The sequence below is a fragment of the Caretta caretta genome, chromosome 7 (assembly GCF_965140235.1).
Source record: "Caretta caretta isolate rCarCar2 chromosome 7, rCarCar1.hap1, whole genome shotgun sequence".
Taxonomy (NCBI): domain Eukaryota; kingdom Metazoa; phylum Chordata; order Testudines; family Cheloniidae; genus Caretta; species Caretta caretta.
This window is the reverse complement of record NC_134212.1, coordinates 84,464,574-84,536,662: the sequence shown is the minus strand read 5'-3', so window position 1 is coordinate 84,536,662 and position 72,089 is coordinate 84,464,574. Positions and strand designations below refer to the sequence as shown.

Sequence of the window (72,089 nt, the reverse complement as noted above, 5' to 3'; positions counted from 1 at the left end):
TAATCAAATTACATCAAGAAAAGCTGCTCAGACGATAGCTGATGCCCTTCCTGCACTTTGTGGGACAGACACTATTTGACTAGGTCTGTTTTGTGTCTTGCTGGGCAATTAAAGAGTCCCAAATCTAGTCCATATGCTGTGATTTAACTACATTGGCTCTTCATGGTGCAATGTTGCCTCGATATATGATGGTGTGTTGAGTCATGGCATGGCAATGCGGTGTCACCATCTATGATGTAGAGATCACAATATCACTATGAGATTATTTTGCCTCAAGACAAATACAAACAGGTGGGCACCTAGCACAATGCTCCACCATTTTGGTCCAGAATAGAGGGCTCAGACACTCTGGCCCAACCATTCTAGTGACATTTTAAAGAAAGAATGGTGGGATAACAAGGGTTCAGAGTTCTGCAAAGATTCAATCCCATCCACTAAATAATCCACTTTTAAAAGTAGGTATATTTTGAATGAGGGAGCTATAGTTCCAACCTGAGGGATTCTAGTGGCTCAAGCTTCACATATGATGTAACTAGAACCCCTCAATGGAATTTATAGCCCCATAATTCACAACTGCTTGCTATCTGATCCTCTGTACATAGCAGCACCTGTCAGGAATTTATTACAAATGCATTTTTATACCAGACTTCATAATAAGTAAAGAAAGAATCCAGCTACCTCCAGTGGCCTTTTAATCATCTAGGGATGAATTCAGTTAAAAGCTCTACAACCGAGGTGACAAACACCCAGCCCATTGGCTGGATCCAGCTCTCTTGACGTATTTATGTGGCCCATTCCTCATGGCTGCGAAGAAAACCTTCCAAATGTGAGCTAAGTATAACCAATGCAGCAATCAGGTTTCAGAGGGGTAGCCATGTTAGTCTGTATCAGCAAAAACAACAAGGAGTCCTTGTGGCACCTTAGAGACTAACACATCTATTTGGGCATAAGCTTTCGTGGGCTAGAACCCAATTCATCAGATGCATGGAGTAGAAAATACAGTAGAGAGGTATAAATACACAGCATATGAAAAGATGGGAGTCACCTTACCAAGTGGGGGGTCAGTGCTAACGAGCCAAATCAATTAAGGTGGAAGTGGGCTATTCTCAACAGTTGACAAGAAGGGGTGGAAATCACTTTTCTAGTGCTAATGAGGCCAAATGTAATCAAGGTGGCCTATTTAAAACAATTTATACCTTCAAGCCAGCAGGATTGCTATGGGTACCCGCATGCACCCACAGTATGTCAACATTTTTATGGCCGACTTAGAACAACTCTTCCTCAGCTCTCATCCCCTAATAGCCCTACTCAACTTGCGCTACATTGATGACATCTTCATCATCTGGACCCATGGGAAGGAGGCCCTTGAGGAATTCCACCAGGATTTCAACAATTTCCACCCCACTATCAACCTCAGCCTGGACCAGTCCACACAAGAGATTCACTTGCTAGACACCACAGTGCAAATAAGCGATGGTCACATAAACATCACCCTATACTGGAAACCTACTGATGGCTTTACTTACCTCCATGCCTCCAGCTTCCATCCAGGACACACCACAAGATCCATTGTCTACAGCCAAGCTCTAAGATACAACTGCATTTGCTCCAATCCCTCAGACAGAGACAAACACCTACGGAATCTCTATCAAGCATTCTTAAAACTACAATACCCACCTGCTGAAGTGAAGAAACAGATTGACAGAGCCAGAACAGTACCCAGAAGTCACCTACTACAGGACAGGCCCAACAAAGAAAGTAAGAGAACTCCAATAGCCATCACCTACAGCTCCCAACTAAAACCTCTCCAGTGCATCATCAAGGATCTACAACCTATCCTGAAGGATGATCCCTCACTCTCACAGACCTTGGGAGACAGGCCAGTCCTCGCTTACAGACAGCCCCCCAACCTGAAGCAAATACTCACCAGCGACTACACACCACACAACAAAATCACTAACCCAGGAACCAAACCCTGCAACAAACCCTGGGGCCAACTCTGTCTGCATATCTATTGAAGGGACACCATCATAGGACCTAACCACATCAGCCACACCATCAGGGGCTCATTCACCGGCACATCTACCAATGTGATATATGCCATCATGTGCTAGCAATGCCCCTCTGCCATGTACATTGGCCAAACCGGACAGTCTCTATGCAAAAGAATAAATGGACACAAATCTGACATTCAAAAAACCGGTAGGAGAACATGTCAGTCTCCCTGGACACTCAATAACAGACTTAAAATTGGCAATTCTTCAACAAAAATACTTCAAAAACAGATTCCAACGAGAAACTGCAGAACTGGAATTAATTTGCAAACTGAACACCATCAAATTAGGCCTGAATAAAGACTGGGCGTGGATGGGTCACTATAAAAACTAATTTCTCCCTACTGATACTCACACCTCCTTGTTAACTGTTTGAAATGGGCTACCTTGATTACATTGGCTTCATTAGCACTAGAAAAGTGATTTCCACCCCTTCTTGTCAACTGTTGAGAATAGCTCACTTCCACCTTAATTGAATTGGCTCGTTAGCACTGACCCCCCCCACACTTGGTAAGGCAACTCCCATCTCTTCATATGCTGTGTATTTACATCTCTCTACTTTATTTTCCACTCCATGCATCTGATGAAGTGGGTGTTAGCCCACAAAAGCTTATGCCCAAATAAATTTGTTAGTCTCTAATGTGCCACAAGGACTCGTTGTCAAAGCAGCAATGTCTTTCTGGGTCAGACGCTTGTCAGGTTACTTAAGCACCTTGGGGAAGCACTCAGATAGCATGGCGATGGGTGTGGTGTAAGAACAAACAGAAATAACGCCTTTAGGAGCTATAAACTCCCACTCCCCTGCCCACCACCTCTAATCTTACTGTAACTGGTGATGACACTTTACATGTCATCACTTATCTATTTCATAGAAAGTAAATAGCTTGCTTCAAGTCTGTTCATCAGGTAAAGCCTGGGGAAATGGTCTTTCAATATACTCTGCGCATCCTCAAATGTAGGTATGGCTGGACCCAAGCTGTGTGGAGTAGGTTCCAAGTCTAGAGATAAAAATCCTGCTTTGGAAATGGGGATATAATGTTTTATTATTTGTGTTAGGACAGTGCCCAGAATCCCAATCAGGATCAAGGCCCCAGTGAACTAAGTACTGAACAAAAAGTGGCTGGGGAGAGAGTAAACACGCAGCAGAAATAACAGTGGTTCAAAAGCAGAGGAGATTTTCCTTCTATGTGATGTTGAATGTGATTTCACAAGCAATAATGACAACAAAAGGGGTAGTTACTACAAGCAGGGCCCATTCTAACCTGGATTTCAGTGCAAATTTCTCACTGACACCACTGGAAGCTCTGCTGTGCCTTACATTAATGGCCTGGTTCATGAACCATAATAAAAATTGGAATTCAGCATTCTCCAAAAATGAAGTGTGACACCCGTATCCCTTGCCTATCTTTTGCCATTGCAGAGACTCACCACTAGATCTGATTGGAAAAATTTTGACAAGACATTTTTCATCAAAATTTGCCAATTCATCAAAATTTCAACATTTTGTGGAGCCGGCTCAGTGTTAATGAAGTTCCCCCAGAAGCCAGGCAGGGTTTCTGATAGCCAGCTCGCACACCCAGCTTCTCAGCAGTTCACACGGCATTCTGACAGCGAGCCAAGAGTCTGGAAACACTGAGAACCCAGGTTCATGATTCCTCAGCAACCTGGGCTGCCAGGGTCCCAGGATCTGGGGCAGCCTGCCAGGTGGACTGCATCAGAGAGGGGGCTTGCATTTTCTGGGTGAAGAATTTAAATATCTGGTGGGGGGGGGAGAGGGGTTCCTAAATCAAGCAAAATTAATTTTCAAAAGGGTTAAAATCCTCCATGAAACAGAATTACCATTCTCCACCCAGCTCTAGTCACCACAATACTCTGACACCCCCAGCCCATATACATATTTCTGAGCCTTTTTGGTTGCTTTTAAAGTGTTGTAAACAATAATTGGCTGCTGCCAAAATATGTAAATGAATAATAATACCTAGCTACTACACCGCACATCTCTCACACACACATCTCAAAGCACTTTATAAGGGAGTTAGGTATTATTTATACCTATTTTATGGGTGGGAACACTGGAGCAGAGGGAGATGAAGTCACTTGGCCAAGGTTACCCAGCAATGCGGTGGAAGAGTTGGGTTTACAACCCAGAAGAGTCAAGGGGCTGGGTCAATAGCCCACATTCACATTGGGCCAGAGCACAGTGCAAGTCTTCTGTTAACTTCAGTGGGATTTAGATCAGGCCCTTAACATTTTAGCTATTCTAAAATGCAATTGCAGCAATTTCTTTGCATTCTCAGTGGCCTTTTTGACTAAATTCCCTAAAAACTAGTGATAAGAGAATCTCTAAAGATGTGGCATTTCATTTTAGCAGTCAAACATTCAAGTCACTATCCAAATTTCAGTGGTCTGGAAATTGCCTCTCTTCTGAGATTTCCAGTACTTCGTGGTTTGGGATTGGTTGGCAATACCAAAAGAATGTTTCTTTTTGTGTTTTTATTTCCTGACTCAAGCTATGCAAAACTGCAGAAAATGTTCCATGATATTTCATTTCCCATTTCTTCATGCCATCCTGCAACTCCAGTTTTTGTGGAATTTTAGAAACCGTAGATCTGTTGTGAAAATATGAAAAATGGAAAAATTTCCAGTGAGAAAAAGTTTTGCTGGAAAAATGGGGCCCATTTTAGTCCATTACATAACTAAAGGCATATTCTGAGCATTTCTAATTTTGTTGCCAATATTTAATGCACCTCTATTCCTCACCCAATGGAAACAAAAGTTGCAGGTCCATGCTGAAAATATTTGGGGAAATAGTGATGAGGAAGTTAGCAGTGAACATTATAAACTGCAGAAACAGTCTTCAGTCTGGTTTACACATTGTGCAAATGTTCTGCACAGTTTGATTGTATTCAAACCAGTTTGTCCAGTTATTAAAAATAAACAACCACAACAAAAACTTTTTACCCTTAAAATACATTGCTACTGAAAAGCTATTGCATAAAGAATATTCCACTGATTATAAATTAATTGATGCACTGGGACACCTCAAAGATTATTAATCGTCCTTTATATATCACATTCTTTTGGGACCCGCAAGACTGGAGACTTGAATTCTCCTGTGACTTTTGACACACTTTACATGAATTTCAGGGACATGGAAACCACAAGAATAGATGGAGGCTAAGTGGCTCCTGGATCAATCCAAACAGCAGGGTGGATCCTCAGTGGAGTTATGACATTTTACTTCAGCTGAGGACTGGCCCCAGAGACTCAAACCTCTCTCACCACTACTGACTTCTGGGAAAGAAGCGTGCCTCTCCTTTCCCGGCTGGTGGGGAAAAAGGAACAAGAGGAAAAGGAGGAAAAGCTGGTCATCCTATTTCCTTCCTTCCTGGCTGCTGTGAGGAATGCATGCTTTCCCTCCTCTGCCCCAACCCTTAGGTAGTCAGGGAGGTTCTAGGACTTCTTGCCCTTCTCTCACCTTATGGTTAAGTGATGGAGAGAGCTTGATGAGTTCAGTGCTGCCAGGTCTTTCTGCTAAGCCCCAAAGACCAGGTAGAGCTAAGGAAACATTCTTCAGTGTACAGAGCAAACCCTGCAATTCACTAAAACCAGGCAGTGGGAGCCATGGGTGGGGACAGATCAGCTGATCTGTCTTTAATCTGCCACTGAAGACCTACACATAGATTTTAATGAACCAGGGGCTTACCAGTAATATTGTATTAATTGTTAATATTAATCAAGTCAATACAAAGAGAGTATTAATTCAAGGTGTCACCAAAAGACTATGGCACTAGAAGGAAATATCAGCCCAGCAATTGTCCCAGTTTCTCTGTCTGAAAAATCAGGGACTACTTAGTAACATTTGTACAGATCCAGGAAAGTCTCTGAAATCAAGGAATAAAGGTTCTAATTAGCTTGAAATAGAGAAATTATTTGCCAGAGTATCATTTACTGAAAGAATGAACATTGGCTTTTCAATTCCCACTTGCCAAAGAGAGAGAATCTTTGTCTGCCCTGAGAAATGAGTTGGGCTAGAAAATGTTAAACTGTACAAAGAGAGTTGTGTGTAAAAACATGTTACTGGCTGTGGTTAACCCTAGGCCAGCTAACCATGCCATATTTTTAAGCATGATTGGCATTGCCTACACTAGGTGTTAGATGGTATGGAACAACAATGTGTTTATTTAAAGCAATGTGGTTTCTGACAACCCATTTTCCCACTGTTGTGATTTTAAAGGACAGTTCAGATAGCTGGCTCTGCAGACCACCATTCTGGTCATCAGTGTTACACTTTCTACATCATTCCCTTTGGGGTGAAATGTAATGTGCAGAATCTAACCCCAGGAGGGAGATGGGGTTTGATCCTTCAATGTGCTGAGCAGCGAGCAGCAACCTGAAAAGTGGTGATGCCTTCAGCTCCCATGCATGTGGGAGACATCCCACAGAATGTGGCTTGTGGTCTGCTGTTCTTTCTATTTTGGCACTTCCCCCAAATGCACTTCATTTTGTAATGAATATGCACATATAATGTGTGCATGCATGTGTGTTTCTCCCAAAAGGCCTGGAAGAAGTAGAGACTTGCCTCTGTGATAGCGTGGAAGATAAAAAAGAACTGATGTAGAATTCTAAGAAGGATCCTATTGTTCTGTGGCACTTCTACTCCATGGCATTTTGAGGTCTGACGGCTGTGCTCCCATACACAATATGCAACACAACATGTCTATTGAAGGTAATCAGCTACTGACTTGGGTGTGTCCCAGATATTGCATGTGGTGATACAGGTTGCAGCAAATTCAAAGCAAAAAAGACCCTTTTAAAAGGTAGACTAAACCCGTGGCTAGACTTTTTTTTTAAAAAAAAAGTGTATTAGGAAAACGGTTTATCTTTGTGTTTCAGAAATGACCTCATGGTCTGTGGCTTCTGGCACTATATCCTGTTGTCAGTCATTTTATCAACCTGCAAAAGAATAATTGTCCACTTTAAAACTTAGTCATTTATATAGACTATCGATCCACCCACACTAGAGATGAGATTCCAAAACTGGAATCCAGATTTCCAGCTCCCCAAAATTCAATATTGTTTGGTGGTGGGAAATTTAAAGCTGAAGGGAGTTAGACTCCAAATCCTGATGAATTTCAATAGGAGCTGAGCTCCTAAATCCCTTAGGTTTTTGGTGTTTTGGTTTTTTTTTAATCCCAGCCTTGATCCAGATTGTCCCTGTCTTTATAACGGGCCAAACCAAAAATTTGCAAAATTCAGACCTGGATCTGTACTGTGATTTGGAACACATGTTCAGATCCTAGTTTTGTGTCAGGCCCAACTCTAGCATGCTCATACAGAGTATCCTTCTATAGTATCCATACAACGTACTCTGGAATTTCATGGTTTTTGTGTTACTATGATTCTCTCCATGCACAGCAGGAGAGGGAAGTATCACACAGTCATTGATCATTTTGATCAAGCCTCCTACTGAAAGCAGTAGATTTTCAGATGATAGAATAAATGGATGGGGAAACATTGTTATTTGAAAATTGACTGGGCACAATGACCAGACCTGATGTGGTTACTAACTGATCAATTGATGGATCTCACAGGAACAGTCAGTAGAGAACTGTGAACTGGGAATTATGGAGATTACTTGTACATTATTTTTAAAAAATCATGCATTGAAAGAGAGTAAGAAGTTGAACAGAAAGGACCCCTTCTCTGTGAATGTATGCAGGAAATCCTGACACGCTACAAAAACACTTCACTGGTATTGGATCAATTCCTAAATTAAGTCTCAGACAAAACAGTTCATTTCATATGAAGATACTTTTTGAATTACCATTTTGGCACCTTTGAACCTGCAGACAACTCTAAGAAGCTAAAAAAGACAAAAACTTGTTAGTTTTAAACCTCCCTCTTATCAAACAGCTTCCACCCCGTCCAGAGAACTTGTATGACAAGAATAAAATAAAGATCCCACTCATCTGAAATCTGGGTAGCTGAGAACATTTACCTTGTCAAAATCTGGACACTGGGTTGCATCCTGAAGTACCTGCTATTTTTTTAGATTTTAAATCTTTAATTCTGGGGGAGTTAAAAATGGAGTGCTTCAAACCCTAACAACAAACTCACAAGTGGAAAGCAATCCCACCACTATGAGACCCACTGGAGAGTGGTAGGCCAATTGCTTTACACAGTAGCTCATTCTACATTTAGGAGATAAACGTTTGAGTGAGTGATTGGACTATATGTAGCCAGTAGAGAAAAATCAATTAAAATACCAAGCAGCTCAGAAAAAGGAGCTTTAATTACCCCATAGGAAAGCCTTAAAGGAGCAGTTATCCACCCGCCTTGTGATATGGGTGGAAGTTCTGCAAATTGAATGGTACACCAGTATTCACAAAGATTACAGGTTAACTGCAAATTAACAGAAGGCATTTTTCTGATTCCTTGCAGTTTCACTGAGATGAGGAATGCTGAGGCATTGTCCTCACTAAGTCGGAGGCCATCCCTACCAGAATCCAGAAGCAAGTAAGCAGATCTTGAACGCTAAAGCAAACTGCTTGCAGTCCCTGTATACAGCTATTGCTGCAGGCAGTCTTTGTGTTGTGGGAAACTGTTCATCTAGATCAGCCTGGCCTTATAGGAGATAAGAGATTCAATAACAGAATAAGTCTTTGACAAATACAGAGTAGGTGGCATCCAGGGGGAAAGGAGTGCGTTGTTGTGCTGTTAAAGGAGACCTGCAGTTTGAAAGAAGCTGATGGTGAGAGTTACAGTATGACCTTAGCACAAGAAAGGCATCGCTGGGTACCCCTGGGGAAAAAATAAAAATAAATCACAGTTTCCACAATGTCTTTATCCCCACCTCTCATTTCCCCCTTCCGTCTAACCCCGCTGCAAATGATGGGAGTCAGTAGTGCAACCTGCTTCCTCTTCAGTGGCTTACTATCTAGGAAATGAGTCCCAGGTATCCAGATCATAGCCAGCACCTTAATTGTCAGCCAAGAAACCGAGGATTATGTGGGCACAGAAGACACACTATCCTCTCATTTGTAGAGGTGGGCCCTTCAGCCCATGGTTCAGGCACATGGGAGGGGTAATATGTAGAAGATTGCTCTATTGTTAGCTAGCCTGCACCTGTGCGGTGAATAGAGCGAATTTAAAATTTTTGCTCAAAATATTTTCTCAACAAAAAACATCACTTTTGTCAAAATGGAAGTTTTCATAGGAAATATCCCAAAAGAAATCAAACATGAAAACTGAAATTTTTTTGAAAAATTCTTGTAAATTGTAACTGGTCAGATGAAAATTTCCAAAAAAAAACCCCAATTTTTGCCCCCAAACTATTTTGTTTTCATCAGTTTTTCATAGGAAAAACCCCATTTCATGAGCACCATCATATGAGACTAAATTGAGGTTTTTGTTCTTCTGGACTGTCAGTTGGTCAATTTTCACAAGAATCAAATTCAAAAATGAGAAAAATCACAAAAATCTAATAAAATGAAGACAGCTGCCTGAGCATGTGATGTCATCGATGGTGACAAAAAATTCAGGGATCAGGATAGAGGCAAAAAGCGGTGGCCTTCTACTAAAGCAATGGTTCCCTTAAATGGTTTTAATAAAGCAACCCATTAGCTGCATTTTGTCTTTTTCTGTTACCCATCCAGGGGCCAAATTTGGAGGGGAACAATTTCATAAGCTACTGTCCTCCGCCTCCACTGTCTCCTCCTTGCCCCACTGAGGGGACAATGACCACCTACAGCAGCACCCTCCACCCCACCACAACAACTCTAAAGGCCCACAGGGTACGTCCTGATGAGCAGCCAAGCCAAACCTGCAGTACCACTGTGTAGGTCACTATGCCCAGAGAAGGGAGCTGGGCCCAGTCCTTCAGGACAGGAGTTGTCGCTGTGGGGAGAATGCAGAGCATGCTTGCTCTCCAGCCCCCTCTCAGGGTATGTCTACACAGTAAAGAAAATCCTGTGCCAGCCTACTTAGCCTCACAGGGCTTGGGCTTCAGGGATGTTTCATTGCTGTATAGACTTCCTGAGTTGGGCTGGAGCCTGGGGCCTAGGATCTTGCTAGCATGGGCCAGCTGTGGGTATCTAGTTGCTGTGCAAATGTACTGTCAGGGGCTTCCCCTCCACACTGGCCCTGTAAGTCATCTAGAACCTTCCCACAACCCACTAGTCGGTCAGGACTGTGGGAGACACTGTACTAAAGAATGATTCACTATCCAAAAATATTGATGTGTAAATTAACCTTAATAGGGTTCAGAATTAACATCATATTAAGCTGATTGTGATAAGGGTAACACACCTCTCCCTGACTGCTATTTTTTCAATATCTGTCTCAAACTTAATAAGATCTCATATTATCTTTCAAAACCCAGAAGATATGTTTGTGAAGATAAGCTTAAGGGCTCCATTTTATTTTGTTCTTTAAATCTTTATTTAAGTTGAAACTTATGGCACCACCAAACAGTATCAGTTTAATTCAACCCCTACTAAAAATAGTATGCTATGCCCCCAAAATTACCATGCTAGAAAATGTCCCTCTGTCAGACACACAGTTCGATGGGAGATATGGAGATTTCCTGCATGACACCATCAGGTGTTTTTTGTTAGACCATTAGATTCTAATAATGCATAGTTGCTCCTTTCTCCAAGCCTTCTGTAAGTGGTTTTGGAAACAAACTACCCAGAATGGAACAAAATTAAACTGCCTGACTGCAGCAGAGTTCAAAATTCAGCAATGAAAAAAGGCAAGAAATACCTTCTGCCTTCAGGGGAACAATGAAGCTACAAATTCCAAGGAATTTGTACAGTCTAAGCAGCTGGGGCAGGTACATGCTATGCTGCTTCTCTCAGTAGGAGCTGAGGAAAAGAAAGCATTGGAAGGGGTAGAGAGGGTACGACAGGGAGACGGGATGCAAAGAGGTGGAGAGAGATACTAATGATAGACTACCTGAGCTTGTCTCTACAGCTCCACAGTCTGGACTATGCAGGCGTGATTTGTAGAGCTCTCTAACTGCCTAGTGTGGAGCCTCTCAATTCTTTGGATTTGCCAAACAAACGCCATCCATTCTGTTACCATGGAAACTTTGGGTCCTGCTATAAATCTTACACACTCTGATATGTTTACTTGCAGTATATCATTCAGCAACTACATGTCCCTGTGTGCTGTATAGAGTACTTGGCAGGGTATGGTCTTTGGTCAACAAATCAGATTGTGTTGGAACTTGAGCTGTGTGGAAGTCTTCAACCCTCCCCACCCCATCCATCTGTATTTGTTTTCTTCCTTCTGTTTGACTCTGTAATTCCATATATCATAATGTATAGTACAGTGCACTGCTGAATCAGTCCTAGGGACATGCAGTGTGCTTGAAAATGGTGTCCCCTTGGTCTTTGGAGCCTTTCCTGCAGTCAAAGCACTGGAGCTGGAAACGGTGACAGAGATGAGCAGCTGAAGCCTCTTGATAGGCAGAGGGAAGGTGGAAACTGAAGAAATCAGCATACGATAGGCCATCCTTGCTTTTCCTATGCACAAGACCAGCCTGTCGCAATAATCACAGATGGCATGACACCTAGCAGATTATGCATGTTGCTACCAGAGGCTCAGACATGAAAGGGATCAACCAAGGGCATCATTTTTTTTCCCTTGGAAAAGTTTTAAGTTTCTTTTTGAGGGAAGCAGCAATCCTTGAAAATGGCATTAGAGTACATCGTCTCCCTGAAGGCTACTGCACCGTGCTGCTGCAAATCACTCTAAACCACATGGCAGTACACTGTCTCCAAGCTCCGAAACCAGAACAAAGCATGCCCTTCCCTAAAATAGCCAATTTACACATTAGCACTGACCCGATTCAGTGGCTATTAAGTGAAATAGAGTCACAAGCAGGTTAATAAGTCAGCCCAAACAAGTGTAAAGAGATTTCAAGTGGCAGAAAAGGGCATTCTGTGAGATAACCTTAGCCAGGTAGGTGAGGCTCCTTAGCATTCCACCCCTCCCAGGATTGTAGAGGTGTTCCCTTATCTAGAGTATCATAGAAATGTAGGGTTGGAAATGACCTCGAGAGCTCATCAAGTCCAGCCCCCTGTGCTGAGGCAGGACCAGGTAAATACACATCATCCCCCTCCAATGATGGGGATTCCACAGCCTTCTTTGGAAGCTTATTCCAGACCTTCACAACCCTTATAGTGAGAAAGTTTTTCATAATATCTAACTTAAATCTCCACTGCTGCAGATTAAGCCCATTACTTGTTCTCCTACCATCAGTGGTTATGGAGAACAGTTTATCACAATCTTCTTTATAACAGTCCTTAACATATTTGAAGACTATTATCAGGTTCCCCCTTAGTCTTCTTTTCTCAAGCCTAAACATGTCCAGTTTTTTTAAACTTTCCTCATAGGTTAGGTTTTCATTTTTGTAACCCTCCTCTGGGCTCTCTCTAAGGAAAGAAATTAGGTTGGTTTGGCATGAATACTTCTCAGGGACAATGAAAAGTTAAATAAACATATGGGGGACCTAGGCTTGCACTCAGCCAAACATGGTTTTCAGTCTGCTAAGTGACTAGTATGCAGAACTTAATCCTCTGGTTTAAGAATTGCTCATCTGCACAGGGGTGTGTCACAGGGAGGGCTTTTTCCTCCTTAACTTGGTGTGCCAACCCTGTAGTTTCACAATATTTTAAGGCCCTAGCTCCTGGAGTCAGGTGATTACGTGAGCATCTCCGCTTTCAGATTGGCAGAGAAAAAACTTGAAAACATGACTCAGTGTATCCTAAAGGCTCAGAGACCAGAAGGCACCAAAAGAGAACATAACATGTACTGTTTTGTTTAAAATTTCATGATTTTTTGAGGGCTGACTCATGGTTTGTTTATTTTTATGCTTAGAGATTCACAATATTTCCATTCCAAAATAAAGCCATCCCCTTCTGGGGTGTAAGCATAGCTTCCAAATAAAGAATGCTCTTCTTCCTCTGCGCTTCAGATCCATGAGATAAATAAAATCACTGTCTTTCTCACTCTCACCTTAGCTGCTGCTTCTTACTGGCTGGTACATCAAGCAGTGGGCCCTGCTTGCCTGATGACTTCCAGATGCCTTGCCCTCTCCTGCCTGGCCCCTGCCAACAAGAACAGGAGAGGGAGTGGTTTGTAAGCAGGATTTTTCTTGAGTGGGCCCCAGTGCATAGACTCCTTTAGAGATCCTGACAGGCAGTATGTCCCATCACTGTGCAGCAGGGATATAGCTCAAGTACAGAAACACCTGACCCTCTTGTGAATAATTTTGTATCAAATGCTTGGTAAGGACTGAACAGGCCTTGGGATCATCACTGGTTATCACCACTTATTGATCATATTGACCACTTCTTGTTTTTGTACAAAGAAGACAGGTGAAAGTATGCTGAAGCTAGCCCTTCCTTTATTCATTAGTGCATAAAAACAAAGATTTTCTATGGGAGTAAAAGAGAAAGTCATCTCTCTGGATGCTTGTAAAGAATCCAAAATAAAATAATCCCAATTCTCATCCAAAGCTAATAGAGAAAACATCAATATGGAATGAGGGAGCATCAGAATAGAACTTTGGATCAATTAATAACCAGATCATTACTGCTTATTTATCCCTTATTAACTCTGGACTTCACCATCTGATTTAATTTTAATATTGTCTTAATAAGCATACGTGAAAAGTTATTTAATCTGCCCATGAAACATATTAGACATGGGGTTGAATTAATGGTATAAAGAATTCTTCCCATTTAAAATCAAACTGCGCTATGGAAGACCACCACCATCCATGAGAATTAACATGCCAAAGCATAGGTCATTAAGACAATCACAAACAGCACGCAGCTCTTTGGGGGCTGCGAATGTTTACTGGAGGTGAGAATGGCTGAACTAGAACTGCACCCATTACTACAATGTGTGAATGGAATTGAGGAAAGGCAATGTCGGCATTAATGTCACTCCGGTGTGTGAATAAATCACCTCCCTGAGTGACGTAAGTTACACCAACATAAGTGCCATTGTAGACATTGCCTCTCCTATCAGGTGTGTTGCATGCAGGGCTGTGCGATCCTATGGATGTATTGGAAATGCCAAATAACCATGGATAAGAATGGAGTTAAGGTACCAATATGGTTGAACTCAGGGCTGGATATCAGTCAGGATCGGTCACTGATTCCCTCTGTGGCCTTAAACAAGTCACTTAACATCTCTATGATTTGGTTGTAAGATGAGAAGGGACATAAAATACTAAGGATTCATTGGTGACAGACATTCAAACTGGGTTTGCCTGGGAATGGATCAGGCAGAAGCCAATGTATTGTTTAATTGTACCACCCAGCCTGTGCCCTACCTTCCATCTTCAGCTGGTAACTACACTTTTCTGACTTTGTGGGTACTAATATAGTATTTGGTTCTGTGGAACACTGGTCCAACTCTTATGGAGAGAGGGGGCTGTAGTGTTTTGGTGGCCTCCACTTCAGTAAAAGGAGGACCAATCTTCTCAGGGACAGGAAATGTAGACTAATCAGGAGGGTGTTTAATAAAGAGGGTAAAAATAGGGATGATTTGAGCACTCAGCACAAAATGGAGCTGTTGAGAAGAAAATTAATCAAGGAATCAAAGGACGTGAAGAGAAGATATTCTTTAATTGCTAGCAGCCTGGTAACAAACCAGAGGAATTGAAATTGCTCATTTATAAGTGTAAATTTAATCTAGGTGAAAACTGGTGCGGTGGTTCCCATAATAGGAATGTTAAAATCAGTGATTATAACCTATTTAGGAAGGATTGAGTGGGCAAAAAGGGAATGGGAGTAGCACGCTATGTCAAAAATGGCATTACTTGTTTCCGAATCACTGATTACTCAGAAGAAAATGATCTTGAATGTTTATGGATCAGCATCATAACAGATAAAGCACATGATGGAGTATTAGTTGGTGTATGCTACAGACCACCAATTAACAATTGGGAACAGGATGACCAATTCTTTATGTACCTATCTATAATGTGTAATGTTGGGGAGGAAATCTGCATGATCATGAGGGATTTCAATTTGAGTGACACATGCTGGAGGTCGGATGCTGTGAGGTCTAAAACGTCCAGGGAATTTCTAAATATTATAGATGGTAATTTCCTACCCCATGATGGATCCACCATATTTTTGAGGAAATTCTACATTAGACCTCATCTTGACAGAAAGAAGAATTTATTACAGAACTAAAAATTAATGGTATTTAAGTGCAAGTAATCATGATTTGATCACATTTATAATGTGTAAACAGAATGAAGTCCAGACATATATATATATATACACACATACACACTTACACTTCTTGAAAAGGGCCAGTCTCACAAAGCTGAAAATAATTATGACCCAGATCTGCTGGGAGGAAGAATGTAAACAGAAAAATCTGAATGATATTTGGGAATTGTTTAAGAACATTTTACTAGATGCCCAAAAAGCCATAATCCCACAGTCAAGGAAAACGGCTGTATTGGTTTAAAAAGTGAAGGTAGCTATAAAAAATGCCAAATAACAAATGGAAGAAAGGGGAAGTTGTAAGTAATGAATATAAATCAGGAGCTACAAATTGTAGAAAACTGATAAGGGAAGCAAGAGGATACAAGGAGAACTCTATGGCCAGCAGCATTAAGACAATAAGTGAGTTCAAGTATATTAGGAACAAAAAGAATCCAAACAATAGTATTGGTAGAATTAATAATATTGGAGAAAAGATATCAAATTAACATAGCACACATTAAATGGATTAAAAACTGGATAACTGTTAGGTCTCAAAATGTATTTGTAATCAGGGAACCATAATCTAATAGGTGTTTCTAGTGGTTCTTGGCCCTACACTATTTAACATTTTTATTAATGACTTGGAAGAAAACAAAATCACTGAAAAAGTTTGCGGATGACACAAAAATCAGAGGAGTGGTAAATAATGAAGGAAACTGGTCACTAATACAGTTTGATCTGGATCACTTGGTAAGATGGGTGCAAGCAAACAATGTGTGTTTTAATATGGCTAAATGTAAATGTATACATGTAAGAACAAAGAATGTAGGCCAGACTTGTAGGATGAGGGATTCTATCCTGGGCAAGAGTGATTCTGAAAAAGATTTGGGGGTCGTGGTGGATAATTGGCTGAAAATGAGTTCCCAATCTGATGCTGTGGCCAAAAGGGCTAATCTAATCCTTGGCTGCATAAATAGGGGAATCTTGAATAAAAGAAGAGATGTTATTTTACATCTGTATTTGGCATTGGTGCAACTACTGTGGAATACTGTATTCAATTTTGCTGTTCACAATTCATGAAGGATGTTGATAAATTGGAGAGGGTTCAGAGAAGAGCCATGAGAATTGTTAAAGGATTAGAAAACATGCTTTATAGTGATACACTGAAGGAGCTCACTCTATTTATCTTAACAAAGAGGAGGTTCAGAAATGATTTCATTAGAGTCAATAAATACCTACCTGGGGGAACAAATATTTAATAATGGACTCTTCAATCTAGCAGAGAAAGCTATAACATGATCCAATAGCTGGAAGTTGAAGCAAGACAAATTCAGATTGGAAATAAGTCATAAATTTTTAATAGTGAGAGTCATTAAACTTTGGAACAACTTAACAAGGGTCATGGTGGATTCTCCATCACTGACAATTTCTAAATCGAGATTGGATGTTTTTCTAAGAGATATGATCTAAAAACTATTTTGGAGAAGTCTATGGTCTGTTATGTCGGAGGTAAGACTAGATGATCACTGGGGTGTCACAAGTACTGAGCAGGCAAAGCTGCAGGGCCTTACTCCTGACAAAAGGTCTCTTCTGACCTTGGAATCTATGAATCCATGAACACTAACTGCCAAAGCTGACAACAGAAGCTGAAAGTGGCAAACTTTATTTAATCTGTGCTAATGAAAGCCAGAAGCTTGAGTTTCCAAAAGCCCTAGACAGTATATTATTAGCTCTTCAAAGTCTTTTACTGTGTGTTTGTACAACATCTAAAACAAGGGGGCCCCAACCCTACCTCCTGGGGGGTTTTGGTGCTACCATAATACAAATGCTGAATAATTATATTTGCCCATAGCCCAGATGTCCTGCCACATGGTGATCCTGAGCAACCTGTTCCCTAAATCAGCAGAGAGCAGCTGGCTGATACATGAACACTACAAGTGCAACAGGCTTTATCTTGTATTTGTCTGTGAAACACCATACACATTTTATAATACTATTAATAATGATATGAGCCATTCAGGTGACAGGGACTGTGCCATCACAATAAAGGAAGGGGAAGGGGGACAGGTAATCAGAAGACACATGGTAAAATAATTAAGTACAGTCCTTCACTTCTAATATTCAGGCTCCCATGGCTCTCTAGAGCAAGCAGAAGATTTCCATCTCCTGGTTCTCTCCTTGTCTGTCACTGTGCTGTCTTTTGTGGGATTTGTCAACACAATACACAGAGGCACCTAATTACCCCCACAATGGTCGGTATGTCTGCAGCATCCCAGCTTCACACTGAGTGTTTCTTTAAAGAAACACTGACCACCTTCTACTGGCACACTTTCAGACACTCTTAATCAAAGTGTGCTGTTGATTAACTCTCATTTGCAACTAACGTGTATGAATTGGCAGATTCCGCATTCTGACCCTGGTAGTGCTTTACAGATGCCCCCTCTCTCTGCACAACACCCTCACTCCAAAACACACACATCTGGGGCCCAGTCCAACTCCTTGTGGATTCAGTGGGCATATTTCTGTTGACTTAAGTGGGAGAGGGATTGGGCCTTTGGTCCTTATCACCACACCATGACCAGAACTGCTTTCACTCCCTGTTCACGGGAGTCTTGTCTACAGTAGCTATCTCACCATTGCTATCACTTGGGTCCCTCTGGTGGTAGGAGCACTAGCATTTTAACCCCTTATTGTCCAGTCCTCCTCTGACCAGGGTTTGATTGCACAGGAGTCAAAAAATACCTATGGGAGCACTTACAATTGCACAACACCTTGCTTCAAGGGATAGTAATTTGCTGCTGTACTATACTTAATTACTACCCTTCCACTCCTCATGCAGACTCAGTTCTGCTCTATTCATTCCTCTCGCCCGGTCCTCATTCACAAGCCCTGGATGGGAGATAAACAGGTGTGTGGCACCCCGACCCTTGCATATCTGAAGTAAGGTTTGGATAGCCCAAGTGGGAATGCAAAGATAGGGTGTTTGCCCCTCCTCAAACTTCTGTGGGGATGTGGCACACAACCTGAGTCAAAATCCAGCCCACAATAAGTTTTGCTTTAAAAATATTTTACGGCCTTAAAAGGGCCACAGATCCCAAAACGCCTGTCTCCATAAAGCTCTTCCTGATACTGCTTCTAAACAAGGATTCCAACACTCCAAGGGCTGAGGTGGAGTAACCCACCACCCAGCAGCCAAAAGCACTGTGGGAAGATAGCTTCAGCAGAGAAGCAATGGACTGATGGAGGACTTAGAATGAGCTCCCTATTAGGCATAGGCCTCTGGGTCAGGTCTGAGGTACACTGGCAGAGTGAGGTAGGGAAATCTTCCCCAGCTGCTGCCCATGATGGGCTGCACCTGTTTGGAGGATAAAAGGTTTCAGGATACAAGGTTGCCACCTTTCAAGAGCATTAAATTAATACAGGGTGCTGGGTTTGTTTTGGTTCCTGGGCATGAACATTGCATCATCCATCAGCTCTGTCTGTTGGCCGATAAGAACTGAACCCACAGGCTGAGCAGAGCAGAAAGTATAAGATGCAAAAAAACCCTCATAAACTGGTAAATCTAATTTCAAGTCTCCCAGCCCCTCCAGTTACCCTTTACTCTGCAGTTGGTATGTAATTAACTCTGAATAACATATCCTGAAAATGTATAATCAAATTCTATTGCTCTGGCAATCTCAGGCAGTGTGAGCACAGAGCGGCTATGACAGTATAGTTGACTATATGACCTGTATTTTATGATGATCCCTGCACTGTGAATAGCTCACTTGATTTAATTCATAGGAAGTATTGCTCATAAGCAGACAGACAGCAAGAATCCTGCTTGCTCAGTTAGGGCCAGATTGTGGCTCATATTTACATGGCTACAAGGGGGCATAAGAGGGAGTAACCCCTCCCGCACAAGCCCGTATGTGATGTCCAAACACCTATACACTTCCTTACTAGGCCTTGGACATGGGTGGGAGAGAGTAGGGGTTGCATGCCTGGAACTCCCACCGCCAATGTCCAGGAAAAGGTGAATAAATTGGTGAAGGCTTCGCTCTATGCCCCACAACCAGCCAACGAACAGAGCTTGGCCAATGCAAAGCACTGTCACAAATTAACTTCACCTTAGAGTAAGGAGGAAACCAGGGAACGATCTGTGTCTTAGTCATAGTCTTCCCTAGGCTGCTCCCTGAGTCGTGCACCTACACTCTGCTCAGAATATGGGCCAGTGAGCTAAGGTTCAGCTAAGGTTCAGTAAGACAGACTTACTTCTGTCTCATGTAATAAAACAGAAATAGGTCTTGGATTAAATGCATCTTGCTCCACAATTCCATCACTTTCCTTCTGAACCCCTAATGTCTACCACGGTTCAATATAGAACACTGGAAGTAATGCTAAGAACATGACACCATTTGCAAGGCATTCTGTTGTACTTATGAGATAATTAGATAACCACTGCTAACAAATACTTGCATTTAATAAGCATGTTAATTGATATTGACTAATTTACCACAGGTACTTTGTCAGTGCCAATTAGATGCCTAAAATCAACTTGAAAAATGGGAAGCCATGTGTTTTTTGTGGTTGGATTAGACCTAAGAGTTGGGATCCAAGAGATATTGGCTGCTAATCCAACCCAAGTCCTTACCTCACTGTTTGACCTCAAGTCACTAAAGCGCCTTAAGCCTCTGTCAAACTAGAAAGAGCAGGAGTTGCCCTGGAAACTGGGTGCTACCTTTAAGTTGGAAGTCCCTGGGGCAAGCACGATGATGGGGAGTCAATGACTGGGTTTTTCTAAATCCATACTCAATATGTGAATATTATAAATACAGAGCTGTAAAGAGAAAGTAGGGCCATGCCTATAAACTCTTCTTAAAGTGTTTCAGAACTCTGAGACAGAGCAGGAAAATAGTAAACGCTTTTAAAAGGAGGGGGCCAGATTCTCTTCTGTGATCCAGCCCTGAGCTGGACCACAGCTGGGGATTCCTTTGGGGTGACAGTTCCCAGCTAGCCTAGAGACCACATAGGCAGCTCCTGTGCTACCCTTCCTGCAGCCTCTGACATAGGGGGCATGTCAGGGACAGGAGGGGGAGGGCCTGAATGTAGCTATCCTTTGCAAGCAGACGGGACTCCTAAGCCAGGCAGCATATTATAGAGTGGCTCCCAGGCTATGTAAACTCACTCCAGAATCAGAGAGATGGAACCAGCTCCTTGTGCTCTCTACCCTCAGCCACACCAAGTGGGCACAACTGAGAATCAGGTCATCCTAACCTATTTCCCCAAATGTCACGCAGTGAAGATGGAATTATTACACGTATGACAATTTACAAAGGTTTGTCTTAATGCCTGGGGATTAAATTTCACTCTTGAATGCTGCCGAAGCTTCGGAATCTTTCCTACGGTGGCTCGGCAAACGTGAAATTTGCAGAAGCTCCATGCACATTTGAAGTTAGCATGGCAATGCTGGGTGGCAGGAGGCTCACAAAGGAGATCTAGCAGAAATGGACCAGGACCAAATTGTTTTGTACCAATCTAAATTTCTTGAAGGTTATTTGTCAAACAGAACACGCCATCCATCACTCATTGTAGAGGGAGGTTACATCAGTGGAGGGTTTTCAGGGTTAAAAATGAAGGTGAGCAAATGCAGCAAAGTTTGGTTTTAGGTTTGCCTGTTTCCCATAAAGCTGAGTAAACTCAAACCTGACCTTCCACCTATGCTGTGGATTAGGTGACCCTACATCAGGGCCAGCATTAGAGGATAGCAAGCAGGGCAATTGCCTGGGGCCCTGTGCCACAGGAGGTCCTGCACAGCAGGGTTTGGGCTTGGGCTTTAGCTCCAGCTTCGCGTGGCAGGGCTCGGGCTTCGGCTTCAGAAATATTGTGGAAATTCAATGTGTCAGACGGTAAGGCAGCAGGGTGGGGGCCCACTCCTTAGTGTCTGCCCTTGGCCCAAGAAAGTCTAACACCATCCCTGTATGGCAAGTTCTGGAGAATGGAGTCTTCTGAACTAGCATCTTCTGCTACTCTATACAATCATTTCCTCCTACAGGCTAAGGGTTGGTGCTGGGAATCTTCTAGGCTGCAGAAGTGCTTCTCTATGCAATTCCCATTTCTTTTCCCCGAATGGGAAGTCAGGAGTATCACTGTGACATGACATCCTCAGGATGTGGGGCTGCACTTTCTTCATGCAACTGTCTAAATAAAGTCTCTTCTGGGCTAGCTACATCTTGTTCTGTTTGGGTTGCAACCAAGCATCATATAAAAGCAGCACTGTCTAATGGTTTGAGCCTGGGACATTGATCCACGTCTAATCCGGACTCCACCTCTTCCTCACAGTAGGTCCTTAGACAAGTCACTCAGGGCCTGACTTTTCAGATTTGTGTTACACCCACAGCTCCCATCAACTTCAATTGCACTTCTGAAAGTCAGGCTCTTAACCTCTGTGCCTTAGTTTACCCATCTGTAAAATAGGAATAACTGTGCAACGAAGGGTTTTTTTTTTTAAGAGAGTAACTCATTAATGCTTGCGCAGCACTTTGAAACTGTAAAAGTGCTATACGTTATTTCACAATGCAGTGCAAATTTGCAGTATAGTTCAGCGGTCTCAAATATGGCTTGGTTGGGTAGGAACCTTTGATTTCCATCAGAATCAATTTTCTACTTTGAGTTGCAGAGTGGTAGCCATGTTAGTCTGTATCAGCAAAAAGAACGAGGAGGACTTGTGGCACCTTAGAGACTAACAAATTTATTTGGGCATAAGCTTTCATTTAGCCCACGAAAGCTAATGCCCAAATAAATTTTAGTGTCTCTAAGGTGCCACAAGTCCTCCTCGTTCTTTCTACTTTGAGTTGAAATTCTGAAGGCAGGAATTTCCTGCTGCAAAAAAAGCAATCAGAAACTACTGATGATTCTGCCAGTTCCTTCCAGTTCACAATAGGTCCCTCTTATCAGTCTCTTTCTTACCTGAAGCTTCAGTGGGCATTGAACAAAAGAAAAAGCTTCTACAGGGGAGACTAGCACCTAACATTTGAAATAATGAGAGTGTTACAACAGTTGTTTAGAGAGTGCTGACAGCCTTCAAGGCTTAGAATTGAAATAGAAGATTGCCTCTTAGCAGGAAGGCTGTAGCTGATACACTGAAAATAAAGACAGACTCTTTGGCTTCTGGAAGGTGTAATCATTTTCACCAGGGGCCTACTCCTGCTGCCCATACCTTACCCTGCAAGCAGACTCATTGGGCCAACTCATGGCTGGTCCTAACACAACCAGGCAGGGGTGAAAGAGGGAATAATAGTCTTCCACAGCCATCTCCCTGTACAGCCTGCCTGGACTTTGGGGCCAGATACAGGGGAGATCAGAAGTGCGAGTCTGTTGTTCCCCACAGAGCAGGTGCAGGTGGATGGGACAAGGACCCCCTTTGCCTTGGCTATCCCCAATGCACTAGCCACCAGAACTGAGTTGGTGCCGGATGGTAATAATTTGCTGCTTATATCGGCCAGCAGCAAATTGCTACCTTCCTAGAGCCAGGGTGAAGCAGGGAGAGAATCCCTGAGCCACAGTCCTTTCCCTGGGATGCTCCTGGGGCAGTACAGCACATGCTGCTCCTTAGTGTGGGCTGTGTCCTGGTGGTGTATGATGGGTCTTGTTTTGATGTTACAATTCTGCAAATTAAAAATGTTGTATAAAAAAACAGCAGGAAATTCAGACAATAAAAAAATGGGCCATTAAGCAATAGAATGAAAAACGCTTTCAACCTTTGTTAAGATTTCGGCTGTGTCATTTTGGTTGGTTTTTGAAGTTTGCTGGTTAGAGGGAAATGAGCAGGTCACATTTTCCCCAAAATTTAGTTTTTGTAAAAATAAAAAGCCTAAGAGCAATGGAAATGTGTCCATGACTTTTTTTTTTAAATCCCAATTAAAAGTCTGGGCTTTTTTAAAGCAGCAAACATTTTCCATAGCCTTCGCAATTCAGATATTGCTGCTTTGGTTGTCCATATGAGAACCTGGAAGTGAAATTGACTAAGTTGTTTCCATTTTGTTCATCTGGAACACAGAAGCTGAGTAAGTTGTTTCCATTTTGTTCATCTGGAACACAGAGATAGGTAAACAAGCAGCATATGTAGTTCAAAGTACATTAAAAAACAACAACAACAATTCTTTCCGTTTTAATAATCAAAGGTGTTCTTAGTAAGACGAGTAAGGGAATATTTTAAAATCAGATTTTTAACATGAGATTGTCCCCTTAAATAATGAATTGTGCTTTGATGCCTTTCTCAGCTCTCAGGCAAATTACCATGGATACATTTCTGTTCTGGCTTGTTGGAATGGGTTTCTAATTGCATGAATTTGGAATAAATGATAATGGGAAACTGTCTTACAGTAGCTCACTTTGTCCAGATTATTCTGAAATGACTGAGATTTGGTAAACATACCTTGGGATAGAAATAACTCAGTTAGCCAGTGAAGACAAACTCACGTCCTTCCTTGCCAACAGTAGATAGGTAACAGGAAAGGAAGCCTCAGTAGAGAGAGATGGTAAAGGCACAGGGCACATTGCCTGACACTAAACAGGCATGGCTGCTGCACAAAACACCATTACCCCTTGTAATAGCAATTACCAATCTAAATGACCAGAGGAAGGATCAGAGGGAAAGGGGAAAAGGAGGCTGACACTGAGGCCACAGAACTGAATAGTTGGTCAGTGAATCAATGGTACCACCCTATTTTAAGTAGCAAATGTGTGGTCTATCCACACTAGCCATCCTGTCTCTCTGAAGCGCTGCTGCATGCCCACCCTAGTCTGTTGTTGTTGCACTGCACTCTAACACCTATCATCACACAGGTTCTCCGTTTCCTGACATGATAGCTTGTGGGACATTTTTGGAAAGCTTTCTGGGGGCCCAAGGGGATTGTGGGGGAAATGGTCAAACACCTTGGGAGTAGCCATTTCCAGTGTGAATGGTCAGAGCTTGTGCCATTTACTTAGCCAGACAATTTTCTGCTGAAATTCCTGAAAAGTAATCATGAAGCAGTGGAGAGTAAGTATACCAGCTGCACTTGTGCAGAATCAGGAACTGACACCTGCAATTAACGGGATTTGTGCTGCAAGTTTTACTCTCCCTTCCCTGTCCCCGCCCCCACCACTCTCTATCCCTGGAGTAACCAACTCCATGCACTAGGACGTTCAGTGGGTGGAGCACTGCTTCTGGATCTAGAACAGACTAGAAAACCATAAAGCTAGTCTGAACACCAAGACTGTTAGCAAAACATCTGGACAAAAAGGTTCATCTAGCAGCATTTCCAGAATGTGGCTGGGGTCAGGATTTGATGTATTTCCATTAGAAGCAAATACAGAGGCATGGATCTGCAGAGAATATCCCGCAACCATGGAACATTTACAGTAATTTAAGCATTCCTGACAAGTGAATGTTGCGTGGTAGATCAGAAAGGGGGACATGGTCTTGGAGGTTGCTGGGCCTAAATCACTTAGAGCTTTGTAGATGATAACCTGTATCTTGAATACCATCTGGAATTGGCAGCAATGTAGGGTGTGCAAAAGGAGTGTAATATAGTCTTGCTGGTACTTCCTCTAAGAAGGGCAGTTGTATTCTGCTCTAGTATTTCTGGGTGGTCTTCACAATTAACCGCGGGCACTGCAGTAATCTAGCCCAGAGGTTTTTAAACTGTGGTCAATTGATCACTAGTGATATGCAGAGCAGAGCCCTTTCTGCTAGTCCACAGTATGAAATATTTTTCTAACCAGGCAGTGCAAGGGTTGGAGAGTTGGGAAAGGAGGTGAGCCCATTAGAGGATCTCGGTCTTATAAAGTGGTTGCAGAATGAAAAGATTGGACAGTTCCCGGTCTTGTTAGAGAAAAAACCCAGCACAAATGACCACAGTGAGGTTTGTATGTGAGATCTACATAGGATAGGAAAGTGTGCACAGTCTTTCAACCATCTGAAGATGAAAGAAGGTATTTGTGGCCATCTGAGGATCCCTGAACTGAGACCCTCAGATTGCAAACTGCTCTGACAATGGGTGGGGCAGGTGCCCCTTGGGTGAAGGAGCAGTCATAAAATTAATCAATTCCTCAAGAATGCTTTTCTCTGCCAAGCAGCAAAACCTCTGTCTTACTGGGACTGAACTTAAGCCAGCTGGCTTTCATCCAGCTCCATGTCTCTAGCAGGCACGGAAGCTGATTCTCCATTGCCTTGCACCTAGGGTATTCATCATTTGCACTGTGCAAAGTGGATGTAAAAGGCTGCTAGGTCAGAATGACAGCCTCTTAGATCCACTTTGCACTGGTGCAAGTTACCATGCAGGTGCAAGGCAGAGAAGAACTACACCCTGAGAAAACTAGGAGATTTCTCTATCTAGGTCTCTGGAAAAGGAGACAGAGCTGACTGTTAGAGCAGCATACTGGAGTTTTGCCTGAGTAAGGTTGTGCAGGTTTTAGCCCTTAAAGAACAAAGTCGAAGGAAATAAATAGGGTTACTCTCATGGAGTATTATAAAAATTCAAATAAGTAAATAAGTGTCTATTTAAAGTGTGATTTTAAAAAACCAGATGGCTAATTTTAGCCTCTCATTATTTTTAAAGCACAATGGCTTAGTGCGCGAGGCTCATTTATCAATCCCATAAGCATGCAGGGAGTTTCCTACAATTTCTTTTGTACCATTGTTGTTTACAGTACATGTGCAGTTTGGGGGAGAGGACAGCAGACTTTGGGGGCTAAGTGCATGAGAGGGAGAGAGCCATGGCAGATGAAGAATCTCATGTTACATCTGCACATGTGTCATTATGGCACTTTCTGTGGGTTCCCTGGAGCTCTGAAGAGGAAGAAAGCTGAGGGCGGGTTGACCCTGGGAAGGTTTAGAAAGATAATGTGAGGAATATAAATATTTTCCTTCTGTATAAAATGTCTTGTAACTCTGACCTTTATTTAGGGACAAAGATACTTCTAAAATCCTTTCTTTCTACCATCACCCTCTTCCTAGCTCCTTCAGAACATTGGCAGTATGTTTGTTGCAGGGCAGATCATTGCTGTGCTCTGGTGACAACAGGCTCTCATCCCTTCCCAAATGAGTAGGGAGGGTGATGATCCATACACCTCTTGTCTCCAAGCTGAATGTGGAGCATGTGCTACAGCACCCCCCACTGCAATGCAGCCACCTTTAGAGAGGAGAGGGGACTTGGCAGCTGTTTAACTGCCCGCAGCAACACTATGCGGCAATCCATTCTTTCAGAAAGTACAGCTTGCCCTGAGATGCTGAAGATGTTCTTGTGCAATAGAATGAAGGCCAGAATCTTCATTGAACTCTGAGATCTGTGTGTCATTCAAGTGGGTCAAAGGGGAAAGATTCTGGCTATAAATGGCCAGCAGAGACTTCATCTGACAAAGTGCAGGACCCCCACTGGCATATAGACAGATCCAGCCCCAACCACACCCACCTACCGCTGGTGAAAGATGTATGCCGAGGGAAGGAGAAGCATGCCAGCAGCATGGTGATGCTTCACTCCACCAATCCTTCACTGACATTACACCAGTCGGGTAAATTAGAGAAGATCCGAAGCTGCCTTAACTCACTGGTGTTGGGCCTTATGCAGAATCAGGAAGCAGTAAGTGGCTTCTGCACTGAACAGAAGGACTGTCAAACCCAGGCTCTTTTATCAAAACATCTGTAATGCAGAAAATATTTGGAGGCACATTTGACCCTCTGTAAAAATAAGACAAAGGAGAAACAATGACAGCTCATTATATAATAAAATAATAAATAATAATAATAACAACACTAGCTAGCTCTTATAATAGTGCCTTCCAGCAGCAGATCTCAAAGTGCTTTATAAAGGGAGGTAACTGGAGCTCTCATCCTACAGCCCCTGCTCACATGAGTAGTTCCACTGAAGTCCATGGGAATTCTCCTGTGAGATGGGTCTGCTACATTAGGCCCATATAAAGTAATCATAACAATACCTTAAATTTTATATCCTCTTTCATTCATAGATCTCAAAGCACTGCTGCTGTATACTGCAAAGAGGGGCCCGTTTTTACTGCAGAAACTTCCGTATTCTAAGCTATAACATGTCAGTCCCATAGAACCTGATCTACCCTGTCAATGATTTATTGCATTCTTCCTTCTATTCATTTAACAGGTTTATTCCTTTGTCAGACATTCATTTAAAAAGGCCTCCCTTTCCTACATTCTCTGTCTGGTGCAGAAGAAACTGATTACGTTAGTAGGCCTGTTCCTCTAGCTCTAATTTACGGTGGGCTCCACTGCACATAACTGGAACAAGAACCACCTATCGGGGCTGAAAAAAATCCCACCCACTCGTAGGAAGCATCGATTGGACACCGTGCGATCAATAACTCCAACAGGCAGCAGAGTAAACAAGCATACTTACTAACTGCTGAGGGTTGCAGTCTGCCTCAGGCTCACTCTTGTTGGTGGCTAAAACTTCTGGCCAAGCCCAAGGAGTGAGCCTCACCAGAGTGTGTGTTTTTAGGGTTGCTGGTGTGGGCACAAAATACAGCTTCCTGATGGCACTTTAAGAAGCTGCCCAAAGTCTTAGGAAACCTGCGGATTTGGCATACATGACCCACTGCGTATGACACACGATCAATCAGCAGATTACCTGTCTGCGGTATTACTATGGTGCCCACTCTAAGTCTGTGCCAGATCATACCTTCCTGCATTAAACATCATGGGAAGGGCTCTGTGGGAGAAAATCCTGAGGATCCCCTTGTGGTGACTGTTCCCCTCCCCTGATATCACACATCAGGGGCTGGGGATTTCCACCCCTGAAAAAGAGGCCTGCCCCCAAACCTGGTAGATCTGAGGGTGGGATTCCCCTAATTCCCAGGCACCTTGGTCCCACAGAAACCCCGGAGAGGTTCTGCAGAAAAGAGAATAGCCTGTGGCTTTGTTACTTTTCCAGGTAAGCTCTCTGGGGGCACAGTAGGGCTAATATGCATCCCTGGTCCACCCAGTCTAGTTCCCCTCCCCTATGTGGATCCCAGACCATGTGGAAAGGGGCCTGTGACGTAGGGGGGTGGGGATGGTGCTGTGGAGGAGACTGAACTCCCACTTAAGCCTAGAGAAGGGAAGGCCCACATCAGAGGGTCTGCAGGACCCTGCACTTAGGGTCCTGCACTTAGGACGGAAGAACCCAATGCACAGCTACAGACTAGGGACCGAATGGCTAGGCAGCAGTTCTGCGGAAAAGGACCTAGGGGTGACAGTGGATGAGAAGCTGGATATGAGTCAGCAGTGTGCCCTTGTTGCCAAGAAGGCCAATGGCATTTTGGGATGTATAAGTAGGGGCATAGCGAGCAGATCGAGGGACGTGATCGTTCCCCTCTATTCGACATTGGTGAGGCCTCATCTGGAGTACTGTGTCCAGTTTTGGGCCCCACACTTCAAGAAGGATGTGGATAAATTGGAGAGAGTCCAGCGAAGGGCAACAAAAATGATTAGGGGTCTGGAACACATGAGTTATGAGGAGAGGCTGAGGGAGCTGGGATTGTTTAGCCTGCAGAAGAGAAGAATGAGGGGGGATTTGATAGCTGCTTTCAACTACCTGAAAGGGGGTTCCAAAGAGGATGGCTCTAGACTGTTCTCAATGGTATCAGATGACAGAACGAGGAGTAATGGTCTCAAGCTGCAGTGGGGGAGGTTTAGATTGGATATTAGGAAAAACTTTTTCACTAAGAGGGTGGTGAAACACTGGAATGCGTTACCTAGGGAGGTGGTAGAATCTCCTTCCTTAGAGGTTTTTAAGGTCAGGCTTGACAAAGCCCTGGCTGGGATGATTTAACTGGGAATTGGTCCTGCTTCGAGCAGGGGGTTGGACTAGATGACCTTCTGGGGTCCCTTCCAACCCTTATATTCTATGATTCTAGGACAGGGGACTATCTAGCACTGTGTTATCAGTGTCCTTTCCCCAGAGTAGCTTGTTGGTCAGTTCTCACCCCACGCCAAGTTAAACTACAGGAATGTGTGTGATTGATGTTCCCTCTGAGCTTAGAAGTTGAGTCTGACTCCCATGCAAAGCAGCCAGGGTGACTGTGTAACTGAATGTGTCAGCAACTGGCTCCTCTGAAAGGTTTCAATGTTCTCATTTGCCTGGATTGCTTTTATTTATTGCCATCGTTAATTAGTTTTGTTTGGTAGGAAGGACAAGTCCCCTGAGAATGTCTGTGCATTAGAGACCATTATTCCATCTTGTCTGGAAGCTAAGGCAGGCAAAGCCCCTCACTGCTCAGCCTGGCACAATTAATTAGCCAACCCCATTAGTGAAGCTGCAGGCCAGAGAGAGCATACTGTGTAATGCAGATAGAGTTTCTTCCCAGTGCGCTGCTTCACTTGACCCACATCAAGTGTAGTGTGACTCTGAGATAAAGGTGGGCAGGCTGATGTGCAGCACAGGATCACAGCCACTTGTTCCTCACTGGTGGTAACTTTCTCTAAGAACCCATAAAGTGAAACTCCTTTCCCTACAGAGCTAATGCGCTCAGCATCCATCATCTGGGTTCATGCCTGATGGAATCTGTCAGCTACTCACACACATACAGTGATAAGGTTCACAACAAGCATATGACCAAGTTACAAGTGTCATACTGGAAACCTTTGAAACCCAGGTACTTGGGATCTTTTAGTCCATGCCCCAGCCATTGTGAGATTAGGCCCCATCATATACAACCCATCAGATTGAAGCCATCACTTTAGCTAGATGACCAAGGAAGAGCTCAGTGATAGGCACTGTTGTCTCTGCCAAACAAGCGCCTAGACACAATGGACAATGTCAATAGCAAGTGAAGTCCTCCCAGCTGAGGTCTAGACCTAGTGTTCCTTTGTCTCTTACCTATTACTGTGAGGTCTTACAGTCAGATTTGATGGCATTTCTCTATTTGTAAGCAATGTGATAACTTTTGAATGCCACATTTAATCTATACTAAAATGTCAGGGAATGTTCTAGGCTTCAATGGCCACAGCCTCTTAATTTGGGGGAAAATGGAGGACACGTGGAGACCCTGCCCTCTGGGTTTGTACAGCCACCGCTTTGAGCAGGTCTGCAGTTGTCTAAAGACCAAAGAAGTGGTTGATGACAGCCATTAACACCTTCCAGTATGACAAGATCCTATCTCATCTCTGGTTTCAGAGGAGCAGCCGTGTTAGTCGGTATTCGCAAAAAGAAAAGGAGGACTTGTGGCACCTTAGAGACTTACCAATTTATTTGAGCATGAGCTTTCGTGAGCTACAGCTCACTTCATCGGATGCATTCAGTGGAAAATACAGTGGGGAGATTTATACACACAGAGAACATGAAACAACGGGTGTTACCATACACACTGTAACAAGAGAGTGAGCACTTAAGGTGAGCTGTTACCAGCAGGAGTGATAATCAAGGTGGGCCATTTCCAGCAGTTGACAAGAACGTCTTAGGAACACTGGGGGGTGGAGGGGGGGAATAAACATGGGGAAATAGTTTTACTTTGTGTAATGACCCATCCTCTCCCAGTCTCTATTCAAACCAAAGTTAATTGTATCCAGTTTGCAAATTAATTCCAATTCAGCAGTCTCTCGTTGGAGTCCGTTTTTGAAGTTTTTTTGTTGAAGAATTGCAACTTTTAGGTCTGTAATTGAGTGACCAAAGAGAGTGAAGTGTTCTCCAACTGGTTTTTGAATATTATAATTCTTGACGTCTGATGTGTGTCCATTTATTCTTTTACGTAGATTCTGTCCAGTCTGGCCAATGTACATGGCAGAGGGGCATTGCTGGCACATGATGGCCTATATCACATTGGTAGATGTGCAGGTGAACGAGCCTCTGATAGTGTGGGTGATGTGATTAGGCCCTATGATGGTGTCCCCTGAATAGATATATGGACACAGTTGGCAACGGGCTTTGTTGCAAGGATAGGTTCCTGGGTTAGTGGTTCTGTGGTGTGATGTGTGGTTGCTGGTGAGTTTTGCTTCAGGTTGGGGGGCTGTCTGTAAGCAAGGACTGGCCTGTCTCCCAAGATCTGTGAGAGTGATGGGTCGTCCTTCAGGATAGGTTGTAGATCCTTGATGATGCGTTGGAGAGGTTTTAGTTGGGGGCTGAAAGTGATGGCTAGTGGCGTTCTGTTATTTTCTTTGTTGGGCCTGTCTTGTAGTAGGTGACTTCTGGGTACTCTTCTGGCTCTGTCAATCTGTTTCTTCACTTCAGCAGGTGGGTATTGTAGTTGTAAGAATGCTCATCCTCCCCTTAGGGTTTAACATGTCGACACACTGCCTGACCTTTCTCTTTCTGTCTGAGAGAGAAAAGGGAAGGGGGGAATAGGGGGAAGGAGGGGCACCCAGAGGCCTGGCAGTGGCATGGGGTAGAGGTTGGGAGGGAAAGGGGGTAACATACAACCCCTGGCATGGGGAAGAGAATGGGGGACCATGGTATGGGGGAGGGAGGGCACACAGCATCACGAGAGGCAGTGACTGGGGACCCCCTGTTATGAGGGAAGGGAGAAATGAGGGTGTAAACTGACCCTGCCATGGGGGCTTAGGAGGCACAGAGTGCCCAAGGTGGGGGTGGGGGATAGGGAAGAGTCTCTGCGATGGAGGGCAATAGGAGAGTGGCACAGAGGGAACTTGTGGGGAGTGGGAGAATGCAAGGAGTCCCTGGTATGTGCAGTGCACTCGGCTGACAGAAGCAACAAAGTGTGCAACCCTCCAGCTCTATCTGTTTTATCATATTACCCAAAGCCAGTGTCCTAAAGACAGCAGCTCTTGCAAGAGAGCAAAAGGGATCCTTCCTTGACCGATCCAGTGAGTGTTATGCTGAGCTTCTCTCAGCTGGAAGTCACTCGATAAGTATCTTTTTGCCACCCTCTTCTTGCAAGTTCACGGTCACATAAGTAGTAACATAACACTGCATAGCTAACTTAGCTATATCTGCACACAACAGAGGTTACTGTAGTTAGGGGCCAACTATGCCAGCACTTACTATGCTCTTAGTGTTACAGGTTCAGAAACCAATCGTAAAATTTAGAATACAAGCTCTGAACCCATTATAGGAGTCAGCTAACTTTTCCTTGCTACAGAACCTAATGGCCCTTTCCAGGGAACCCAGCCTTATCTTCAGAAAGGATCTTTCCCCAAACTCCATGTAGCTGCAGTAGGACTCAGTGCCTTCAACCTGCCAGGTCTTCCAATGGAAAAGCACAGGGAACTGACTAGGGCACAGGGTATGATCAGGCAGCAAAGGGGTGTTCTCACAATAGCAGAGATGGAGTATGTTATTTTCTTCTGCTGCCTGGAGTGTACCTCTCAATAATACGATGACTGAATTTTAGTTTTATTGATTTTTTTAATAGCATAAAAAACAAAAACTGAGCTCCTGAAAGAACAAAAATATGTGCTCCAGATAGATTTTAAGCCTTGAAAAAGTTAGAAGCCCAGACTAGGCCTGATCCAAAGCCCACTGATGTCCATGGAAAGATTCCCCATTTGAGTGAGGCTGATGGACAAAGGGCCTAACAAACGTTAAAGGAACAAGAGTGGGTGCAATGTGTACAAACTGGATAATATTCCAGTAAATAGGTCACAAGCCCTTAATGGCTTTCACTGTTTTCTGTAAAAAGAAAAGGAGTACTTGTGGCACCTTAGAGACTAACCAATTTATTTGAGCATAAGCTTTCGTGAGCTACAGCTCACTTCATCGGATGCATATAGAAGTTCTAAGACTCCATTCCTGGTCTATCCCCGGCAAAGACAGCATAAAGACAGACCGGGGATAGACCAAGAATGGAGTCTTAGAGTCTTGGAGTCTTAGAACTTTTATATGCATCCGATGAAGTGAGCTGTAGCTCACGAAAGCTTATGCTCAAATAAATTGGTTAGTCTCTAAGGTGCCACAAGTCCTCCTTTTCTTTTTGCGAATACAGACTAACACGGCTGTTACTCTGAAAACTGTTTTCTGTGTTTCAGAAGCCTGCCAGAGCAGCAATGTATCTATGTAGCTAGGCTTTACATGCTGTGTGGTTAGTAAACATGGTTGTTTGGACCTTACTGCCTGTGTGCTTCCTTCATATTACATTTGAAGACAGAGCACTGGGACACAAGGAGGATTAGGAGAGGAGAGGTCAGGTCATGGGGACTCTTAAAGGTTTGATTTCCATTTTCTAGGTTGCTGTAAGATCCTGGTGAACATCTCTGTCACCCTGACATCCAGCACAGCATTACAATATCCAGAGGAGTGGGAGGGAGAGGACATGCATTCACTATTTACTTGGCCTGCATAACAATATTCAATTTCAAACCAATGACCTAGAATTTTCTCTCATTACCAAGCCCATCACTTGAGCTATCCAGACTCCCTAGTACACTAATTTCTGTTATTACCATTTCCTTCCCTGGAATAATATGTAAAGTTTAAATAGAAAAGCCACAGCACATTAGGCAGAGCAGTTTATCTGACAGACCAGCAGTCTCTTGAGAAAAGGAACAAACAGAATTTGTCTTGTGGTCAGGGTGACACTTTGCCACAAAGGGAGAGTGCAGAGAAGTTAATTAAACCCTAAAGAAGCCATTTATTAGAAAAGGAAAGACAGATATAGCTGTTGTTCGATACTGGGGAAGGGTTCATTATAAAGGAAACCCTTTCTTTAGCAGTTAATAAACTATTATAAAGCTACCACCTAGCTTTGAGGAACAGATAGTGGAGTGTCTGTGGCTCAGTGTGCACCTGTCCAAGGCAGAGGTCCCATGGAATAAAAAGGCATCAAGTTTATAAAACAGTTGTTTGGGGAAACTGGAGCTCTCAGGAGTATAGCAATGGGATATAGAACCTCTCTCCTCTAGGTCCCTGGTTCAAATTGGTCCCTAGGTACAGTAATTGCTAAAAATACTTCATGTGAAATGCACTAGTGGGCTCTGTGTGTTCCTGGTGCATAAAGGTGACCCCACCACCAAGATCCCTGGGGCTAGCTGGCACCCCTGTTGGCAGGCTCAGCAATGAGGCCAAAGCTTCAACTGGAATCCAGGTAAGGGATGAGGTACATTGGCAGGCGGGGGGCAGAAGGGAGACTGCAGTGTCCCTGCTCAGGCTGCCAATCTAGCTTCTTTGACCATTCATTTCACTTCAAAAAATATTATAGATGAGTGGAAAATGCTGATTGCTCCGTTGAATCAAGACCGTCGGCTCACTTACGCTTTGACTTCAAAGAGTGTCCATTCCTTGGCACAGGATGACAAAGGGCCAAGAAAAAATCCGTATTTCCTAACTCCAAGTAAAAAACAAACAAACTCTTCTCCTTATTCAGATGGTGCTTCAGCCCTACTTCTCTCTGCAGTCTTACTAGTGTCCAAGGGGCCCCTGAGTCTCCTCCTTGCTCACCCTTTGAAATGTGAGGAATTAAGGGATCCCCAGGGGCTAAAGGCAGAGACTACAGTTTTCACGGAGTTGGGTGGCCTGATATATCTCATGCTCCTACTGCTGGATGGCAGCAGAGCACAGCTTATACTGAAAGAAAAGAACATGAGTTCTGGGAAGGAAAAATTCCTCCTCCTTCTGCTGTCAGAGTTCAACAGCATTTGCTTCCATTATGTAACTAACATCAAGTCATCTCACTAATGTTGCTAACCCAACAGGTGTGCCACCTCCAGGTAAGAGCTTACCAAAGACTGGAAAAGACAACTTAGTTTAGACAGGGTCTTTCAGAAAAGGCCAGCTATGCTAAAATTCATCCAACCATATTATCTATAAAGCAGCGCATACAGCAGTAGAAATGATTGCCCTTGTTCTGCAGCCATACTCCCTTGTAGAGGATATTGGCTTTAAGAGGGTCTTAAACTTAGAGAATATTGAACCACGATATTGCCTCAAAGCAAATACTATTCCTCCCCACCCCTGGTCATGTTATATATTTACAGTAGCTTAGCCATCAAAGTAAGGCACCCTGTCAGACAAACAGAGGGCAAAATCATTCAGTCAGTGATATGTGGAAAAGCAGCCAAAGAATTTCATTGCTATAAAACTATAATGGGTTAGCTTTGAATCTAAAGAAAGTGGGGAGCTTATTGTTCATTCTGCCTCTGGGCCTGGCATCGTATATCTGGCACTGCCAATGCTCAGCAGAGCTATGCCAGGAGTTCATGCTACAAAAAAGAATGAAAATAAATAGCTGAGCTCCATATTGAACATTTCCTGCAAAAACACATTTGTGGACATTCAAAGTCATTTGGAATATTTAGTTAGCCTCTGGGTCACCTCACAAAGGCTCAGACAGCTTCTCTTATGATGAAGATTACTTGAGGATTCTGTGCTCATTCTCATCCACTACTTCACCGGGATCTTAACTGGACCCTATAGGATTTCCTTGACAATGATCTGTAAGTGACAAGCCTGTCAGGTGCATTACACCAGGTTTGCACCCACTTTAATCACAAATACAAAAAGCACGTAAAGCTCTCACCCAATTTAGCTAGGGAAAAAAACTTTCCTCTTTAACACCTTGTTGCAGAAACACTATTCTCCGAGATGGAATGCCAACTACTGCGTGACTGGACACATTTGTCATCAAGGGCACGGTTGTGACCTGTATTACACACCTGTGAAGGGGCGTAAGGGGGCATAAGGTGCCCCCTTACTCTCCTATGTGGGCTTCCACATCATGGGATGCAGCATAGAGGGGAGAACAGCCTTCTTAGAGCCACTCTCCCACCTGAGCAGAGGTGGGCATGGGGATTGGGTGGATCCTTGACTCCAGCCCCAACTCATTGGCCAGTTCAACTGAGCCAGCAAGGAGAAGCATCTATTCTACATCCGATACAGCAATAGCACAGATTATTTCCCCCTTGGTGCAAGGAGGAGGTATGTCTACACTGCAATTAGACACCAGGGGCTGGCCTGGACTATAGGGCTGTTTAATTGCAGTGTAAATGTTCAGGCTTCGGCTGGAGCCCAAGTCCTGGGATCCCAGGAGGGCGGTGGGTCCCAGAGCCCAGGCTCCAGCCTGTGCCCAAACATCTACACTATGGTTATACAGCCCTGTAGCTGGAGCCTGCTGGCACGCCCAGCTATGGGTGTTTAATTGCAGTGTAAACATATCCTGAGTGACGATATGACCCCTGCTCCTGGGGCAGCACAGCTATGCATTGCCCCGTACTCAGAGCTCGTGGGTAAGCCACAATGTTTCACCTAAGTGTCAGTCATTCAGTCCTCATATGCAATGACTTTGGCATAAGCATGGTCCTTCATTCCGGCTGATGCTAAAACATCTCTTCCATATCTTGAAACTTTTTACAACTTCAGTGCCGACAGCACATTAAATCAGGTTCTCTCTGGGGACAAAACACTGGCTAAAACAAGAGATTACCCAGCTATGTCATACCCACATGGTCAACAAACATTTGTTGGTCACTACTCCTTCCCATCTACTCAGTCCTGATGATTTAAAATTGGGTTCAGTGCTGTGGATGGACTTCAAAGGATCTGCTTAAAGGCATAGCAAAAAGTAACATTTCTAGTTTTGCATGAATAGGGCAACAATCAAACATCACACTTCATGGAATAAGTGAATTGCTACAAGCCTGGGCGGGGGGAAGGGAATTGTTCCCTTCCATAGAAAGCATTACAGAACTGCATAGGTGCATTAGGGATTTCCACACCTCTTTCTCTAAATCACCAGGTTTTAGTCTACATCAAATGCAGGACTGGAGGGACTGGTAGTCTGATCCTGTATGACACAACCTATGTTCTGCTATTACTTTAAATTGCTTTCTTAAAGCAATAATCTACATGAGCTAGAAAGGCTTGGCTAGGCTTCCACCAAGAGTGCACTGCAAGTACATACACTGCTTTCCATACATACGGAAAACGCAGTCCCTCCCTTGAGGAAGAGACAAATTAGAATCCTATTCTGCAATTGATAGTGTGTGGCTGGTGCTGTGCCCAGCCAGAACCTTCCATGGGGCCTGTAAGGCCACACGTGCACTGTCTGCTCTAGCCTTGATGCCTAGTTCCTTCAGACACATAGCGTGATATCCCTAGCCTGGCAAAGGCCACCGGCGTTATAACTTGGTTATGTGTTTGCAGATATAACATTCCTCTGGTGTGTATAGTGACTCTTCAGACACAGAGTCCTAAAGAGAGAGAGTCTATCCAACAGTCCACCTCATGGCCATGCAGGCAAGTCTGAGTTCACGGCTATCATTTTCCTAGGAATATTAAATATGAATTGAAACTGCAATAAATATTCTGAATGACAATACCTACTGTATCTCTTTCCTAGAAAACGTTTAAAGATAAAGTGGTAGGATTTAAATAGCTCAAAACAATTATTTTAAAGCTTGTGGAACAATTCTTCCCTACCCCCTTCCGGGGTTGTCCATACTGTTCCTGCAAGGCAGAATAGCAAAGATGACAATTAGATATCATTGCCACTGTTAGTGTCTGCCTAAGAGACACCCTGGAGTGGACTGATAGGGATTGTTTCAGGTTAAGGCTAAGGGTCTTTGGCAGAGCTCTGTGGGAAATGCCTGGATCACATTTGTCCCCACTCATTATTGCTGACTCTAGTGGGTTACATCACTTGACTGGGTTCTAAAAATCACACAAATTGACCCCAGATTCATAGGGTTCAAAAGGCATTTGCTACATGCAACAGCAGTTTCCTCTTGTTTTCTATCTAGAGAGCACTTGTTTTTCTGAATTGTGCCTTGTCCTTGCGCTCAAGAGGCTGCTCTAAGGGCTTCTAGTCCCAAGAGTGAAATTGACAGAGGTGGTGATAAAGCTCGATTTTATCATTTCAGGGAAGGCTCCATGGGCTTGGTAATTACACAACTCCCATGTCTCCTCCCATTCCCCATATCCTGCCTTCATCAAATGCCCCTGATGCTGACTAAAATAACATGAGCTGGTATCTTATTAGTTACATGAAATTAGTTACCACTTTCTTATATTTTTCAGTTAAAAGAACTTGACTAAACGGGGGTGGGGACCAAACGATAACAGCCAATCAATAGCTCTTTCTGTCCTAGCATGCAATGGGTCAGTAAGTTAGGGTTATTTATCTGTAACCCTTCTGCCCATCAGAGTTGGCAGCAACAAGGTCCAGGTACAGTATTTAGTGGTTCCGTTTCAATAATGTAATGCAAAACCGGCTCAAGCCCCCACCCAGTGACCTGGGACAATTACATACCACACCCTTGTGCTCCTCTAAGAGGCAATACTTCGCCTCTCGCAAGCACAGAGTGAGTGTAGCAAAAGCCTTTTAATAAAGGAGGGAAACAGTATGGCATTATGTTGGGGAAACACCACAAACAGGATTCATAACACCAACCATGAGCAAAAGACCCACCCCCAAGTAAGTTTGGCAGTGTCCTTTTCCCCTCAGGGTCTTAAGTCCAGCAACCCAATAGTCACCCACCCACAGTTTCTGTCCTTGGTCAGTGCAGCCCCCAGCGTTCAGAAGTTCATCTGCAGAGTTTACCTCCCAGCCTGAGAGGAAGTGGAGGGAGGTATGGGGGGGCATCTTACATGCTCCGCTGCTCGGGTAGACAGCCGAGTGCCACACCTCTCCATGGGATTCTGCTGCAGTCTTCACCACCAGCCGCGCCTCTGCACCTGCCGTCCTGCTGTCCGCTCCTCTCCACCAGCCACCCAGCTGTCCGCTCTGCTCTCCATGCTAGCCATCCTGCTGTCCACTCACCAACTTGTCTTCAGACCCTCCCCAACTTAACACAGCTCTCAGTAACTTCAGCTCTCAGTGATTTTTAGCTGGTAGTAGGGGAGCCTCAATGCTGGTGCACTACTAGCCCAAAGTAGGTCTAATGCTTAGACCTAGGTATTAGTGATTTCAGCTCTGCAGCATGTAACAAGACTCCTAATGGAGCCAGAGTTAGCTCTATTATTACACAGTAGAGAGAGGAGGCGTCAAAGTCATGTTTCAGGTCCTCAGAAGCAGCCCACGCTACCACGTACACATACTTATCCTCAACCTCTCACAATTGACTGGGTTTTGGAACCCTTGCCTAGTGAGTGCTACTTAGTTGAGGGTGAGTCCTTCTGTCATAAAATGCCAAGTACAGTTCTACTGTCCTTGATTCACATAACCAGGATAACAACCCTTTATTACTCCTGCCCCAATAACAAAGAGACTGGGGATCCCACAGCAGCCAAAGTGACCATTTGGGCAAGCAGTCCATCAAGCTAGGCAGGGTGGGTGTGCCCATGCAAACGAGATCATCCCCTGAAGTCCTTTTCCACAGCTCACCACCAGATGTCAGGGTAGAGCTCATTCTGACTCTGCTTACATATCAAATCACCTTCCTCTTCCTTTCCCCCCCCTTCATCTTTCTACATCGCTTTTAGTTTCTACAAGTAATCTAGTCTCTTAATGCACAGCAAAGACACGTATTTCTCATCCCTGTTCCTACAGCCACATATGGGTTAAGTCACATGAAGGAAACACTCCCTCTGAATCGCATCAGGTCCAGCTAATGACACTTGTTAAAAACAAACACACAGGCACCCACATTCTTGCACAGCTGACTAACTGACAGGCTGGCAGGGCAGCAAACTAATGTTTGGGGAAATCCCTGAGTCAGGGAAGTAACCAGCAGGGAGAGACTCCTGGCCCCTGGCCCAATGCAAATTGAAAGTGCCATAATTGCTCTCTGAGGATCAGAAGGAACATGTGTTAGTACCGCCATGTTGGCGGGTGGGGGAGGGGATGTTGTATGGCACCTGTGAGCTCATTTTGTTCCCTTCCCTCCCCATGCTAAAAATGCAGCACTGCTGACAGGCTTTGTATGAAACATTACATCTTGCAAATTTCCACACCTGTCAAGCCAATCTACTGCAGCAATGACCAGAATTGCAAGAAATGTAAGGTAGTGGGTTGGAAGAGGAAGAAACGAAGCAAAGCCCAACAAGGCAGAAATGAGAAGATGCACCGTATCAGAACTAGGTATGAGTCTGCATAAGATTTCAGTGGCTTTCCCACCTCTGACCTGAATCTCTGGGACAGACAAGACTGACAGCTGGTGCTATCCTTGGAAGAAAGGCCTTTTGCCATCCATCCCATGGAAGAGAGGAGAAAGGCATTTGTAGCAGAGAGGTCAGTGCTGGAAAGTATGCAGACGTGCGGCATCTTCTGAATGTAGTCGGTGAAACAGGCCAATGATTGTGATCACCTTTAGATATATTGGCAGAGAGACACTAGTGCTGAATCAGTGGCAGCTGGGAAAGATTGAGCAGGCAAATGATGGTGGCAGCAGGCCTTGTGGCCTAGTAGTGAGCACTAATTTAAGCCACTCACTGTGAGGTGTAGAAAAATCACTCAGCCTCTTTATATTTCAACCACATCAACTTGAAAACTGGGTGAAAAGCAATAGGAACCTCACTGCACAGGGCCCACTGCATCTTACCCTGAACTTCCATGCATGAAATAGCTATGTTAGAAAAGAACAAAGAGCTCTGTTTTTGTCTCTGATCACTCTTGCACTAATGTTGAGTTAGTGATAGGAAGAAAGTATTTCAGAAGGGGTTTTTTTAACTAACCAAATACTTGTTTGCAAAATTGTAGCTCCAAGAAGTGGATGGTATTTGTGACTGGCATAGGATCTTTCTGTTGTCTAATTGAATAGACACATTAACACTGGGTGAAGATAGAGTCTAATCAGCAGATTTTTATTGAAGTTGATGGAACTAAGCTGTTTTACACCAGCTGAGGATCTGCCCCATTATTTTAAATGTTTGAAGGTGAAAGGGCTCCAGTATCCTGTAACTCTTGATGTTTGAGCATCTGGATCATAACCTGCACCCTTTAGGATCTCTGCTCAGAACCACACTGAAGAGCCTCTATGTGGTCAGCCCTGAGTCTCTTCTGGGAGATGGAGCATAGGGCTCATGAGCACAGAACTCATAAGCTGTCAGCTCTGATCAAGTTTTCTGTCACATGGAGCTGTCACTTTGTCTTTGACCTGGCCAGCATAGATGCCTGAATCAAGGTCCTTTCATCCTGAGCTGAATCAGTGCTAAATTGCAGTGACCTCCCACCTCATTTCAGGAAAGACGTCACTCTTCTCCATAAAGGCAATAAGCTTAAGAGCACTGAAGTGTTCTTGTTGACCAGAAAGACCCCAGTTATCAAATCCTGACAGGGACTCTGTTGCCAGTTGTAGGTCAGTCCTCAACAAACAGCAGCACATCCTGAGAGATTGCTTGTGAAGAAAGCATAATTAACCCAGCCAATGATTTTCTAATAATTCCTTTTACACTGCTTCTTGATGATAATGCTACATCTGCCTCCTTTAATACCTCTGCCTGCACGTCTCCCAGCTCCCCCCCCCCTCATTTACCTCGTTGATAACTGGGCTTTGTTTATCTAAGAAAAAGCCTCTATTCTGTTATCTCTTCCCCCACCCTGTTGGCCTCCCATCTTCACTCTTCCCCCAGCTGTTCTCTGAGGCCCAAGGCTTTAATGAGTTAAAGGAATCAGGCCTCTAAGCACACACTTTTATCTGCTGGCATTCCTGCCCCTCCTGATAAAGTCACCCACGGATGAAGGGGAAGACTGAACTAGCTGGCTTGGATCTTCAAGGTGACAGAGATAACTATGCGGGTCCATCCCAGGGGATTCCCCATAAGCCCAGACATTTCATCATGCATCTTTTCCCTGTATCACAGTACCATGCCTGGACTGCTCCCCTTATAAATTGATATTCAGATCAGGCCATAGGAAAGACTTAACCCCCCTGCCACACAGTCCTTAAAATGAGGTACGAAATCACATTTAAATTCAGATAATGCACAGTTCCAGCTATATTAAAATAGTTTCTGGCATGCTTTGGCCAGTTAGGGCCTAAAAGTCCATCTCTTTACCAGACCCCATATAAATTGGAGGAAAAAAAAGACCTTTTAAATCATCTAGTACTCCCATCATGCGCTTGCATTTAAATATTCCCCACATTGTATTATCCGGAGCTTTATCCAGTGTCCTGAGCACAAAAAGAAATACAGGCCACAAGGCACAGTGTTGCTGGTTTGTTGGGGATGTTTGATTTCACCCACATAACCACATTTTAATAGTAATCCCAGACTCCCTTTTGTTGGGCACTGTGCGATTCCCAAAGAGCAGAGCTGCGTGCATGCATACATACAGCAGATTACTATTAAATGAATTTGTAACACTGAGGCCCCTTCATGCACAGTGCAGAGGGAATCATTAAGAGCTCATTTGATCTTTGTGTGAATGTCACAAGTGCTTCCGTAGGTCTACCACAGAATTAGCTGATAGGCACTGACTTGTTCCCCTTTGTTCCCAGCCTGGGATGGGATGGATGCATAAATCAGTAGGTACAAATTGGCAAGTTCCTTAGTCATGGGTTATTAATATTGTAATATGTTCCATTAATTCCGATGCCACCTCTGAACTCATGTCATTATCAGATGCAAGCTGACCTAACCACTCTTTTCTGGAGGACTGTATCAGACATGAAACATCTTCCAGGCTGTGAGTGGTTGGGAGAAAGCCTTGGAAAGGTCATGGTGGTGTATAATTTTTTTGCCTACAAAGGCTTATATTGTGAATTCTAACTCTAGACTGTGCCCTGTGGACAAATGCCTCTGAGCCTGATTTCAGGCCTCTCACTTACACTGGTGCTAATCAGGAGTAACTCCATGAAGCCAATGTTTTTTCACTGGTGTGAGAGCAGAATAAGCCGCCGTATGCCAATAAACCAGCACCTGCATATGTCATACACGTAAAGTGGGCACCATGTTGGGTGCTAAGCTGGTGCTGGGGCATCACTGCAGGTGCCAGAGACAGCAACAGGATTTTCACCAGAAGGTGCCAGAACACAGCCAGGTGCCTCGAGATGGCACTGGTGGTACCTGAGACCAGACTGATGGCATCACTGGGACACCCAAGACTCTTCTGGGAGTGTCACTGTGGTTGCCTGAGAATAGTGCCAGAGAGGTCTCTGAGGATGCCTGAGATAGCCCCGGGGTGCTACTGGAGGGTGCCCTAGAATATAAAGGTGTGATGTTAACATATTGTCATTCCTATAGATGTTTCACAATTTGTCACAGAAGGAGTTCAACAGTAATACATTATTTCTTATTGTAATTAATGCTGAATGCCACACAACTGTGTACACAGTGCTACAGATGTTCATTGGGGTCAACATAGAAGGCTGGTGAAAAGTTTTACATAAAAAAACAAAACTGTTTCAACAGAAAACTGAGCGTTTGACTAAACACTAAAATATTTTGATTTGGAAGTACTGCAGTAGGGCCCCATGGGAGTTGCAGTTCAGTTGCTTGCTTAATGTCCTTATTCTTCTCTGTGGGCTGGGCTCCCCAGCTGAACTACATTTCCCATGAAGCACCATGGGGAAGGCCATCTATGATAAACCATCTCCATTCTCTAACAGGGGAGACCATAGTGCACCAGGGGAGATATAGTCTGACCAGAGAGTGGGAACATGAGGAATACAATTCCAAAGATGCACTGTGACAGCATTTCCAAATCAAAATATTTCAGTTTTTGGTCAAAATGAAATTTTTTGGTTTTCAAATTTCTGCCAAAAAAACCCTGAAAATTTCTCATAGAAAAATAATTTCCAACCAGTTATACCAACATGTTTGTCTCTTCTGTCACCAAATTAAAGGAGGAGAAATGTCATCATGCAGGAGGAAATTAAGGTGTGAGCGTGGCCTTAAAGCATCCCAGTGCAAGAGAGCAGGGGACTTGCTGATATAGTAAGGGTCAGCTGGCCTGACCAGTTCACTGTACCCCAACTCACTAATGTCATAACATGTAAGATACCAATAGAAAGTTAATGACAACAATCATTAATATTATTGCATGGTATACGTATGGAGGACAAATGCAAAATTATGAACATATTGGGAATTATGTTACCATAGTGAGCCTTCCAAGCAGGCCTGAAGTTGCCCCACCCTAAACATAAGAATGTGGTTCCACCACCTTGAAGGTTCTTCCAAGGTACATTAAGAGACAATGGGAATCATTTACATAAAAGGTAAACAAAACCACCAAACCAACAAGGGGAGGAGGTAACCACTCAACATCACGTCAGGGGGAGGGGATTGCAGGAGCAGATAGATTTTGCTTTTTAACACACACCAGCAGGGGAAGAGACCAGCATGGAACTTCCTTCACCACCAGATTCCATGTCTGCTTCCTCACAGCTTGAATGAACTTTACTTTGGGAGGTAACCTTCAAAATAATCCATTTCAAAGGTTCATTTGGGCTATAAAAGAGAGGGCAAAGAACCCAAAGTTATCTTTACCTAAGAAGACAAAGGAACCGAGCATTCTGGTCTTTGTGGGAGATCCTGACCTATAGGGTGATTAGACATCTTGCTGAAAGGTAGGATTCTTACCACACTAATTTGAACTAAGACTTGTAGTTTTATTAAGTCTTAGTCTCTAGAAAGCAATTGTCTCTTTTATTTGCTTGTAACCAAATCAATATCCTTTGTATTTGAGCTCACTTAAAATCCCATCTATTTTTGTTAATAAGCTTGTTTTACTTTTAATCTAAACCAACCCAATGCTGTGTTTGAACTGAAGTGATTGTTAACTGCAGTCAGTGTGATAAGCTGTTGCATTTTGTCTCTTTAGACAAATCTTAATAACAAATCTTATTATTCCTCTGAATGAGCCAGGCAAGAGTTGGACATTGCTGAGCACACAGTTTTGGGAAAATCCAGGACTTTGGGGTGTTGGGGTCATCTTGTCAGATGTAACCAAAAAGATGATAGATACCAGAGTGTGGCCAGAGTGTAACAAGCAGGCTGCTGGCATCAGAGTAGCTGGTCCAGGGTGGCTTATCACACAGACTCAGTGCATGTGTGTACTCTGGCTAGGAGCACCCAGACAAGGGGACTACTGCAGCAGAGCATTTTATGCCACCCAGTGTTACAGGGCAGTCAGTGACACAAGCCATCACTGGTCTGGATTACACCCCAGAACAAGACAGAGGGACCTAGATGGCTGGTATGGAACATCCACAGCACTGGGGACTAGAGATCCTTAACTCTACTCCTGACTGCCACTGCCTCATTGTGTGGCTTTGGGCTAGCCATTCACCTCACTGTTTCAGTTTTCCCATGTGGAGGTGAGGCTAATACTACCTACCCACATGATTCACAAGACTGTTGTGAGGACTGAATGTCTGTGCAGTGTTTTGACATATAAACCAACGTACTCTGTCAGAACTAAGCATCACCGCTGCCATGAATTCTACCAAAGCTGGGATTATAAATTGCAGCCATGAATATATTCACAAAAGAACAGAGTCAGACCAGCACTTACAGAAAAGAGATGTTACAGAAGATACAAACCTTAGCAAAGTAAGTGGATAGGCCTGGATGGCCCATTTGCCCTTCTGTTACTGTGCAACTAAGTGCCACTTATTTATAGATGTATATATTATTACTGGAGGATGATGGGCTGACAGTGTCTGTTCTCCATGGGGGAAAGCAGCTTTTCTAATTTTAAACACATTTTTGAACAGCATTGGTCAGATTTCCTCTAGCTGTTCCAGTTAGGGCTGCTAAATAGATATGTGAGTCGGGTTTAGCATTTGTGGAGGGTTCCCCCCACACTTACACTTTTCACTTAACTCACTGAGTCATAAACTGAGCTAAGCTGAAGTTGTTTTATACAGTGAACAAAGGCAAAGAAATAAAAGAAATTAAATATCTTCCTCTCATAACTGAGTGTATGACTTCTTATTTACACAAAGAAACACTTTTCAAATCATTTTCAAATTCATCTTTGGAATGTAGTAAGTACTAATTTAGGCCCTGATCCAGAAGCATGTACTTAACATTTAGCACGTGAGCAGTCCCAATGAAGTCAATGGGATTACCCATGTGCTAAAAGTTAAGCAAGTCCACAAGTGCCTTGCTCAATAGGGGGCATATTCATTATTCTAAATTATCAAATGAACAGCTCATACAAATAAATTTCAGCCTAAGGATTGTTTGTGAACTGGTCACTCTAACTATTTGTTATTCATGGCGGTTGACTGATCACCTAAATTACAGTGTGCTGTTTCTGCTCCCTGATTAGAGTTCTCAAACTTTTGAAGCAGGGAAATAATAAATGATGACACAGGAGCAGAGAATAAAAGTTTGTGGATAAAAGCCCTTTGTTTGTATATGAAAATGGGTATTTGTATGAAGTCACCTTTCCCCAAATGTTTATACTAATAAAAGCATATTTGTGTATTTTCTACTAGTGAATAAAAAGAAGCACAAACATGGTTGGCACAAACAGCAGTTTGTACGATGAGTGAATGTTAGCAAACAGGCTTTGCAGTATTTGCCCAACTCTAAATAGAAGTTTGTTTGCAATTCCTTTTAAAGCATCAGAAAGGCAAAACCCAGTACTTGGTGATAAAACCATTTTCTGCTCTGAATGAAACAATCTCATTCTACTATGTAACAGCAAAAATCCAACATCAACACCATTTTGAAAGCACATCAAACATCCAGTGATAGTGACTAAACCCACAGAAGTCCAGCAGCAATGGTAAAGTAGATTAGGTAGATAATTTACTGCCCATTCTTGCCTTTCCAAAATTTCCTGGTAGTCTGTATTGGAGAAGTTTTTGTTTTTTTTAACCTTACTTCTCCTTTTCAGTGTTGGCTGTTATATTCAGCCCCAAAGACAGCTGTACTCAGTGATCGAAGAGAGGTCCTTTAACATATATTACCTGGAATGCAAATCCTAGCCCTACTGAAATCAATGGAAGTTTTGATATGGACTTCAATGGGGCCCAGGATTTCACACCAGGATTTTGACATGGTCTTAATTGCACCTCCCTTTCAAAACCTACAATTTTACAAACTCAAACAACTCAATATTGGGTGCACAATTATTTGAGAATGGAAATTAAGAGCTTTAGATGTATAATTCCCCCAGTTCCAGCAAATAAGGTACTAGGAGGCTTAAGGGTCCACTCTGATGGCCACTGAAGTCAATAGGAGTCTTTTTGTTGACTTTCAGGGGACTTTGGATTGGCCTCGGTAGTATTAAAACCGTGCACTTGGTCTATAGGTATAAAGAGGCTGCTTTTCAAAAATCTGGCCAACAGTCCGTAGGGGATTTTGAGATCCTGCAGGATGAAAGATGCTAGGACAATGTAAAGTTAAAAATAAAGTTGTTGGGCTCATGCTGTGTGGACAGCCTTCCAGACAGATCTCATGGAAGACTCACACAGCCCTTGAATATAATTGGTTGAATAATTCTTTGAGAACAAAGGCACTACAAACTGACAATTTGGACATCATTTCTGTTTCTACTCTACCTATCACTTCTGTATCTATAACCAGGAAACATAAAAAAAATAAATTGGAGGGTAGCGAGTGCAGTGGTCAGTGGGGTAAAGTAGCCAACATTATTTCTATGGCTATAGCTCATTATCTTCCCTCTGAGAGGATGCTTGCCTAGATTCTTTTCCTCTCCGTCCATCCACAGACGAGAAGAGCTTCAAAAATTAAATCCAATACCAAAAGGTAGTGAGGGAAATGTTTAATTGTCCTGACACTGCAGAAGTCGGATAAGCTCGTATTGATTTTTTGTAGCAAAGTCTCCTGAGTATGAGCATGTATACGTGTGCGTGTCTTACACTTACTCCATTTCTAATCTCCCATTGCATTGTGAGAGCCTGACATTTCCTCTGCAAAATGGCCAGTTAAAGAGGAATTTTTTCTCCCTCTTGTCCCTTTCTCTGGTAAGAGATAGATTTCATCCTGTCCAAAATGATTCCATTCAGAATGAGCAATTTATCTCTTAATCCAAACTCTTTCCTCACACCCTACACTCACCCTTTTCACTCCCATAAGAAAACAAAGGTCCTTGACACTGAATCATAGTGTTGGCCATTCACACATCCATCCATCCATCTTTCCACATCTGATCAGGACAGCCTTGACAAAGGATCAATCTGTAAAAGTATGGGTCAGTGGGTGGCTGAGCTCTGAATTCAAACTTTTATCACCATCATAAGGCACAGAAGCACATTGGGCTCTCACAGTAGCAACTCCAAATCTTTCAGTGCTTCCAAATTTGCAAAAATACAATCCCGGTTAATGCACAGTACAGGTACCAGGTACAAAAACTACACTAAACAAGATGTCAGGGTGGCCTGGGCCTAACACATTTGTGCTGCAGGCTTGAGTAATGAGGCTCATAGGACAGACAAGGCACAGCTCTTTATTAACTGTTCCCAGCCAACAGAAATTTCCATAATTTAGTGAAGCCCCATGTAACGGGGTGGGACTCACCACCATGGTGCCTCCTGCTGGTTGTTCTGGGAATTAGCTCAGTATTTCACAGGGCACTCTCCTCAGGTGGTGTGTTGCCACCGTCACTTCTGCTCCAGACTCACATTTGCCTCAGGGATTGCGGCATCCTCTTCAGGACACGGCCCTCTGGCCATGCCCCATTCCGTTCTCCCCCCTTCCGGGGGAATGGCAATCCTTTGTGCAGCCAGTAAACTCCATGGCCAACTGCAACCCAAGCTTCTAGTCACTTGCCTCAGTGGCAAACTGCAGCCCTTCACTTGTCATTCCCCTCCATGGCAAGTGGGGGCAAAGGGGAGGAGGGAGACCTAGGCCCACCCACTACTCCATGTCCGGACCCAGGGACCTTCTAGGCAGCAGCCATGCACTGTGTCTCCTTCAATTCCCACCATCCACTTCCTCCTAGCCCTAGCACCTTCTCTGCCCCTGTATCACGGCTTCAGTCTTTCAGCCAGTCAGGCGGAGCTCCCTCTTGCTCCCCTGACTCAGCGCAGTACTGCTCTGTCCAGGGTGCTGGCAGTTCCGTCAGCCCTTCAAGGACCCAGTCTCTTTTCCCTCGGCTCCCAAGAGAGAACTACCCCACTCTGTCCTGCAACTCTCTTTATATATGGGCCTGCTCTTCCCTGATTGGCTGCTCATTGCAGCCCTCTCTCTGATTGGCTGTCTGCTGCACAGCTTCCCCAGGGCTGCTTTTAACCCTTTCTCCACCAGTATGGGGCAGACACCCTGTCACACCCCACCATAACTCAACCTCTACCAATCCCATCTGTTGCCTAGTAGAAACAAGACAAAAATGATACTTTTATAGAGCAGGGCCCAAACAGCTTAGGGCTTTAATAGACTTTGACTCTTAAGAATGCCAAGAAATTAATTCAGATGGGTGAATGCATTTAGGCAGACAGGAGAGATCAGTGACACAGAAAAAGATGCAATGATAAACAGAGATGGGCAAGCAACAAGGTCTGTATTCATATCCTGATTATTTTTAGGCTACGGTTCAGGTCCAAGGTCAATAACGCATAGCATTTGCATTAAGGTTCTACTAAGGGAAACTATTATGAAACACCCCCCCCCCAACTGCCATGGACAGAGAAATCACAAGATATGCTATTTGTGTTAGATTCCTGACACAAATAAAGGAGAGTCAGAAAATAAGCCTACTCCAGTTGTGAAGATGACCTAGAATCAAAACTGGAGCAGGTTCATATTCACAGCTTTGACCCCCTGAAGGCCACTCCTCAGATTCAAAGGTTCCAGGCTCTGCTACTGGCCCATTTCTAGTTATAAGTAAAGCCCTGAATGAACTAATATGGATAAAATAAGAACTAAGGTGACCCTTTAGCCAGAGTTCAGACTGACTCCACAGCTGAGATTCACAAAAAGTTTAATTATCTTTTTCTTTTCCAGTATTTTGTAGTTTCTGCATTTCTATGTTCTGGCTGAGGCCAGAACAGAAGTGACAAAATAAAACAAGAAAAGGTGCTCTGGTAAGATTTACAGCCCATTTCTGGGACCCAAGAACTCCAGACAGTTTGGACTAGCATATAGAATTCTGGGTGTTTATCTGACCTGAGTCACCAAATCCACTGAGGTTTGCCCATTACTATAATTATAAGAGCATCAGTCTGTCCTCCGTGATGGAGAAACGTCCAGAACAGCCAACAAGGAGACATGCAGTCTTAAAAGAAAAAAACCCAGCCTCCCTGGAGATGTAATAGGCTTAGCAGCCCTGCTTGACACATGTCGGATAAAATAAAAAATAAATAAATAACAATGTTTATAAGAAGATTAGCTTGAACATGGTGAAATTTCTCTAGGGAACCTCCATGGCTGAAGCTCAATATGACAGCTCCCAGGGCCATTAAAATTCTCCCCCTTCCCAGTCTCCCCCTATCCCTTCCCCTCAAGCAGCTTTGATTTGGGAGATTGAAGACACATCTGCTGGGGACACTCCAATTTTCACCATGTGTAACCATGTCTGCTGTCCCCTTTCCTCTAGAGGACAGAGGTGAGGCGTTGGGAGTTAGCTCAGTGGAAGTAATGCGTTGTGACTATCCAATTTGTGACTGCGACCCCTCCAGGAAAAAAACATGTCTCTGAGAAGCAGATTATCCTCAGGCCTTTTACTACATTGTTCAAAAACAAATCCTTTTAAGCTTATGTATATATAACAAACACCCTCCAATCATTTATATAATAATTTAAATCTATATATAGATAGATAGATTTAAATTATTATATAAATATAAATATCTATATATCTAAATATTCACACATCCCTATTAGTTACACACATGTGTATTATATGTGGATACACAGAAAGCTGTGCTATGCTGTTTGTTGTACAGTGAAACTTTCCATAGGGTTGTGGAAACGGTGCTTATGCTCTTAGTATTGAATACCAATCCCGCAGGCAAAGCTCAAGTAAATGGGCTTGAGCAGGGAATACATAGTGGGGATGGAAAACTCTCCAACTGCCCAGCCACACAGACCTGATTCTGCACAGTGCTGAGCAGCCTGAACTCCCCTTTAATTTCAGGCCCCATATAACCATTACCACTACTGTATCTCAGGGTTTGTCACAATGGCCAGAGCCCCAGCACATGCTGTTCGTTCACTGCAGCCTCATAGATGATGTTGTTTTGCAGCATGCAAGGTTGCACAATGCCTGTGTGGCTTCTTCTCAGCCTCTGTACAGACCCATGGACTAGAACCGAGGTCTGTAGAGCTTGGCACGGCTGACATGCCCACAGAGCCACCTCCAGGGAGCACTGGTAAGAATAGGTACTGCAGGAAGTACTGCCCAAAGAACTGAGAATGACAGTATCCTGCAGCCCTCTGATTGGGCAAGTGCACTACTGAACTCTGGCTGGTGCCCCAAGAAGTTGCCTGGGCAAGTTGTCTGGGTAACTTCAGACACCACCTCATCTTCTGACCCCAGTCTGACTGACCCTAACTCTTGCCTCCTGACTCCAGCCTGGTACTATCCCTGATCTCCAACCCCAGCCTGACTCTGATTCTTGCTTGTTGAACCCAGGCTCTGACTGCTGCTCACTGACTACCATCCCTTATGTGTGTACCCCAGACCAGCTATGACTGCTAGTCCAGACTGCCTAAACTGGTCCCTTACAGCCTGTCCTCTCTCTGTCAGACAGTGAAAACATGTTCATTCCACTCCATTTTGCTCTCCCATTGGGAGAGGTGTGGCAAAGGGACACACAGTTGGGCAGCACATGAGACCTGATCAAAATCCCATGGAAGTCAGTAGAAGGCTCCCATGGACTTCAGTGGATTTAGGGCCAGACCCTTAATATTGTTCAGTACCTGATATAGCAAATGGAAAGTGATATAAGAACAGTGCACTTTCAAAAAAGTATGGGCCTTATGAGATGTAAATCATTTTTCATTTAAAGTGCCTCATTCAAGGGATGGTGGCAGGGGGGAAGGACTAGAATCAGATGGACTGGGGTCAGGAAGGTGTGAGGGAAAAAGAAAGAAGCAAAGACAATTAGCAGAAATTAGGGGCATCAATTTTTTTATAACTGGTTTATTCTAAATAATATACCTCTGAAATGCACATAGGCACATTATTATCTGGACGTTTCATATAGCTACCCATTTTAAAAACAGTGACTGAATTGTGATGCTGTAATTCCATCAAGTTGTTCTAGAGACTTGAACTTCTCCTCAGTCATTTACGATGCCACCAGAATCTCCTTGATGGAATTACCAGAGGCTTGCTCTAGATGTATTGACAACAGGTGGAGTTGGGATTCCCTGCCTCTTTGGTTCTCTGAAATGCACACCAAGGTCCTCTGCACTGACAGCAGTGGTACTCACAGAAAGTGCTGCAGCCGACGCCCAAAGCAACTTCCACTGTTTGCCTCTCCCATTCCTCATCATTGTTTCTTGCCTCTCCTCTTTTTCCTCGCTCTCTCCTTCATTTCCTATTTTTCTTCTTTCCGTGATCACTCTGGCCACATCTACAATGGAAAAATAGGCCACATTTAAAACCATTAAGCAGGTTGTTAGTCCTTGACCATGCCCGACTAACATGTTTTGAAACACCACTTGCCCTTGTCTAAACATTGTAAAGTCTTGCTTAAAATTGCGTCAGTTAAAATGGGCTAGCCAACACATTTTAAAACACAACCTATTTTCCTAACCAAGACATGGCCTCCAAGAGCTGCCGAAAGACCCATATTGTGGTCAGAGTCCCTCCAAACCCCCTTCAACTTTTAAAGATTTCTGCCCTATTTGCACGGGGTTAGTAAGTAGATTTTCTAATAACGTCCACATCCCAAAATCCACCATTAGCAATGGCACCAGTTTGCCCCCTTGTTGCTTTCTGGCAGTCTCTGAAGAGAGGACAGGCAGGAAGACTGAACTACTCTCCCTTTGTACCACGTGCCCACACACTTCTTCCTCCCTCCCCGCTATTCCCTGGTCTCCATGAAGAAAAAAAGAGGCCAAACTGTCTGCTGGCATAAATTGGCACAGTTCCTTTGAACGCAGTGGAACTGCACCAGCACTGCGAATTTAGCTATTGGTGTCAAACCCCTCTACTTCAGTACCACAAATGCGATCTTCACATGGCTTGTACTGTGCTTTGAAAACACCTCAGACTGGTCAGGCTGGTCTAATGTGGTATAGTTGTGAGGGAAATGACTGTCCTGCCATGTTTTATTAATAATCAAGCTTAGAAGTTATGTAACACTTTATTTACATTAACTAATCCTTACAGCATCCCCAGTGAAGTACCATTATCCCTTATTCACACATAGGAAAGCTGAGGCACAGAGAGAAGGTGAAGTGACTTGCCAAAGGCCAAAGAGGGAAGTGAGTGCGAGAGTCAAGATTAGAAAACAGGAGTTCCTGGCTCTGTGTGTTCTTAGACTGATAGACTATGCCCTACTTCACAGTAAAGAGACCCAGGGGAAAGACAGCTAGTGTGACGTCTAGGAAAGGCAAAAAAAAAAAAAGTAGCAAAAGATATTCTGCATCGTCCTCACCTGCAATAAAACTTCCTCAGCTCCATAGATTATGTCCTTTTTTTTTGCCTCTTTTGGGTTTGTCTCCTTCTCATGAGTTATGAGCTGCCTCTGCCTTGTCATCTTGCTTCTGTAGCATGGTAAGAATATTATTTATTTGGAAGGGGAGGGATTGTTAAAGTAGATGGATTGTGAGTGTCTACTTTAAATACAACATGCATAAAAAAATCTTCTTTTTTTCAGATCCACCATTGGATTTTGCATTAAATTCCTTATTTTTCATTCAAATTGAAGGGCTTTTCTTTTATTTCTTTACAAAAATAAGCATTAAAAGTTATGTGATGAATAACCTGCAAGCAGGTCCTCAAGGATCTGTAGAAAGGTCTGGCATAGAACACTGCGATTGAAATGAGGTTGAAAGAATAAGTCAGTAATGTGTGTGTAACTTAAAGAGGGAGGGCCATTCATTCCCATTATGAAGAACTACACTACCATTAATAATCATTTTAACAAGAGCTGACCTGATCCAACAGCTCTGTATTACCTTTCTGGGAGTGAATTCTTATTTAATGGAATACACTATGCATACAAATTCCCAATATTTATTATTGCTTCACCTGGCTTGAAATAGAAGCATTTATTCAGCCAAATTGTATTAAAGGAATATGCATACTGTATTTCCTTTGTTATAAAGCATTCACCTTACAAGGTGCTTCTGTAAAAGCCATGCGATGATCACTTTACATCTATGTTTTCCTGACCTGTAATAACCCAGGTTCAGAAAACAGGGACAGCCTGATTAGGAGATTATACTTTCCCACAAACGCTAGCTGGGTAATTTTTAACTCTTAGAAGCCGTTTTAGTTCTGGGTTGTTGAAGCTCTTTTTGAGAAGAGAGAGAGAGAGTGAGTGGAAAGGACTGAGTATACTCTCATAGGCAACAAGACTAAGCCTGGGCTTTGTATACATGACTGTTCTTGCTAAGACATCTTTTCATAACCCTGGATCTCTTGTAAAAAACTATGGAACAAAGATTCAGGGTCAAAACAATGGTCCAGCTAGCTCAATATCCTGTCTTCTGACAGTGGCCACAGCCAGATGCTTCAGAGGGAATGAACAGAAAAGGACAATTATCACATGATCTATCCCCGGTCTTCCAGTCCCAGCTTCTGGCAGTTGGAGAGTTAGGGACACCCAGAACATTGGGTTGTGTCCCTCACCATCTTTGCTAATTGCCATTAATGGACCTATTCTCCATGAACTTATCGAATTATTTTTTGAAACCAGTTATACTTTTGGACTACACAACATCCCCAGGCAATGAGTTCCACAGGTTGATGGTGCATTATGTGAAGAAGTACTTCCTTTTGTTTTTTTTTAAACCTGCTGCATATTAATTTCATTGGGTGACCCCTAGTTCATGTGTTATGAATAGGAGTAAATACTACTTCCTTATTCACTTGCTCCACATCATTCATGATTTTATAGATCTCTATCATATGCTCTCTTAGCCATCTCTTTTCTCAGATGAACAGTCCCAGTCTTTATAATCTCTCCTTATATAGAAGGTGTTCCATAGCCCTAAGCATTTTTGTTGCCTTCCTCTGTAGTTTTTCCAGTTCTAATATCTCTTTTTTGAGATGGAGTGACCAAAACTGCACACAGTATTCAAGGTGTGAGTGTACCATGAATGTATATAGTGGCATTATGATATTTTATGGTTTATTATCTATCCCTTTCCTAGTGGTTCCTAGCACTCTTTTAGCTTTTTTGACTACTGCTGCACACTGAACAGCTGTTTTCAGAGAACTATCCATAATGATTCCAAGATCTCTTTCCTGAGTGGTAATAGCTAATTTAGACCCATCATTTTGTATGTACAGTTAGGATTATGTTTCCAATGTGCATTGCTTTGCACTTATCAACATTGAATTTCATCTGTCATTTTCTTGCCCAGCCACACAGTTTTGTGAGATCCCTTTGTAACTCTTCACAGTCAGCTTTGGACTTAACTATCTTGAGAAATTTTATACCATCTGCAAACTTTGCCACCTCATTGTTTACCCCTTTTTCCTGATCATTTACGAATATGTTGAACAGCACTCATCTTAGTATAGATCCTTGAGGGACACCACTATTCATCTCTCTCCACTGTAAAAACTGACCATTCATTCTTACCTTTTGTTTCCTGTCTTTTAACCAGTTACTGATCCATGAGAGGATCTTCCCTGTTATCTCATAGTGCTTACTTGTCAAAGGCTTTCTGAAAATCCAAGTACATCCAAGTCCCCTGGATCACTCTTGTCCACATGTTTGTTGGCCCCCTCAAAGCATTGTAATAGATTGATGAGGCATGATTTCCCTTTACAAAAGCCATGTTGACGCTTTCTCAAAATATTGTGTCCATCTATGTGTCTGATAATTCTGTTCTTAATATTATATTATATGAAATATTATAGTTTCAACCAATTTGCCTGGAACTGAAGTTACGCTTATGGGTCTGTAATTCCCACAATTACCTCTGGAGTCTTTTTAAATATTGGTGTTACATTAACTATCATCCTGTCGTGGTATGGAGGCTGATTCTACCTACCACAGATAGTAGTTCTGCAATTTCATATTTGAGTTCCTCCAGAACTCCTGGGTGAATGCCATGTGGTCCTGGTGACTTATTACTATTTAATTTATCAATTTGTTCCAAAACCTCCTCTACTGACACCTCAATCTGGGACAGTTCCACAGATTTATCACCTAAAAAGAATGGCTTAGGTGTGGGAATCTCCCTCCCATCCTTGGCCATGAAGACTGAGGCAAAGAATTCATTTAGCGTCTCCACAACAGCCGTGTCTTTCCATGAATGCTTCTTTAGAACTCTTTAGATGGGAGAGCAGAAATGCAGAAAGTCCAGTGAACAAGACTTACCATGAGCCAATACCCAAGAAAAGCTGCAGTGCAGTCTGGAGACCTGATAAGCATTCCCTGTCATTAAAGGGCAGTTTGAAAACTGTTTCTTGTAAAGAAGTTAAAATGAGAGCTGGGACAAACCTAGTTGTTTTCGATTCTCATAACTCAGTCATGTTTTTGTAGTACAAGCAAAATTTCACCTGATTTTGAGTTAGCATCTATGGCCTGCCTATAGAACACATTACAAAGCTCCCAAATATTTTTAGGCAGGAAATATAAGGAAAGTTACTGCCCTTCCAACAATCAGCAGACACAGGAATGAGCTTAAAGGAAGGAATGGTTCAACTTACCTGTCCAGTACTTTTTCACTATTTTGTGCCCAGCATACTGAGCGTGACTGAGTTTCATTATGACAGGTTTCAGAGTAGCAGCCGTGTTAGTCTGGATTCGCAAAAAGAAAAGGAGTACGAGTGGCACCTTAGAGACTAACCAAAGTGAGCTGTAGCTCACAAAAGCTTATGCTCAAATAAATTGGTTAGTCTCTAAGGTGCCACTAGTACTCCTTTTCTTTTTGAGTTTCATTATAGTGCCTTCCAAGGGAAATGTGGAATGTTTTATCACTTGTTTAAGGTTTCAAAAGTCCTGAAAGACATTGGGCCTCATTCTCCACTGCCTTGCACCTTGTGTAGTAATGTAACCTATGAAAAGTGGGTGAAAAATGCTGCCAAAGCAGAATTATCCACTCATTTACACCAGTGGTAATGTTTTAAACCCACTTTGCATTTATCTTGCAGAAGAATAAATGACTATATAGGTGTAAAGAAGTGCAGAATCAGATCCTCTGAAATTATGTTTGTGGGGCTTGTCTAAAAGAAGTATAGAGATACGCAGTTCTGTAGCTTCTAATGAAGATCACTGCTTTTTAATTCAATCCATTTGCTTCCTGAGTCAGACATGGAACGCAAAAGGTACTTTTTCTCAGTGTATTTACAAAACAGATTACTGTTAGATCAAGATGATAGGAACGTTCTCCTGGGACTTGAAAATGTCTACATATTCTGCAAAAATATCAAGTTTTGCAATCTCACATTGGTCTAGAGATAATTGATGAATTCAAGATTTAAACATGCTTTCAGGCCCAATATAAATAGTGCCTGCATGTCCGCAACATAAAATTCGAACTCAAGTGTTGCATTTTTGTATCTGCTTCTAGCTTGTTGTATGCACCATAATAATTTAAACTCACCTTTATAGCCAAATAGTTACTTTAGTTGTTAGTGTGCTACAAGGCACTTGAGGTTAAAAATTTTGGTGTATTTTTCTCTTGGCAATGCCAACCTGGGCACCAGTGTCAAATTTTAATCTAACAAAATGAGAATCTGGGTCCGAGAGACATCAGTAAAAATAAATCTATGAAATACTTGGCTTGGGAATGATCTCTTGGTTTCTTGAGCATGGTTACCACTGACTGTATCAATGAAAACTCATAGTGGTCAGAAACATTGCCTCCTACATTAATATGAACTGCCTTTGCAAAGTGACTGCATTTCCTACATTTTGCATAGTGATGACAGTGGGGGATTACAGTGGACGAAAAGCTGGATGAGTCAGCAGCGTGCTCTTGTTGCCAAGAAGGCCAACAGCATATTGGGCTGCATTAGTAGAAGCATTGCCAGCAGATCGAGGGGAGGGATTATTCCCCTCAACTCGGCACTGGTGAGGCCACAGCTGGAGTAAATTCTGTCCAGTTTTGGTCCCCCCGCTACAGAAGGGATGTGGACAAATTGGAGCGAGTCCAGAGGAGGGCAACGAAAATTATTAGGGGGCTGGGGCACACAGGGCCAGATTAACCTTTTGCGGGCCCCAGCGCCAAACGTATTTGTGGGCCCCATGTGGTCATTGTGGGCTCCGAGTGTGAGCCTGGTATGGCAGTGCCATGGGTGCCATAGTATACCCGGTGCTGAATCTCAGAGGCATTCTTCATTTTGATCACACACCTCGACATGACCACATGCGTTGCCATACGCCGCTCCCTCAGCCCCCAGTTTTTCTCATTGAGCTGTACACCCATGTGGGTTTATCAGTGTTCACAGTGAGCAGAATTTCACAGTGATCAGGGAAACTCCCCACAGATTTATCTCCTTCCTCATTCAGACCTTCTATAGCCATGTCTCCAGTACCACCCTATGTCACCAGTCACCGTATGCGGTCCTGGTCTCAGCTCAAAGTTCCAAAGCCAGCAGATACCTGATCAGTTCTGACAAATCCCTCCCTCAGCACCCATCCTGCCATTTGAGCAAGCCACTTGCAAACACCATTTCCCCAAAGTGAGGACTTAGCTCTTAGGAATCTGAAGACGCCAGCCTTTCTTCCTCTGCTCCCTTCTACATGCTAGTCTACTACCTGATCACCACTACCTCTCCTCTTGTTTCCTTTCTACTTTGGACATGCTCCCCAACCAGCCTGGGCTGTTCTCCCGCTACAAGCCTGACCTGCTTCCTCTTTCCCTGCTCCCCTTGACATTCCTTTCCTACTGGTGACCTCTGTTCCTTGAGGTTAACTCCAGTTTCTTTATCTGCTCTAGCTTAATGGCCCCTAGTAGTCACAGAGCCACCTGCAGCTTCTCTGGCTATAGCCATGGGCCCAATTGCCAGAGGCCAGCCTTAGATAGCTGCAGCTACTAGTCAAGGAAGGGGTGGCAATTCCAAGGCTGAGCATACTTGAACCTTGCAACGGCAGCACTAGGGACTCTAAATCCTCACCGCTGGCCCTAGGCAGCTGCAGACTCTGCAGTTAGGCACTTCCCTCCTCTAGGCCATAGCTTTAAGTACCTGAGATGCCCATCACCTGCAGCAGAGGCCACCAATTCCCACATACCCCTCAGCTAGCACACAGTTGTGCAGAAAGTGCAGCCTGAATGATTTTGGGGTCTGGGGTGCCAGGAGGTTCCCATCCCTGAGCAGCAGCTCTGCAAAAAGCTTACATACCCCCCTCCACTGTGGGACCAGGACCCTGTGAAGACAGTGGAGTTACCCTGTAATATAACCAGATCTGTCCAAAGCCTCTTGAAGTGAGTGGGAGTCTTTTCATGGTCTTTAATGGGCTGCCTATAGAAGCAAAGTACCCCATTCTAGGCTCCAGGAGCAATGTGCAGTCTATGCTGCACTGGTTTACTATTGTAACAGGAAGGTCTTGCGTTACCTAGTGAACAAGCAACACCTCCTACAACACCTAACCTTTTCTGAGAGACTTCCCACCCAATTACTAAATGTAAACCTGCTTCACTTACCAGGGCTGAAAATATCAGGTTGTGTGGTCACAAAAGCAAGGCACTTCTGAATTCAGCAGGAATTTTGGACATGCGCAAAACACAGACGGAATTCGTTCCTGCATGGTTACAGAACTGCAGTCAAGTGGAACAATTTTCAGCTTGTGTGATTGGAGGATATCTTACAAGACTGTCCTACATAAAAGAAGAAAAGTTGAGGTGCCTTTATTATTCTTTTGTTCCACTCTTCGTTTCTATGGGGAATTTGCCAATGCAATATTACTGTCTTCCTTTTAAACAAACAAAACTAAAAAAAATGGTAATAGCTGTTGAAAATAGCAATTTCAGTCCTAGTTGCACTGGGAAGACCCCAGCATTTGTTACTCAATTTTATCCTACTTTTTCTACAGCAAATTACAGTGGATCAGTATATTTGATTTGGGAGAAATGAAATAACAGCTGCCCAAATTGAGCCTGAGCACTCCTGAATTTTGAGAGTATTCAAATCTGGAAGGTAGGTGCTAGATTCCCTTTCTGAATATTGGGTAAATCTGGAAAGGTAAAGTCAATTTCTGCTTCCATGGCTCAGAAGTGCAAATCCTCCTGAGTGCCTGGTACTGTACCTAAAGCTGCCCAAGTCCTCTAGTAGAGCCTCCCCTCCCTTACTTTTCATTTTAACTTCTCCTAGTGCGGTCCACATACCTCCCCTGCTAGGTTTCAGATAGAGAGGTGCACTGTCCATTCATTCCACCCAGTTCCTTCTTTGGGGGCTGCCAGGTGAGGTCACACCAGCATCCCTAATCCAGTCTGAGGAAGTCTTCTGAGGGTGCTATCTGGGCCAAAGCCTTCTAACTCCTTGGGCATACTTGTTCCCCACTCACAGTGCCACCCCCTTCTAGCAGCCAGCTCTCCATTCACAGCAAGCTGCAGCGCATGGGGTCTCAGCTTCCCCACTCCCTCTCCCTCCCCCTCCCTTTCCTGTTGATAGCAGCCAAGGGAATGCTGGAAATGTAGTTCCTTCCCTGCTCCAGGGCCGGCTCTCTAGGCAGGGAGCTGGCCAAGGAACTACAGCTCCCAGGGTTCTTTGGGTTCTCAGCTCCCAAGCTGGATCCCCGCTGCTCGGAGGCTCCGATTGTGCAGTGCTGTGAGAGGGGAGGAAACGAGTATTATGGGCTTGGGCTTCTGAGCTTGGGCCCAGCACCATGGTAAATCTGGTACTGGGGGCACATGACTTATGAGGAGAGGCTGAGGGAACTGGACTTGTTTAGTCTGCAGAAGAGAAGAGTGAGGGGCAATTTGATAGCAGCCTTCAACTACCTGAAGGGTGGTTACAAAGAGGATGGAGCTCGGCTGTTCTCAGTGGTGGCAGATGACTGAACAAGGAGCAATGGTCTCAAGTTGCAGTGAGGGAGGTCTAGATTGGATATTAGGAAACACTATTTCACTAGGAGGATGGTGAAGCACTGGAATGGGTTACCTAGGGAGTGGTGGAATCTCCATCCTCAGAGGTTTTTAAGGCTTGGCTTGACAAAGCCCTGGCTGGGATGATTTAGTGGGTGTTGATCCTGCTTTGAGCAGAGGATTGGATTAGATGACCTCCTGAGGTCTCTTCCAACCCTATGATTCTATGACAGTGATGGCTTTTTTCAGGGAAAATTCCAGCACTGTAAATTTTCCTCCACATCAATTGCATAATTACTGTGCCCTTGTGATATTGCCACTGTTTATCTGTGGGGTTTTTTGTCTAGCTCCCTGTGTTTTTTCGTTTTGTCTGGTTTTATCTTTCCTTTCCCAGCTGAATGAATATACATTTTTATCACCGTGCATTCTTGGGTGGCTGGACTTGGGTATGGACAGCATGGTGATGGCACCACTCTCATTATTTAATGGTGATTACCTTATTGTGGAAGAAAATCAAGCATCTTTTCAGATTCCGTTAGATCTGCCTATGGTCTTTAATACTGCTGCAGCATTGACCCAGCTGTGGACCCTGGCAGGGATTGACTGAGTTGTGTTATAAGGAACCAATGTGCCTGACTGAGGAAGCAGAGAGCAGTATTGGGTGACTGTGCATAAGAATCATGCTCTATTCTGTCGCCCCCCACCCCTTTTCAATATGAATGTGAGGTTCTTAGAGGGAAGGCTGATGTAATCTGAGCTGCATTGTTTTCAATATGTAAAGGGAATCCCGCTCTACATCTGTGTTACATCAGACCTATAACTGACCAGTTTACCCAGGGTCTGGCTGGGATCAGGGCTGAGATGAGGGCAAACAGACTGGAGACTCAACCTGGATAAGCAAGAGAATTGGTAGAGGTCAGGTTAGCTACTGCAACTGAGGGGGTGTGCCCACCTTTTGTTTGCAGCCTAAGGATTTTATTCATCTTTTGCTGCTTTTGGAGAGCTAGACAGCAGCAGCAGGCAGGAATGCTTTTTATTAGCGACATCTGGCTAGGAACTTGCAAATCGTTACAGCTCAGTACAGTAATCCATGACTTTGTCACCTCCACACATTCTACATTGTGCTATACTCTAAGATGGCCCAGAGACTGTGACTAGAGCAGACTCTGTTTGTTCACTGGTTTAGTGGCGATTCGTGCAATGGTCCCTGCTCTGCATTGACTTCCAGTTCATTTGTGGGTGCAATTTAAGTTGTTGGTTCTACCTTATAAAGCCCTAAATTGTTTAGGCCATGAGTGTCTCACTGACCTCCTCTGTCCCTGACACTCAAGCTACCAGTCCCCTGGTTTAATCAGGGCATGGTGGCTGGAGAGCAGGGCATTTTCATAATGGACCCTCCACTGTGGAAATGGCATTTCCCATTAGTGCCAAACTTTGTTGACCTTCAGATCATACAGAACACTCATCCTGTTTCCCTCACTTCTCCCCCCTTTGTTTTTATAAGGAGAGGGGAGCTGAGTGGGCACCATTAAGTGGTAGGTGAGTGTCCCAGTTGGGTGGCTTCAGGGGAGTTAATATTTTGTACACTGGTTGCATTTTGCACATTTTGTATCTGAGTTTTGTAGGCCAACTCCTCAGCTAGTGTCAATCTACATAGCTCCACACCAGCTTACACCTACTGAGGAGATGGTTGTGTTTGTGTACCCAGGGCTCTCTGATTGTCATCTTTTAAAATAAATATAAATAAATGATTTGTAAAACTCCAGGCTGTATTGCTGTGCCATTCCACATGGTATGTGCAGCTTTAAAAGCGGGAACTCTGCCGATGGGCAAAGGTAAGGTTGCAGAGTTTGCCCAGATTAGAGAATGTACACAAAGATATATGTTTATTATTTTTATTTACCATTTGTATTGTATTAGTGCCTAGGGGATGCATCTGAGATTAGGGCTCCATTGTGCTAGTTAACAAATGGTCCCTGCCCATAGATAAGACAGATGAAGGTGGGAAAAAGGATACACTGTTGTTATTATAACATATATATATATATATATATATATCTATCACCAATTCAAGATCCAAAGAATTATGTTCAGCAGGAGACAAAGATTTTATATATTCTATGATTGGATGCTAAATACCCCCATTATCCTTAATCTGATTGTTTGCTCTGTACTTTGCCCTTTATAAAATGGTAACATTAGATAAATCATGTAACCATACTTTTATAGGTGCTATATTACCATAATATTGTCATCTACTGTTTAGCAATTCACAACCTTGTATATAGAGAATTCAGGGCTGGATCTTCAGCTGGTATAAATCAATGCAGCTTCAGCAGAGATACTGATTTACACCAGCTGAGGATCTGGTCCTTCATTTCTTTTTTTCTCTTTATTATTACTTGGTTAGAACTGTCATAACGTACAAAAGCTTGGACCAAATGAAAATTCAGTAGACAAGCCTTCTGATACAATGTACAATAGTTATTTAGATCTGGACACGAGTATTAAATTCTGAGGGGTGCCCATATTAATTTTACAGTGCTGATAATATGGTGACAAGTTAGGGTTATACTAGTTAATTTGCTTGGTGTAATATAAGTTCTGTTTGAAACACCAAAGTGTAACATTTTGTTAAGTTTGACATGTATACATTGCCATTCTTATCTTGGTCAGCCAGTCTGCCTAGCAAGTGTATTTTTTATTCTATAAATGTGATAGGATAATTAATATTATATCAGTTCTAAGAGAAGAGTGATACTAAATATTGACAGGTTTCAGAGGAACAGCCGTGTTAGTCTGTATTCGCAAAAAGAAAAGGAGTACTTGTGGCACCTTAGAGACTAACCAATTTATTTGAGCATGAGCTTTCGTGAGCTACAGCTCACTACCAATTTATTTGAGCATGAGCTTTCGTGAGCTACAGCTCACTTCTGATGAAGTGAGCTGTAGCTCACGAAAGCTCATGCTCAAATAAATTGGTTAGTCTCTAAGGTGCCACAAGTACTCCTTTTCTTTTTGTAAATATTGACAGCTATTCCAAGACTGGAATGCTGTTCTGTTCTCAGCTGGGCATGTGTGACAGTGCAGGGAATGAGTAGGTGAGCCAACACTTTGATCACATTGATGCTAATTAGTGCCCCAGGAGAAGTTGATTGGGGTAATGATCTAATCAGGCTCGTGGGCTGGGTGGGGGTAAATATTCAATTGGCTCTATCAGCCCAGGGCTGATAAAAGAGGCACAGGAAGGCTCTGTAGGGGAATCACAAAACACCATCATCATCATCCAGGGCTAAGCTAGTCTAGTCATACAAAGGCCTCAGAGTAGGGAGATCTCTGTTCCCTCTCGGGTCCTGCTGAGGGGGCATAAAGCTTGGCAAACATTGTAAATAGGCAGGCCCCCAGGGGACTGTGGTGATATTGGTGAAAAGGAGCTGAAATAAAGTTTTACTGAGAGCACACCCCGTGGAGTCTGTGCAGTTTCTGCAGGGAAAAGGACAGGGTGTTATAGCATGTCATTATGTAGCCTATGGCTAACAGTAATTGTTCAAGAATAGATTTGTCCCTAAATAAATCTCATTTTAAGAGAAGTGGTTTGTTTCCTTTGGTGAAACAATGTTCAGTATCAAATATCAGGGGGCAATTATGTTAGTCTGTATCCACAAAAATAACAAGGAGACTGGTGGTACTTTAAAGACTAACAGATTTATCTGGGCATAAGCTTTCGTGGGTAAAACACCACTTCTTCAGATACAACTGTTCAGTATAACTTTCTAGGCCAGGATGTTCAAAGTTGGCTAGTGATTATGGGTGTGCTTCTTCAGTGAGGTATATATTTAAATGGTCTCAATAGTAAAAATGGCAAACACAAAACAAACTACCAGTAACTATCCACTTCAAATAGTTATCTTACAAGATAGACCACTTGCTGCTAGCCAAGGCTTCTTCTGGCTGTCTTGATACCTACAGCCAGTGTTGCCAACTCTCATGATTTTGTTGCAAGTCTCATGATATTTGATGTGTTCATAAATCCATGTTTTTGGAGTTATGAGAGACTCTCACTTTCATTTTAAAACAAAAATAAGTTTTTTAGCTCTTACGTTTGTGGAGGAAAAACTTTTGAAAATGTGAATCAAATGTACCTACCAAGGCTCAGAAATCAAAAGACAAATAAAAAGAACCCAAATATTCTTTTTATGTCTTGATTTTAAGCAAATACCATGATTTTTGAGGCCCAACTTATAATTTTTCAATATCTGAAGTCGGCAATACTGTAGAACTGAAGAGACATGTAGAATAAGTGTACATAGTACAGTCTCTAGCAGTTAGCTGCTGTACAAACGAGAAATATGGCATCTATGCATGAGTACACAAATATGATAGCAGGCACATAACATAACTGGCTGAATATATTAAACATATTGATTAGATAACAGTAGAGCCCCTATGTTTAGCACTTATAATACGTGGAGGCAAACACAACATAAAAAACACAATGGATTTGTGGTGTGATTTTCCATAAGACTATAGGAATGGCTATATTGGCTCAGACCAATGGTCCAGCTAACCCAGCATCCTGTCTTCCGACAGTAGTCAGTGCGAGATGGTTCTGTGGGAATGAACTGAACAGGGCAATTATTGAGTAATCCATCTTCTGTCAGCCAGTCCCAGCTTCTGACTGTCAAAAAATAGCCCAAAAATAGCCAAAGTGGCTTAGGAGCCCTCAGCACTACCTAAGAACTAGTGAAAAAAACCTCTCCCTCCCTACATAGGAAGTGATTACCTATAATTCTCCACACATAAAGAATTAAACTTTTCCTCTGCACTAAATGAAGGAAACAATCACCTCCCATGTGCTACAAACAGAGCAGCTAACTCATTTCACCTTTCAATAAAAAAATTCTCTTCATCAAACCAGGGTGTTCAATAATCATGCTGAACATGAGACTCTGCCACATGACTGCTTCATTCAGTGTCTGAGTTCTAACTGATTGACATATACCAATCAGTTCCACTAGCTCTTGCTGGAGCCTTTTAAAGGTACAGTTCCCCACACAAACTGCTTCCTTTAAGGCATTTCCTGGGGTTTTGAGACTGTTACATGCAATTATAAGTTTCTTTTCACTGTGGCAGTCTTGGTTTTCTCAGTGCTCTCTCTGGTTTAGCTTGGACACCCAGTAGTGAGTATTTGTGCACAATGTCATTCATTTTTCTTTATTAACAGGGGCTGTAATTAAAGGCAGAAGATATTTTAGTTTCTTTCTCTTTCTTGCCTCCCATCCCCATCTCTCTTTTTCTCTCTTCTCTGTCTCTCACTTTCCCATCTATTTCAAATTCAATCTTCTATTCTGCTCTCTCTTTCTTGGGTCAGAAATTTTGGAAAGTCAAATCTCTCTTTTCCTTACTGCAGATGAAAAGATAGTATATCACTAGCAGGACAGGCAGGGCCCTCCCAGAGCCAGAGCTTTAATCAATGATAATCCTTTAATCTTAGGCTTGTACTACAGATCCCTCTGCCCATTTCTTTGATCCTGAGTGAAGAGAGACGAAAGGCCCAAAACAACACAACTGCTTGTTTAATACAGAATGAGCTTCTTCTGACACTGCCTGTATACGAGTAATGGCTTTTTATTTGTCATATTCTCTTCTTTTTTCCTTCAGGTCCATATTTTTTTTAAAATTCTGTTTGCTGTTAGACTGTCTTTAGAACATTTTTTACAGATGTAATTAATGCAAGAAAAATTAGTGAGCGTCACCACTTCATGAGGATTTTAAGTGGAGTTAACTCTGGTTGGGAAATGTTGTTCCCCTCACAGGTCAACGTTTTTTTACAAAATTCTTTTGGATTTTCATTGAAAATCAAAAACCTGAAAGAAAAAAAAATAGTTGGCAACTAAAAATCAACTTTTAAAAAATTGGGATTTTATTAAAAAATTTGACCCAGCTGGTCACATTTTTTAGTTTTCTGTTGCCAAAAATTTTTTTAAAAAAATGTTCAGAAAATGATGGGTTTTGTTTTTTCAGCAAAAAACCTGAATTTTTTTGTTGAAAACCTGTATCTCCCAGAAATGTCCATTTTGATTAAAAAGCCATTTTTGTTTTTTTGAAAAAGCCATTTCAAACAAAACAATCTGACCAGCTCTGTTTACTTGGGGTTCATTGAATTTTCTGATATGCACAGAGACTGTAGGTCCAGGACTTCAGCACTCCTTCTGAAGATCAGGTTATCCAGTGTCTTACAGTGGTGCTGAGTCTACATTAGAGCTGTGTTACAAAGTTACCATCCTGCAGATTTGTTTTTGTTTTATCCTGCTTTTCTCTCACTCATAAAGAAACCCAGCCCTGTGTAGAGGGCCCAGCATCAGGCCCATGTGTAACCCACATGCCATCTGGGTGCAGTGTTCTGTCCCATTTAGTGGCACTGAGACCACTTAAAGAGAGAGAGTTAAATGAGTCTGCTTAACAGCCAGTTGGCTTTTAGCTCATGCAGCAGAGGCTCATGCACCAAGCTCCAGAGGTCCCCGGTTCAATCCTGCTCATCGACAACTGGGGTCTGTCAGCATTACACATGCACCACAGAAATACCATCTAAACTCTCTAAACAGAGATTAAGTGGTGCATAGACATTGTGTTTTACCCTCAGACAATTTCCACTTAGAGCTGTAAATGATAAAGGAATGTTCTCAACTGCTGTATGAAGTTCTGCCCATGCTGGCTGCTTGTATGTTTTGCCATTCTAATCAACTGATCAGATAGCTTCTTTTCTGGCATACCTTATACGGACAGGTAACAAATGGCAAGTTCCAGAACGTAGCGAACTGGAGAGTGTAAAGGAAGACAGAATGGTGCCAAACTTTGCTGATGTGTTTCCCCCCAGTTTCACAGAACTCACTGAAGAGCCTTTGAAGTGTTCACAACTTCCCAGTGATGCTTGATTCAGAATCCCCCCTCAAATTCACTGTTCTCTGGACCTGCAAAAAGTCTGCCTTTGAATCATGGCAATTTCCCTCTCTAAGCTACTAGGAATCTCCTTCCAAGCCTTTGGTTTTCTAATTTGAGGTCAACAAGACCCAATCACAGAGATAAGGTTTCAGAGTAGCAGACGTGTTAGTCCGTGTTCACAAAAGAAAAAGGAGTACTTGTGGCACCTTAGAGACGAACAAATTTATTTGAGCATAAGCTTTCATGAGCTACAGCTCACTTCATCCAATGAAGTGAGAGATAAGGTGTCATTTTTGAGTTAAAAGCAACTGACTTGCAGTTCGGATAGTGGTGAACATAGATTATCCACTGAGATGTTCCAGGAAGGACAGATACAGAATAATAGAAATGATTAGATGGCTTGCTAAATCACATCTCCTTCATCCCTCAGGACTCAGTGCAGGATCCTCCTCTACAGTCTGTTACCAAATGTTTTATCCAGTCTGGTGTTACATGATGCGGGCAATCAGGTTGCCATCAGTTCTTTTGAGACACTACTCCACTGTCTATATGACTCATAATTAGAGAATTTGCTTTACTTCTAGTCATCTTTAATGTGGGCCTGCCTCTAAAGCAATTATATAATTATGATACCAGTGGGAACTTTCTGGTAAAGTGGAGGAGAATCTGAGATGCAGTGGAGAGAGGGGCTTACTGGACACGAGCATTTTACATTTGGGTTTCATTCCTGTCTAGGACACAACTGCAATGAGCTAATTCTAGTCCCTAGTGAATATTTCCCCTCAATTTAAAACTACCACAGAATTGGGCACATTATAACTGTCAGTCTCTGCTCAGTAGAGATTCTGGACTGGAATAATATGAGGAGTTGATTTTTACCCATTGATGGAGCTGGGGGTGGGGAAATCAGGGCTGAACCACTAGGGGGTAATGAGAAAGGATTGGCTGGTTATTCTTAGGACACCCCTAACTAAAGATTTCCCTGGTGAGGCTAAGTAGTACATAGGGGTGCACTGGTAGAATTGTGTGGATATCCAAGGGTGGACTGCAGGGTGTGTTATGTGCACAACTCAGGTACATTGGCCCAGTTATGGGGGGAGCTCAGTACCGGAACTACAGTGGATGAGGCTTGTCTACTACTCTTGTATATAGAGGAGAGGGCCAGGCAAGTACTATGCAACTACTTATTAAGAGAGGGTTAAAATAATGCTGATATATTTTAAAACAGCCTCTAATCAGCCTCCCCTCTCTGTCTTGAGGACTGGTTTTGGTTAAATTTATGGAAGGAGTGGTCACTGCTTTTCAGATCAATGATGTTTAAAAGCCAACCCTCCATCCACATGGAGCTAGCTGGGTTTCTTCTTGTTTTACACCCCTAGTCTCCCTGTGGTGCCAAAGCAGCAATTGTTTGGTGTTTGGTGGTGCTTAGAGTCCTGTGACCTTGAAGAACAGCCATCATTTTGGCTAGATACAGGGAACAGAGGGCTCACTCTAAATCAATGGATTTTTGCCCTGTTTCCTTCTGCATGTAGGATTTTGGAGCAGTTTTGCTATTTCCCAGCATCAGCAGAGTGAGGGGAAAATAGGAACCCTGACTATAAATTAAAAATGGAAACTAATAACATTCTTATATATGCCATTAAAAAACTGCTGGGATAAACAAGCACTACATATTTACATACACCCTAGAGTGCTGTTCTTGCTCTAATTAAACCATTTTCTCTAATACAGAAGAAAAGTAATATAGTTACACAGCTCTCTCTCCAATAAATTCTTCTCTGTTATAAACATATAACCATGTGACTGGGTTTGCTACCCATCTGAGTCCTATGCAGGCGCTGTGTAATTGAGTATTGGATCCACCATTTCTCTACCCTCTGTTTTCTAGTCTGCTCTGTAAAGGTGTGAGAGCAGACAGGAAAGGCTTAAAGGATATGGAGCACATACAGCTGGGCTCATTAACCAATCCAGCTGCTGGGGTACAAAAAGAGAAGTGCTCTAATAGCAGCAGTAGTCATCATCTGGTAGGGGAGAGATCAGGGTTAAGGGTGTGGTGTTTTGGCTTAGTGACCCTTTCTGAAAGGGAGAGCTCTGGGTAAACTCTGTAGAGGGATGATATTTACTACCCCTTAGAAAGAGAGGATCAATGTCTCCTATTCCCTTTCACAGAAAGAGACTTTGAACCTACTACTCTTCTATTTTGGTAGCAATTTACACCCACCCTGTGCAGGTGTTAGTCACTACAAAGCATGCAGTGCAATGGAGAATCAAACCCCTGATTAGTTTGTGTGTTAGCTGCTCCCTCAGCTGGGGAGGGAGAGCCCACTCTGTGATCAATGTATTTCATGACAAAATGTTTTCCTATCTTTGATTCTTGAATTTTTCTGTCTTCTAGCATCTGGAGTACACCCATTCTCCCTGAACTAGATGTGTGGGAAACTGAGTGGTTAGAATTGCCTGTCATTTTCAGTATCATATGCCAGGTGATGCAACTCAGCCACTGGTACTCCAAGAGCTGTAATGCTGTGCATGGAAAACAAATATATTAATCCAGATGGGGGTCACTACACTAGCATGTTCTGTATGTGTAGCCTCAGTGTAATAACTATGATTGAAATAAAACACCAGATGGACTTAGCCTTAGTTTAATGTTAACTTGGGTGGGTGAACCAGGAAAGAAGTGGAAAAGGAATCGCAGAGGCATAAAAATTAGAGATGGAAAAGACCTACTAGGTCATCTAGTAAATTCCCTAATGCCATAGCATGATTGTTCCTAGACTAAAATCTTTGTTCAGCTTGAGTTATGGCTGAGAATACATTAACCTTTAAAACACTAGTATTAGAACGTTGGATTTTTTTAAATCTCGACATTACAAACTCAGGAAATGTGCAGCCCAGATTGCATCTGGGTGAATGCTCCCCCAGGAAACGTTTGTGATTTTTCTTTAATTAAAAATAGTTTGTGGTTCATTTCAGCCATGTTCTACATTTAAGCATATCTGGCCTTGTTTTATACAACACTACACATGATAGGTCAGGCCTTGCCCGAGGGCCAAGGAGTCTGAAAACTCTGCCTCAGACCCCACTGGAAAGAAACTTTTTTCTCTAGTAATGTGTTGCTGCTTCCCACCCACCTTCAGTTAGATACACGGAGGTGGCAAAGTAAGTCTTGTTGTGGTCCTCACAAAAGCCACTCTGAGTTTCCATCTCTTTCACTGAGACCTCTGACTGTTTATTTTTAGCCCCACTGGGTTCAGTTGAATGCTGCCACCATATGGGGCTAGGAGGGGGAGGCGCAGTTATCCCTCTGGTAGGAGCTCATGAAGATATAAATATTTTACCACCAGCTGCAGAGTCCGGCTCATGCTCTGCAGTGTGATGTTGAAGATTCCACTGCCATAGAGCAGCCGCAGAGTGGAAAGTACTTCCTGCTGCCTTTGAGGGTGACCTATCAGGATGGGAGAAACGGGGCCTCAGAGGCAGGCAGCCATATTTCAAAAGAGGCCTCTGATACTGGGTGGCTAAATGTAGGTACCATGGACATGAATTTCAGAGGTCCTGAGCACCTGCAGCTCCCCCTGACTTCACTTGTCTCTTGTTGGCAACCTGAAACAGTGTCCATGGAGAACAGCGAGATCTGCTTCTCCAGCTCTCTCCACAAAATGGTATGGAGAGTGGAGGAGGTCATGTGTTTCTGGGACTGCTTATTAGTGGCCAAAAGTGCCTGCAGAAGATTAATATTAAACATAAAATAATAACATTTTAGCACATCGATAACAGCACTTCACCTATGGATCACAAAGTGCTTTTAAAATATCAGTCAGCATTTCCATCTTCTTTTTATAGGTAGGGAAACTGAGGCAGAGAGAGGCTGGTGCTTCGCCCCAGGTATCTCAGTGCATGACAGAATAGAACAGAATCCCCCAACTCCCATTCGGGTGCCCTATCCAATAGTTCTGTATTTATACTGCTTTTCC

At 43.2% G+C, this 72,089-nt stretch overlaps 1 long non-coding RNA gene across 1 annotated transcript; it reads right to left on the bottom strand.

Annotated features, from left to right (window-relative positions):
* Positions 1–13,031: 13,031 nt before the first annotated feature.
* Positions 13,032–60,714, bottom strand: LOC125639958 (uncharacterized). Its single transcript, XR_007357660.2, has 5 exons — positions 60,472–60,714; positions 59,791–59,964; positions 52,447–52,589; positions 26,735–26,996; positions 13,032–13,171 (listed from the first exon to the last, which is right to left on the bottom strand). It is a non-coding gene; the product is annotated as an uncharacterized LOC125639958 (long non-coding RNA).
* Positions 60,715–72,089: the final 11,375 nt, after the last annotated feature.